The sequence below is a fragment of the Spinacia oleracea genome, chromosome 2, assembly GCF_020520425.1.
Source record: "Spinacia oleracea cultivar Varoflay chromosome 2, BTI_SOV_V1, whole genome shotgun sequence".
In the NCBI taxonomy this organism is placed as follows: domain Eukaryota; kingdom Viridiplantae; phylum Streptophyta; class Magnoliopsida; order Caryophyllales; family Amaranthaceae; genus Spinacia; species Spinacia oleracea.
This window is the reverse complement of record NC_079488.1, coordinates 20,793,969-20,866,057: the sequence shown is the minus strand read 5'-3', so window position 1 is coordinate 20,866,057 and position 72,089 is coordinate 20,793,969. Positions and strand designations below refer to the sequence as shown.

Genomic DNA, 72,089 nt, shown 5'->3' with positions numbered 1-72,089 from the left:
CATTTGACTTGAAAGTTGCCGATTTCTTTACTGAAAGTCGCACCTCACGACTTTGTCAAGGGTAGCACACCCCTACAAAGATCGCTCGCACTTACGAGCACGATCCCAAACACAATCAAGGACATTACAAAATGCGTATCCCCAAAGAACCTCTTTGACAAGAACTAACCGCCAAGCACGAGTACTTGGTGGCTCAAAAGAAAAAAAATATATCTTACAAGAAAGTATGCAAAGTTAAAACAATATTCCCAGACTACGCTGTACAAAGTCCCGTGTTTGGATAATCTCAAAAGAAAAAGAACCGGTTTACGACCTCAAGACAAAGGTCGCCGTTGATACTTATACATAGTCCCCTAATCAAGGACCCGAGTAGTGGCAAAATTAAGCCGAAAAGACTAGCTCAAAACCATGAAGGAAGATGACCACGAGACTATGGTCCATCTAAACACATTGTCAACCCACATTCAGGTTGCAACTAAATCCAAGCATCCCTCGGAAGAATTCGCTCCTACAAGAATGAATAAAAAGAAATTCTCAAAAGAAATCACAAGAAAAAAAAATGAAATAGGGACTTGCCCACCTCAATCGGGCAAGATCGCGGCACACGAATCCCAAATCGAAAAGACGAATACAGGTTCGCTCACCTCCAGCGAGCGGGGTGTCCACCCTTAGCGGACAGGGCTCGCCCACCTTCAGCGGGCGGGGTCTGCGTCACTAGCCGCGCAGGTCCTCGGTTTTCGAAAAATAGAATCTTCAAAAAAAACAAAATGAAATAGGCTCGCCATATTCAGCCGACGGGGTCTACGGCGCAAACCACGTAGGTCCTTATTTTCAAAAAATAAACACAAAACAAATTTCAAAATATATTCGTCCACTTCTATCGGACGGGGTGTCCACCCTTAGTGGACAGGTTCGCCATCTTTAGCCGGCGGGGTCTACGTCACAAGCCGCGTAGGTCCTTATTTTCAAAAAAAGCAAACAAACTTCAAAACAGATTCGTCCACTTCTATCGGACGGGGTGTCCACCCTTAGCGGACAGGCTCGCCATCTTTAGCCTGCGGGGTCTGCGCCACTAACCGCGCAGGTCCTTAGTCGCTGCAGCGATAACTTTTTCTGGTTTTCCCTTTTCCAAAAATTAAAAGGATTGGTTTTCCGTTTTTTCCAAAAAAAAGCGATGTGCTGGATTTTCCTTCGTTTTACGTCCCATAAAAACAAGGGGGTTTTCTCGTTTAGCTAGCCCTGAAAATGAGAATCTTTAAAAACATTTTTACCTCGTGATTGGGCTTGGCCAGGCCCAATTACACTTTATAGCTTTGATTTTGAAAACATCTGTAGCTACTCCCAATGACAAAGTGAGGGAGTTTCTACGCCTCTTTAGATACTTCCAATGACAAAGTGAGGGAGTATTCTATACTATCCGTTGACAAATCTCAATGACACGTGAGGGATATGTCGACATTTCAAGTGATGACCCTTAAGTCAAATGTTATCACTCGGGGGCTCGTGAGACCCTCGCAAAACAGGTCACATACACCATGGCTTGTGTGATGCACTCCGTCTAATACTTTGACCATCGTCTCATCCTGAGACTCAGTCAAAGTGGGGGCTAACTGTAGACACCTACTTTTTTCCCCATTCCCGAAAGGGAAAGGTTCGATGATGAAAGCGTAAATCTCCACTGGACAACGCATCTCCTATAAAATAACGAATCTCAATTCCCCTTTTCATTTCACCCGAAACCTGATATTTATAGAAAACTGCTATTTATGGAAACCTGCTAAAAATAGTAACTGCCGTAAAAGGTAGCTTCTAAAAGTGGCAAGTCATAAAAGATAGAAACCTGTCAGAATTAGGTGTTGCACTCCAACATAAATCCTAAATGAGATAGAAAACTGCGAGAATCCTATTCCTAATATGATTCGGAAATAAGAGTTACGTATTAATTAAAATCCTAACGAGCCTAGAGTTCGTAACGGGCCCAGACACATTCTGTCATGAAATTGATACGCACTAAAAGACTCGATTAAGTCTCAAACGCTACGGATTTCAGGAATCCGAATCTGACTAAGAAAACAGCCCAGACCCTATTTTCAACGCCTGGCTCTGGGCGCCGAAATCTTCGGCGCCCAGGCCTGGGCGCTGAAAATACCTAGGTACGTGTTTTGTCCTAATTCTTTGTGGATAAGAACTCTGCAATTCTATCTTTCCACGAACTCTCCCCTATAAATACAGCCCCAAATTCGACGTGAAAAGGACACACACACAATTCATATTCTGAGTATTGACTCCAACCCCTAAGCCTAAGCCTCACGCTGCGAAATTATTCACGCATTCTGTCGCAATCGATCCATAAATCGAACAGAACGTATCCTGTCCCGTAATTTGAGATTCGTTAAATAAAAAAGAGAAATAGCAAAGTCAAAGTGGTTAGTTTTCTGAGAACCGTGACGCACCTCTCAAGGGTGCGTCGTAATGTGTCCCTTTTTGATGATTTAATCGCTTTCCTCGCCCTTTTTATGAACTGTTAAACTAACTAAATCTGATTGTTCTACCACGCCTAACAAATATAATATTTTTGGGAAATTGGATTATCATGCTAGGTCCCTTAATGCAATCTAAATCAGATAATCGCGATCGATCTAGTATTATATGTTGCATATTGCTAAAATCAACTTAGATTAGTTTAATAGCTAAAGCATGTCCCTTCAATTATTTATGCTGAGCTAGTAAGGATATCCTGCCTCCGGAGTTATCGACGAGCGAGTATTCCTCTCGGTAGTTACAGTCCCCCGAACCCTCAATCTCTACCTTGCGGGTGTATGTTGAGAGATCCCCACACCAGGGATCACAAGGGAACCTACGGCCATCGTGGTCAAACATAATTGCACTCCCTTTATGTCACGATAACCGGGTTTTGTCAGTTTTTCTCATTGTTGTTAAAAACTGAATGGCGACTCCTATATTACTAGTCAATTGGGTGTAAAATCACAGGAAATCCAATTACACTTGATTGAATAAAAAGAATCGTCACACCCACGAGGGACGAGGTCACGCATTAGCCTCGTGCTTTTTCGACCCCCTCACAATACTTACTTTGGGAAGACTAGTATCGGACAGACCTATGAAACTTTACTGTAAGAGATGAAAATTTGTCATAAGTAAATTTCATTAAAATGATTAGACACTAAATCCTCAATACTTGAGTGATTTGAGATTACTTGTTTGAGAACTGGTTGCTTTGACGTTGACCAACCGTCGCACCGTAAAAGGAGGCTATAAAGGCAACGCTCAGGTAATCACCTATCAAACTAAGTCTAATCTCAAGATCACAAGATTGGGATTGTCCTCCCATAAATCGGGATGAGATGCTTAAAAGTTGTACAAGGCCACTCGGAGATTTGCTTGTTATTTATTTAATGGCTTTTGCATGTTGACTAATGAAAGAAATAATGCCCTTGGTCCAAGTATGCATATAATATTAAGTCTAATAAATGCGGTTCAGTATTAATTAACAAGTTAATAATTCAGTGAGATCAAGTGAGCTGAATGCCTAGCTAGAGGCCGCTTCAGTTCAAGTGGAATTAATGATATTAATCCACAACTTACTCTTGACTGAACCCGTAGGGTCACACAAATAGTACGTAAACGGATCAAGTATTTAATGGCATTAAATACTCCATCTATGGATATTCGGAATCGACGGATCATGGTTTCAGTGGGAACTAATTTCGTCACAAGCAAGAAATGAATACTCCAGAAACGATGATATTGCCGGAAACGGAAATATGGATCGTATCGGAAATATAAATATTATCCAAGTCGTAGATGTTGCCGGAAACGGAAACATGGTACGTGTCGGAAAATATTAATGGAAATGGAAATATTACCGGAATCGGAAATATTGCCGAAAACGGAAATATTGTCAGAATCGGAAATGTTATCGGAATCGGAAAATAATTCCGGAAACGGAAATATTAAATATTTGTTCGAAACGGAAATTAATTCCGGAATCGAAAATATTAAATATTGTTCGTATCGGAAATGAATTCCGGAATCGGGAATTTAATCGGAAGCGTATCGTACGAATTAGCATCGGACGAGGCTCGCTAGACGAAGGCCCAGCACGAAGCCAGGCCATCGCCCAGCAAGCCAAACGCATCACCATCACATGCCAAGCCTCGACCAGGCCCAGCGCAAGGCCAGGCCCAGCCAAGGCCTTGGGCGCGCGCGGACACAGGCAACGAGCATGGGCCGAGCGCTGTGCCCTCAGTGTGGGCCGCAAGGCCTGCGCGAGTGTGCGGTGCTCGTGCGATGCTCGTGTGCGTGCTATACGAAATCCTAAAGCTACCGGATTCGATATATGATTAAATCCTAATCCTAATAGATTAAGTTTATTATTTAGAGTTCAAGTTGGATTCTAATTAATAAATCCAAATCCTAGTAGGATTATAATTCCTTTTCCATACCTCTATAAATAGGAGCCTAGGGTCATAATTTATAGACACAATTGAAGTATTCTAAAGGTAAGATTTTGAAGAAAAATCAGCCATACACTTGCACCTAATAGCCGAAATTCCTAAGCTACCTTAAGGGCGATTCTAGTTGGTCAAGCTTAAGGCGGATCCGGACGTGCTGTGGACTATCTACGGAGGGACAACACTTGGAGTCCTAAAGACTTGTTCTTGTTTGGTTCGGGCGCAGCTAGGGAGGGCACGCAACAAAGTGTATGCATCTAAACTATGCTAAATGATTATGTGTAAATAATATGCTTTCCTGGCTTTATGGTTTTTCCGCATGATTTATGTTTTGTCATATGAATCATAACCTAACAACTAGTACTTAGTGAGTGATGCATGTTTATAGTTTTATCTCACTCTAGCCTTGTAAGTACTCAGCTTTTTGCTGACTACGTGCTTTGTGTCTTTTGGTCATGGCCTTTGCTTTAATGACCCTATGATGATCCATCATTTGCACTTGCATTATTGGGGAGTAGAATAATATAGCAGGTTGGTAGATCAAAGTACGACCAAAATCATGTGGCTTGGGATGATTGAGAGAGTTGCATGCTTTCGTACTTTAAAACCATTTCTATCTATACTCTAGTTATGTTTTGAATTTGTTGAACTTTTAATATTTGGTTTTTGGGCAGTTATGGTTCCAACTTGTAGGAGGCCTCGATAATTTATTATTTATGTTTTTGAAAAGTTAGTTGACATTAAATTCCGCTGCGTAATTCTGGTAATAGCCTTAACCGTTATCACGGTGGCGGTAATACTTTAGTAATTCCTTTATTTTAAGTTGGAAAATGGTTTTATAAAAGCAAGGAATTATTAGGGTGTTACACAACGGTTCACCACAAATGCAAACCACGGATTGACGACAAACGATAATAAACAATTAATAACTATAACTAGGAAAACATGCATCTCTCGAATCTTATGGATTCCTTAGGAAATTACAACTAGCAGGCTCTCGCTATGTACTAGAAGTAAATCCTATCTTATAGCCACAAATCATGAACATCGGATTTATACCTCTCGGCGCATAATCTAAGATTCACCAAACTAAATCAAAATATTCCGGCCGAACAGAATTGACGGACAAATAAAACAAGCTTTAGAAATTATAATTAAAAACGAATATTTAAGTCTAATACAATCACAATCATGCATTCATGGATCCCCTAAACCCTAGAATAAAGCTACTCACACATGCTAAACATAAACTAAATAATTAAAATTAATGAAAACATAATTCTAGGCAATTAATAAAACAATTAAAGCAATTGAAATTAATTAATAAAGTTGAGAAACGAAATAATACCTAAATGAAGAATAAGGGAAGAACTCAAAAGTAGGAACTTTAAATTGAAAGTAAATCTAAGTGTTTGAATATTTGAGAGCAAATAACTAAGCGCAAAAATAAACTAAGTACTCAATACTAGAAATTAAGATGATTCAAATAAAAACTAAGGGCTTATATTTATAGTCTTTCCCAAAAACAAAGGAGAAAATCGAAAAACAAACTAAGCAAATGCGCCCAGGGGTTGTCGTCACCCGATCGGGCGAACAACTCGAAAACAGATCAATCGCGCAGGCATCCGCCTGATCGGGAGGATGAAAAGACTTCACCAGCAGCTGCTTGACGGCCGCCCGATGGGCACCGGGCGACGGGTTCCCGATCGGGCGCATGCTGAAGGAGTTAATCCCCTTTTGCTCGCCCGGTTTGGCTCCCTTCGCCCTCCAGTTTTTGGGCGACTAGCTTGACGCGTCCTTCTTCATAATAAACACCGAGTCTAACTTTTGGGGCTCAAACTTGCACATTCCTAGGCACCCAAGAGTCGATAATAATCATCCCGAACCTCCTCAGGGTCGTGTAGTGGCCCATATTATCGTGAAACGAGCCTAAAAGGGCAATTTTTTCATTAAACGACTTGAAATCTCAAGGCACACTACACAAAGCATATTAGTAGTTAAATTTGCTCCTAAGAGCTCATTTAACACAAAAAAGTACTAAGGGACGGGGGTTAAAACTCTATATAAAACGCATATATTACATAGTCCTGTTTCCATTTTGAACGTCCCAAAAATTATAGTCATGTTTCCATTTTTGGTCATTAAGTTTTTCCACTCTCTCATGTACTATATTAATTTAAAATGCATTGAAAATCCAACAAAACTTCTCCATGTACTATATTTCAATTCCCCATGTGCTATATTCCTTTTTTCATATTCTATATTCTAACTTCTCATAAAAGTAAATTATCAATGTACTATATTCCAATTCCCGTGTACTATATTCCACTTTTCTTAAAACCCGTGTTTTAGTCAAACGAGACTATAAATATGGAACGGAGGGAGTACAATTCTAGTAAATTAAAGAGACGGGGATTAGTAGTACACTGTGTAATAACTAATGGCAATAAAGTGGAATAATGAATGACCATTACTTTTTTATAACAAAAAGTAAATAGAAAGATTAATAAGGTAAGGATATATGTCCTCAAAATAGTGTTTCTTACGTGTCATTGAAATGATGATGGTTGTGCTTTTTAAATACTAGGTATTGATTGATTGATTCGTATATAAGATCTTACGTTTATCTTATAATGGTTATACCACCAAAGTAATTGTGTACTTTTTTATATTTTGTTTATACTTTGGTTTTTCTAAAACCCACGTATATAATGGTCTTTTAAAGCATGAGATATAACCATTATATACGAGGGTTTTATAATGGTTGTATCTTATGTAGTTTAAAAAAATCTAACAGATTTGTCTGAATGTATATTATTTTGGGGTATGAAAATTTAAGATAGGGAAAACACTATTGATCACTTTATATACGATGGTTACGATCATATTTAATTCTTTATGTTATTTCTTCCAATAAACTAAAAATAATACTCTATATATACAATATATACTTTTGCTCTGTAATAAAATAAGTGTATCGTTATTCGACGTCCGCATAAGCTAAAATCGCCCTCAGTTATTACATGAAAATACGATTTTTCCCTTATAAAAAACAACCAACCTTCTTTCATCTCTCCCTCCTCCGGCCTCCGGCATCAAATACTTCCCCCTCCCTCCTCCGGATGGCCATAGCCCCGACAGCTCCGCCTCAACAGTTATTTCACCATTTTTTCGCAACACCACTCACCATCATCGCCACTCAACTCACCATCTTACAATAGCCACAACCATCTCACGCAAGAACCACGACCTTCCTTCGCCATCACAACTTCAATTTCATAATAATAACAAAAACTATAACATAAATTTCAAATTTAATTACATAACAAAAACAGATTTTTAAAATAAAATCAAATACCTGCTTGCTTGCTTCCCGCGCACAACCATTGCGCGGAAATCGTGGCCGCCATGCACAGGCTGTGTGCCGGCAACACAAAAGTTGTGCACCAGATCTGCATGACTGTCGTGTTGCCGGCGCACGACCTATGCACGGCTTCCATGACCACGCAATGGTTGTGCGCGGGCAAGAATATTTTTTTTTAAATTGAAAATTCATGCACTGGAGGGAAGGACGAAGGAGAGAGAGAGAGAGGAGGAAGGGGGGCTGAGCAGAGAGGGAAGGTCGAAGGAGAGGAGGAAGGAGAGCCGAGCAGAGATGGAAGGGCGAAGGACGGATGAGGAAGGAGGGGAGGCTGCGAGTTTCGGGTGGTTGGACTGATTTTCTGCCGGAGTTTCTTGTGGTTGGCCGGACTGGTTTAGGGAGGGCTGAGCATGGTTGGGTAAGGGTGAAGAGGGAAGGGGTGTCAATTTACTAAGGGTAAACTCGTACTTTCATGTGAAGAACGAGGACGATTTTTAATAAAACATTAGATATACTTTGGGAACAATATCTTTATCACTCACAAAATTTAAAAAAGATTTGTTTTAATTATTTTTATTTTAAGTTTAATCTATCTATATATTTTACTAAAAGAGAGGAAATCAATGTAAAGCTGACAAGTGTCACGCTTTGATTTGTCTCTCTTATGGAAATAAAAAAAACTTAAACATAAAATAAAATATTAGATTCTATAATTATTTTGTTAACTTTCACCTCATAAAAATATTTGATCCTCTTTTTCTCAAAACAAAATATATTTCACTTCAATTTATAAAGAATATTTTTTAAATTATCTTTTTCTATATTTGGTAACGAATATAACCAATCTAAGATTATATTTTTATAAAAAAAAAAAATTAATTCATTGTACTGAGTATGTAGTAGGATTTTTATAAGAATTTAAGAATAGTCTACTGATTTGTATTTCGTACTTACATAATTCGAATACAAATAAATTAGAAAATCAATTAAATTTGAATAAGAGTGTTTCTATAATATTCTAACAATAGAATGCAATGATTATAACCATCATTTGTTGTGCTATTTTGTATGCAGTATATTTAGAAACTAATTCGATAATTATCACCACCATTGATAGTAATATTTTACTACTTTAAATAAATTATGTAACTTATTTAAACATGAACAAAACTTACGTAATCCAATATATCTACTCTACTACGCAATTCCTACATTTTTTAAATGCAACTCTTTGAGTTTTACACTAGCTATTATACTCACACAACACTCTGCTTTTTATGTTTTTTGGTGATTATTAATACTTTATGATGAACATATTCACGTACTCCGTAGCATTATGTTGAATTTGTCTAAATACTTACATAATACAACCATTTTTAAAAAAAAATAATGTTACTCACTGATAATTGAAGAAATTAATAGTTGAAGTTACTTACTAACAAGAATAAAGAACGGAAGAAGCAGTAAACAAGAAAATCGATGTGCAACTAACGCGTGGTCCTCTCTACTTAAAAAAGTTCCTCCAAACATAATAGGATAAACAATTTACTTATATTTTACTCGATTTTTAATACATCTCTATATGGAAAACTATACTAAAAGAGAGGCAAATTGATGTGGAACTGACAAATGCCTCTATGATTTGACTATCTTATAATATTACTATAACATGTGATAAAATAATCAATATACTTTGTCTATATTTTACCTAAAACTTTCTACTTACTTATAATAATAATCTATTATACTACAAAATACTTATTTACTCATGTCCATAAATTCCTTAATTCAAATCTATATACTCTGTACTATATTAAAATAGAGGAAAATTGATGTGGAGATTACAAATGTCGCTCTCTGATTTGCCTCTCTTATAACATAAATAATAACTAATGGTAAGTAATCAAGTTTCGTTTTGAAATTATGTCATATACTGGATGCGGATATGTATAAAGAACGTTTAACTTTGATCGTTTATTATGCGTAATCCACTGAAAACTCTTTGCGTACGATTTCTGATAACCGCTATATAAAATCTTATAATAGTTGAACTTGTACTATCAATTAAATCATTATAATACTATCAACTTTTTAAGAATTTGTGTTATATAATGAATATGGATATGCATAAAAAATGTTAACTATTGATTTAATATATTTAACAAGTTTGTCTTAAACATTTAATAGGCCTATTGTTAACTAAAAAAATGTGTCCCCCAACCATATATTTTTTTAGTACGAAGCCTATACTTAATCTTAAATATAAAAAATAACTTTTGCCACATTCTCATTATCGTAATCATTTTTATATGGAGAACGGATAATAATTTATTTTCTCATGTTATTGAAGTCTTAAGAGCACGTTGATTGAAATTTTGATTAATAATATCGTAATCAACTATTTCCTAAGTCATAAGGAATCTAGATGATTAAGTTTCTTTATTATTAATATGTTTGCAACAACAAAATATTTTTTATATGTTAATGTAAATGATTGCAATATCACTTTAAAATTTCGTGCAAAATAAATTTATTTATGTAAATGGTGAATCACACTTGATAGTGGGACGAGTCTAGATTTTAGATTAGGCTTGATAAAGTTAAATGTAGATACTTGAAAATTGTTGACTAACAAATAGAGATTTCTATTAGATGAGTATAAGGATAACATGTACCCACCTTGGTGATGGGGCGTGTTTGAATTAATCGAATATGAGAACACCCACCCAATCCTAATTATGTATGTCACTTTTAAATATTTTTTCAATATTATAGCTAATACAATCAATGTTAATACTTGCTAACAAACTTATTTAATATATTTAAAATTTATTTGAAAGAAAAGTGGGTTATTCATCAAATATAGGAATGTCATATTGTCAGTGGGGCGGATTTTTTGGGAGCCCCCCCCCCCCCCCCCCCCCGTACACCCGCCCTAAGTGGGCTTGATAGAGAAAAGTTTACTGGGTGATGGGGTTAAAAATGTATTCGTCGGGGGTGACGTGGCGATGATGGAGGAATTGTTTTATTTATTTACTTAATAACTCTAATAAAACAAACGAATTGTAGAGGCTCTATAATATAGTTTTAAAATTCAAAACTGATGTGGCCTAAAACAAACGCCACCTAGGCTGAACCATGAAGGCCCAAAAAGAAGGCCTAAAAGGCCCATCGGAAGATCCTGGGACCCACTTGCCCAGGAGGAGCCCATCTCTTAGGCTTTCAAGAAACCCAAACGCTTAAAAAGCCCACCAAGTTCAAATCAAATCCTCGGCAGGACACGTGTCCTGATCCTACACAAACATCCAATCAATGTAGGACCAATTCCCTAGAAACCCTAGCACTATAAATAGTGCAGATCCCTAGGTAAACGGATCAATCAATTCCTTTCCACCAACCTAAAACTATCTTTGCTCTGCCTTCTCTCTACGAATTACTTCTCTCTCTAGCTTATACTTACTTAAGCATCGGAGGGAATATTCCTACGGGAATATTCTTGTTTTGCAGGTTGCCAGAAGTTCGTGCCAGCTCATACTTGATACCTCCGACGAACGCGTGACACGTCATCATCGTAAAAGATCCCACAACATTTGCCGCCGTCTGTGGGGAGGTATAGTATCATGGCCGAACTGCACTCTGACAGAGAGTATGTTGGTGAGGGAGAAGAGAGACGGCCTCTCGAGAGGAGTCAATGTCATATGGAAGAAGCCAATCGAATCGCAAACGCAGGAAGCACACCACGTCGGGTGCAGGAAGCTGAGGTGGTCGTAGAAGAAGAGCCAATGGTAGAAGCGTCTCCGCCAGGAGGCCATCTAAGCCCCAGCGTCCGAGACGTCGTGCTAGATGAGAACTTAGATTTGCCAGTCTCGGTAGGGTGGCTACGCGAAATCTTAGCAGGATTCCAACAGCAAATGAATCAAACCTTTCGACAGCAAATGAGCACCACATTGCAAGATGAAATTCGGAAAAATATGCTAATCTACAGCACTGAGAGGACGGCTCCACAGAGACCCCTCAGCCTAGGCGTCAATCGGATAAACAGAATGCCACTTAGATCCAATGTGTGGAGGGCTGGAGAGGGCTCCCGTCCACAAGCTAGTCGGGGAGTCAGCCCTGTGCCTGAACGCTCGGAGATTGGGCGCGACCCCCCAACTTCCTTACTTCGAAGGGACCAGGTCATACGACCACCGTCTAGGGGCAACCCACCAGCCGTCTTCCGGCCGGCCTCAAGGCGTCAAGAGCATTATGAAGCTGAATCTGAACTATCGGACACTGGGTCCACCCCTGTGATGGAAGACCCACCATTTTACCCCTCTACTCGAGGACAGACTCAGATGACGCCCAACAGGGTAAGCTTGCGCCCTCGCCTGCTATCCAGCCGCCGTGAACCAACTTATCACATTCAGCAAGGGTTTAATAATCTGACGCTAAGGCACATGAGTACCCCCTTTTCCGAGGATATCATGATCGCCCCGAAAGAACCCAAGGTAAAAACCCCTACCATTGAAGCCTATGACAGGACCACCGATCCTGATATGAACTTAGTCGCATACCGTCATCACATGTATGTTCAAGGAACCAACGAAGCCACTTGGTGCAAATATTTCCCGGCCACTCTCAAAGGAGTGGCGTCTAAGTGGTTTGAACGACTGCCTCCAGGGTCAATTGCCTCTTTCAACGAACTGCAAACTCTGTTCTCCACTAGATTCATGGCACACAAGGAAGAAAGGAAAACGAGTATGCATTTGGGACGAATTCAACAGGGGAAAGATGAATCACAAAGAAGCTATGTGAAGCGTTTCAACCTAGGGGCCGGACAGATCCCAGATTTTCCTGATGGCGTCTCTTTCGATAATTTTATCAGAGGATTGAAGAAGGGATCCTTTAAATTTGACTTGGTCAAGAAAAGCATGAGAACTATGGCCGAGGTTTTGGACGAAGCTGAAGCATTTATCCATACAACATAAATATGCAGCGCGTCAAAGGAAGGAAGGATTGGAGAAACAACAGATTCCTCAGGAAAGAAAGACAAAATGGACCGGAAATCCCCACGAGTAAATGGCACATGGGCCCTCTCAAAAGAACATGATGTCAACTCTCCTGGACACAAGAGAGAGCGTCCACAAGAAAGAGAATATTTTGAGTATAACACAGATCTCCTCACGATGCTGAAAGACGTCGGAACCAGGTTTGACCTTGAACGACCTTTCCCCATGAAATCTCCTGCTGAGAGTCGAGACCCCAAGTTGTATTGCCAGTTCCATGAGGACATAGGACATGAAACAAAGAACTGTAGAAGCTTGAAAAGGGCCCTAGACGGCCTGGCCTCCAAAGGACATCTCAAGAACTATTTACAGAAGAATGCTCACAGCTTTGGAAAAAACCAATACAAAAAGAACAAGTCACCTGTCTCACCTGCGGAGGGACAGCACAGCGAAGGGGGGTTTGTAGCCGTCATATCTGGAGGACCAGCCGCTGGAGGACCCACCATGAGGGGGCAGAAAGATTATGCTCGCCGCCTGGGGTAAGTAATGCTGTCAGCAAAGTCACCTTTTGATACATTCCCACGGATAGAGATATGTGAGTCGGATGGTGGGCGAATAGCCACTCCGCATGATGATCCTCTTGTGGTCGAATTCAAGATATCCAATATGAGGGTAAAGCGTATCCTAATAGATACGGGAAGCTCATCCGACATAATGAGCCTGGAATGCCTCAATCGCCTAGCACATGATCCCAAAACCATGGATAGTATACACTATCCCATCATTGGTTTCGGAGGGAGCACCATACACCATGTGGGCGTCATCACTCTGCCGGTTCGAATTGGGGACAGGAAAAATGGACGGAAGATGGACGTGAATTTCCTGATTATTAAGGACTTAACAGCATACAATGTCATCCTGGGACGACCCACCTTGAACAAGATTAAAGCCGTAGTCGTCACCCATCTGATGCTTTTGAAGTTTGTGTGCGATGATGGGGCGATAGGCACCATACATGGAGACCAACAACAAGCTAGAGACTGTTACCTCACCACCCTCAACCCGTCAGCATGGAAGCAAGATTCCGCCGAAGCCAGAGGCAAAAGAAAGCACGAAGACGAACTGCCAGCCGCCAAGGAGAGTAAACCAGCCAAAACAGAAACTGTTAAGATAGAGGAAAGTGGCTGAAAATAGAATGTCATTAGGATAACTCATGTAACTTAAGCCTACAAAACGGCCTAACTATTGTACTAGAGCCTACAAAACGGCCTGTAAATGCCCGCCTACGACGCGGTGAGTTTAGTTTGCAACTTAGTAAAATGAATGTTTTCTTATCTGACAAATACAAGTCTCAGCAAAACCATAAAACACTAAGGGGTGGAGAACCCCACAAAAAAAAAACTCCAAACGGTGGCGTCAATATTTACTAAACAAACGACGGCCCTAAAAGTACCATGTACTAACAAAAACGCAAAGAAAGACTCAACAAGAGCAAACATTCAACATGACGCCTCCTCCTTGGAAGGCGTCTAAAAAAGAATAATTGGTTGATGGCCTGAGAAGTGGCCTAGATTAGCGCCTCAAATTAGGATGATCACCTAAAACACTGAGGTTCCCGTCCATCAAATGGACCCATAAAAAGAATTCCTACGAAATCAGTAACGAACTGAAATAGAATTAAAATAAAACAAGTGCACGAAGGCACAAAATGTTTATACATGCGCTCATGGCGCAAACAAACCAAAAACAAATAAATGCCAAAAAGGCACCAAAGTTATTACAAGCGCCCACGGCGCCAGTCAAACCAATTGCACAAAAAGCTACTTAAGGATGAGGGGCGGTGGAACTCCCGTCCTGAACGTCTTGGCCTTCTGGGGAGTTCACTTCTTCTTCCTCCATGTCCTCATCCTCCCCCTCGCTAACAAATTCAGGGGGATCCAGGCCAAGGCGTCTAGCCGTCGAGACGGCCATCTGGTAGGAGATACGACGTTTAAACCAGGAAAAGTTCTTTCCATCCATAGACTGATCCCACGCCCTTCGAGCATTCTCCAAAATGGACTCTTCGCCTAACTTGAAAGAGCTCGCCGCCTCTCTGCGCACGGCTTCAATCTCGCCCTGCGTAGCCTTAAGCTGACCCTCCAAGGCGTCCACTTTGGAGGAGAAATTGGTCACCCGCTCCGAGACCGAGGAATACTCCTTCCTCAGCACGGCCAACCTCTACTCATGATCTAGCAATTTCTTTTCATAATTCTGGGCGTCCTCCTCAGCCTTTTTCAGAGCGTCCATCTCGGACTTAATCTTCTTGTCCGCGTCCACGTTGATCAATCTGGCTGTCCTCTCATCATACTTCACATGATTCTCAATCTGGTCCTTATGCTTGAGCATCTCTGTATGCATATCAAAGAGGTAGTGCCTACTCTCGGCACAACGGATGAAGAGCTGCCGAGACCAAAATAGAGTTTAAAAAAAAAAAAAAAAAAGACCATGAATAAGTATCTCACATCGAGTACGAGAGACTGAATGGACCCAAAGTGCCCCAAGTCAATCCCGGGAAGCGACCTCACATACTCCTCAGGAATGGCCGCATAGACGTCCGAAAGGATCTTATCCTTTGCCTCTGAGCTAAAACCGTCTGACGGGGGGATGTTCGCCACCTCAGCACGCCACATCCGTTTGAACATATCAACTAAATCAATGTCAAAGATATTAAATACCATACAATACCAAGTTGTCATGACAGATTAAAAGAATAGAAACACTAACCACTCGACGGAGCAGGAGGAGGCATGGAGGCGTCACCAGCAGAAGGAGCGTCAATCTCCTTGCCCTTACCCTTGCCCTCCTTAGACGAAGTGGTAGCTCCAGCGGCATCAGCCTGGTCGGTCGCTACTTCGTCAGCAGCCGCCTGGGCCGCAAAATCTCCTTTGGTGCCCACCTGGGGAGAGACTTCCTTGTGCTCAGGCAGAGGGATAGACGCCTGGGAAAGGGGAACCTCTTCCCCAGCCAGAGGAGCAGATGGTTTTGCCAGCGACGGCTTCGTTGTAGCGTCGGCGGTACTCAGCTTCTTAAAGAAAGGTCGTTTTGGCTTGGGAGCCGCCGTCGAAGACGCAGGACGCTTCTTCGTAGCCGACGAAGTGGGCTCCTAAAAAATGCAACAAGTAAAACGACCAAGTCTAGATCTGAAAAGAATACAAAAGCATATTAAAGGCAAAAAATATATACCTTGGCAATGTCACCAGAGGCACCCTCGTCGGACTTCTTGGAGGAGTCCTTCTTCTTGGCCTCCACGGCCTTGAGAATGTCCTCAGTATACACTTCAGACAACCAAGTGGGTACGTCCACTACGTCCTTGTCCTCGGAGGATAAACGATCCATGGCAGAATCTACAGAACCAAGGGAGTTAGTAGAAGAAAAAGAACAAAGGTGTCGAATGAAAATCTATGGGAAACTACCTCTACTCAAATAGGGACAAAGACCGACGGCCGAAAGGAAAACTATGTTGGTGAACTGGCCCACATGGGGAAGCCAAGCGTTAGGCACCCATGCATGGCTCTTTGAAGACAACCGATACATCTCGGCCTGAAATAAGGGCTTTATGAGTCCCCAATCCCTTGACGAAAGGCGGGGGAAGGCGTCATCCCTAGATAAATAGCGGGGTCGATGGTTCCACCTAGAAAGACGCCTTGAAAGGGAGAGGTCCTCCATTCGAACAACAGACCACTTCTTCCTCCACCAAACCCATCTAGAGGTCTTACCCACTATCGTCTTATATCCCCGACAGCTGTAAAGGGTGAACCATCCTTGGGGAGAGCGAGAGGAAGGGGCAATCACTACAAGTCGGAGGAAAGCAGGAAAAGAAGGAGTGATGTCGCTCAAAGCACACTTGGCAATAAACCCGAAAATGTTTGCCCAAGAGTTAGGGGTCAGCTGAGCAAGGCCAATATCATATACTTCCAGGACGTCCATCACAAAGGGATGCAAAGGAAACCTAAGGCCCAATCTAAAGGCAGCCGTGTAGACATCGACCTCTCCTTGAGAGAGTTGGTCCACAGAATTATGGGGCCGAGGGCTCCTAAGACTAAAGCCTGGGGGCAGAAGCAGAAAACGCTCAAAATCGTGTCCTTGCTCCCTCAGATACCTCAGCCATTTCATGCTGAGAAAGATGTCAGAAGGAAAAAAAATCGACATCTTCTCTCCCCCGGACCATAGGAGGAAGATTTTTTGCAAACTCCTCGTCGGAAGAGCTAGAGGAGTCATCTTCAAAATCCTCGCGCGAAACGCGAGGACGGCAAGCCACGCTTTTCCTTCGCCTAGAAGAATGAGCCACCCTTACGGCTCCGTCTCGTGAATGACGAGAGGAGTTGACTCCACTCCTATCTCCCTGAGACGGGTTCGAAAAAGGAACCCTATTGTCCTTCTCTCGTGGTGCTGCCCATGCACCCACGTTGGCCGTTTGCCTAATTCGAGCCATGCCGTCCTGCATAAGGAACAGGACGTCTGACTTTAGCAAAAATAAAGAAAAGAGCATCGAAACCAACAAGACGCCTCCCCAAGATACTATAAACGACAAGAGAAGAAGACCCACAAGCATGCAGAAAAACAAGAATTTTTGATAAAGAACTTACCAAAATGATCGATCTGATGAGAAGTCTAGGCAAATCGTCTAAAGCCTCAAGAACACTGAACAAGAATCCAAGAACACTCAACGCAAGCACAGGCAGATCTTTGGCAAACCAAATTCGCTTTCTCTCTCTAGAAAAATTGCTCTGAGGTAACAAAAGGAAAATGAGATAATTTCTAAAGGTTTTAAAGAAGAAACCAAGCTCTAAAAAGCCACCACACGTGGCACTCCCTCAGGACAAGCAGCCTACCGTGGAATGAACGAGGGGCATCCTCCTTGAGGGGAAAATGATGTGGCCTAAAACAAACGCCACCTAGGCTGAACCATGAAGGCCCAAAAAGAAGGCCTAAAAGGCCCATCGGAAGATCCTGGGACCAGCCTGCCCAGGAGGAGCCCATCTCTGAGGCTTTCAAGAAACCCAAACGCTTAAAAAGCCCACCAAGTTCAAATCAAATCCTCAGCAGGACACGTGTCCTGGTCCTACACAAACATCCAATCAATGTAGGACCAATTCCCAAGAAACCTTAGCACTATAAATAGTGCAGATCCCTAGGTAAACGGATCAATCAATTCCTTTCCACCAACCTAAAACTATCTTTGCTATGCCTTCTCTCTACGAATTACTTCTCTCTCTAGCTTATACTTACTTAAGCATCGGAGGTAATATTCCTACGGGAATATTCTTGTTTTGCAGGTTGCCAGAAGTTTGTGCCAGCTCATACTTGATACCTCCGAGGAACGCGTGACACGTCATCACCGTAAAAGATCCCACTAAACCCTCTTACCAAAAAAAGAAGTCGAGTCTAGGGGAGGGTTTGAGGTGGGTATGGATTCACGGCAGAGGAGGTGATGAAGAGGAGATGAATTTTATTTTGTACCTCTCGAGACAGGGATTGAGAGGGGTGAGTATCGTTCTTATCATGGATGGAGGGGATGAAGATGAGAACTGTAAGGGGTGCAGGTGTGCAGGCCCTACCTAGCCTCAAAGTCATCTCTAACTGAATAAAGTAAAGGGTGTAGGTAAATGTTAAGGGATTGGGTAATGAGGTTGATGGAGCGACCTTGTGAGTATTAAGTGGGTATTACTATCGAAGTGAAAGGCAGATGAGATAACTTTATGCTTGACACAATTGGTAAATGGGAATGAAAATAATTTTATTTATGTATCGTTATTTGTTTTAGTTGTTTTAATATGTTTTAATTGTTTTAATAAGTAGGACACCGAATAAGGAATAACAAATTTATTCATCATTAATTATTTTTTATTTGGAACATGTCTATAAACTCTATTTTGACGATAATTATCGACCAAATTCATCAAAAAATTTAATTTAGATTATAAACTATGTATCGCACGAGTAATATTTTAAAAGAGAGGCCAATCAATGAGTGACACCACGTTGATTTTCTCTATTTTATTAGTATTATTCAAGGTTGTCAGGATCGGGATTCTACTTTGGATCGATGAAGGGGGGTAGGATCGGATCGGTAGAATCGGATCGTAGGATCGTATGATCCTACTAAATAATAAAAATAATGGTTATATTATTAAATTGAAATGTAAAATCATGTATTCATGTAATCTTAATACTTAAATATCATTTTTAGCTCACATAAGATTAATACTTGTGTAGATTCAAAAGCAATTAATAAGATATGCGCAAGGTTGTTGAAATTATATGAATTTCTGTAATTTTAAGTGAATAAGGTATAACTAATTTATTGATAGAAAAGTATGATATTTTTAATGATATGTGATTATGAAGTATTTAGTAATAAAAAAAATTGTTATCTTGAAATATTGTATGTTGGATAGGATCGTTGGATCGGATCGTAGAATCGTAGGATCGTATTAAGATCCCACCACTCAAAATTTTTATCGAGATAGGATCGTAAGATCCTACACAAATTAAGATCCTACCTAAGATCCGGATCGGTGGCATGTTTTTGGATCGTAGAATCGTAGGATCGTAAGATCCGAATCGGGAATTTAACAACAATGGTATTATTATTATTATTATTATTATTATTATTATTATTATTATTATTATTATTATTATTATTATTATTATTATTATTATTATAACGTTACAAGCTTAACAAGCTACAAAGATCAAATGAACTACAAGAAGTTGGAGGGGAGCCGAGAGACAATCTGGGCCCCCACTCCTCTAGCTATGGCGAACCCGATCCTGCTGAAAATGTGGGCAGCTGCCCGTGTTATTATTATTATTATTATTATTATTATTATTATTATTATTATTATTATTATTATTATTATTAATATAAGTTGATTTTTTGTTTTAATTCTTATTTATCGATTTAATTTTTTTATAGACATTATGTAATTTATTTTTTAACATCATCTTCGGGTGATTTTTGCCGGAAAAAAACTTTGGGTTGTAATTTAAAATGGATGCATAAGTTTAAGGTTGCAATTGGCAAAATTAGAAATTTGAGGTTGTAATTGACAAATAAAAAACTTTATTTATTTGGTTGTATTTGGGAGCACTATATTTGTCAAATTTTCCTTTTTTGTTTTACGAAATAAAATAGAAAAGCAAAAATAAACTGAAGAGTTGTGTCTCCTCCAACTAACATTGTCGCAGTCTGAGGCTCGCAGCTGCATCTCCTTCCTCGTCTTAAAACACCAACAACAAAAACAGCATCTTGCAGAGTTGCAGTTGCAGTTGCAGTTGTATCACTAGTTCGTGACGCCTCCGCCAACTACCTCTCCTTCACTGCTGCTGCTGCTGCTGCTGCTGTTATTCTCGGTAATTATCTATTTTGTATCGATTTTTCTGTTGATTTTATTGATTCAGAAAATGTCATTAAGTTGTTAAATACATTCTGTTGGTTTTTTTTGGGTAATCTTTGTTTTGGTGTTGTGAAATTCGTATAATCCTTTTTTATATGATTCGATTTTTCTGATATGATGGGGTTTCAAATTGGTGGGTTTGTGAAATTGTTGTGAAATTCTATTGGGTTTGTTTTGGTGGTGTTTTATGTCTAATTAATCTATACCCACTTCATATTTCTACTTGAAATTCGGATAATCCTTTTTGATATGAGAATTTTGATGATTAACAAGACCTCAATACCATGGAATCACTTCAACCATTCAACCTAATTTCGCAGGCTTTTGTTTATTATAACCCTTTTATGTTGGGATAAAAAACTATGGAAATGGGCCTTTGGTCCCTGGGCCAGGGCGGGTGCTCCTCCTTCCGTGGCTCTGGGACGTGCCTGCGTGTCAGGTGGCTGCTATTGTGGTAGGGTAAGGTGATGTGTGCGCAGCAGCAAGTGTTGTTGCCTGTCGAGGTGTGGCAAGTTGGGATACTGTATTGCTCTATGACGAGGCTGCTGGGTGGTGTCAAGGGAACTTGTTGGGCTGTTTGTGTGTTTGTGAGCAGCGCTTAGCACTATAAGTGTTCCTTTCTGCACTCTTCTTTCCTCCTGTTTTTGGTATATTGATGCCTTATGCGAGCAAGCTTCATCGCATGGTTTGAGAAGTACTGGACTTGTTTTCATGAGTGGTTTGTGGTAGATTAAATGCACTTGTGGATTGTAGTATACTGTGTTAATATTTGTAGTGGTAGATAAAATGATTTTATAGTCATAGATCCAAAAAGTGTTTAATCTCATGTGAGGATGATGGGTTTTGCTTGTTTCAAGTCTCAACTAATAAATCTTGTAAGTGTACTCTTGTGGGTTTTTGTTGGGCTTTGTTTGGTTTTGTTTTATGTCTAATTTCTCTTGGTTTATAAATAATTGTACCTGAAAATCATATTATACTTTTTTCATGTTCCAACCCATTTTTCTTCTTCTTAATTATCATTAGGGAAGAGACAATGTCGGTTATGGTGGAGACCAGTTTAGGCGAATTTGTCATTGACTTGTTCAGTGATCGCTGTCCGTTGACTTGCAAGAACTTTTTGAAGCTTTGCAAGTAAGTTTCTCCTTCCCCTTCCTTGTTTTTTGTTATGATTTTCCCATAATTTAATTATTGAGTGATTTTATTGTGTCATTGTTATGTTGTTATCTTCCCTTCAATTATTAGATGTGCTAAAGACTTTGTTAAGGGAAGGTGAGTAGTGATCTGCAGGGGTGCTTGGTATGGGTTGATTGAAGTGTCTTAGGCTTAGCGTTGGTAGTTTAATACTGAATGATTCAATATCGACTAATAAGCAAAAAGCTCTAATTAGCTAAATGTAAGGTACTCAACATTTTTGCAAGATGACATCTCTGTCCCTTTTAAATGAACTGGAAGAGTGAAAGTAATGGGATTGATTTGTGTTTATTTCTGCAGGATCAAATACTACAATGGCTGCTTGTTTCACACGGTGCAGAAGGATTTTACTGCTCAAACTGGTGATCCAACTGGAACGGGCAGTGGTGGCGATTCTATCTATAGGTATGTATTATTGAATAGTGTATGTATTATTGAATACTGTAATTATTCATCTAGCATGAATGTTAAGGTTGTTTTTGTTTATCTGGGAATTGAGTTTACGAAGTAAAAGTTTTTTTTTTTTTACTGATTTGTCTTTAATCAACATAATGAAACTAACTGAACTAAGCTCTGGTTCAGTGTGAGATCTCATTCACTTATTACTATATGCATTTCCCTTTGTAGTATACTGTATTACTAGTGTGATAAGAGTCATTGCTAATACATTGATCACACTTAACAAAAAAAAGGCTCATCCATCTGAAACTGATAGCTAGATCTAGCTCTTGGAAATTTGAAATTATGAAATTTATTGTAGGATATGGACTTCTCCGAGTTAAGGCTTCCTTCTCTCTTCGTTTTCCTTCTCTGGGTCAGGATGGGGTTTACATACTGCAACCCTAGCTGACTGCCATTTGGGTAAGTCTTAAATTACAAGGCAATCATGAACCTTTCACAAAAATAAGTATCTTGATATCACGGACTTAACCAAAGGGGAAAAAAGAAAAGGAAATCATTAAAGGTGATTTGAAACTTTTTAGTTGTCTCATCTTGTTTCGTGTGATTTTGACACACGCTAAGGGTTAAACAATTGGTGATATTAAATGCAGATTTTAGCTTCTTTTTGCAAATACTTACAAAACTGCCCTCTTGATAAGAAAAAAGTAGGAACTCTCATCCCCCCCCCTCTTTTTTCTATGACATCTTGACCGAATTTGCATTAAAAACTGAAAATCCCAGGTTTCCAATCTGAATATCTTCTTGGAAAGTATTAAAACCATGCCATAGGTTAGGTGAACACTGAAGATTTTGGTTGCCATGAATAGCGTGTTTCAGGAAGAAAAGGGAAGTTAATGGTTGATTGTGGAAAGGATTAAAGATTGAGTGCGGTGGTTTCATACTCTCAGGCAGAAAGAAATAGGAAGATACTTACGATAGAAGGTCTCTCTTTCTTTTTAGAATTATTTTAACAAGGATTTTTATTTATTAAGGGTAGTAATTACCTTTCCAGTTTTGCACAAAGAAAGTTATTCACTATGTACAATAGGATAATCAATATTTGTAAAAGTAGATCATAGGGTTTCATCTACTATATGTGTGAATATGTCAGTACTTAGGGAATATAAAAAAAGTGATATAAAAAGATTAAAGAAAAATAAAGTTGTAAAACTTGGAAATGTGTGCTGAAAAAATTTCTCTCTATTTATTCTCTTTAGTCTTTATGGTGTCAATTGTTGAAGGTACCTTTTTCTAGTGCTTGGTTTATAGACCTGGTAAAAGTTTAACTACCTGAAAACCAACCCAAACAAATTGGGTTTTAAATATGAAATCATGACTTGAAACCCGAAAAAGACTGAATTTAACATCCCAAAACAAGGTTTCCCTTCCCCCAAATAAAAGCCAATTAGTGAACCTTTGAAGCATTTTGATTTCTGATTCGGGTAAAGACAAGTTGTTTAGTGCTTTTGTTGTGTTGGTGTTTTATTAGAATGTATTATAATTTAGTTTTCGGTTTGTCGCCATTACTGTTAGCTCAGATTTCAAACCTTGAGTAGTTTGGTAATTGTGATAGTTTAAATCATACGAAGTATATGCATATGTACTGTATCATCCACTTTTTTCCATAAAAATTGAAGAGTAACTTTTTCCATAAATGGAAATAGAAAAACGCCTTTGACCTTGGGTCAACCTACTACCAAAATTTGTGGGGTTGTCCACCCAATACTGAAAATCCCCGACCTAGAAATGCTCAGAACCCAAAACCACTAGTTTTGCTAATATTTTTTGTACATGTTTCTTTTAGGTTTCTATATGGTGACCAAGCCCGATTCTTCAATGATGAGATTTACCCCGATGTGAAACATACAAAGATGGGTACTGTCGCCATGGCTAGTGCTGGAGAGAACCTTAATGCATCCCAGGTAAGGAGATAGCATAGTACCATAGTGTCTACTTCTGACACGTCTTTGATAAGATAGTTTGCATATAACACTACTTTTTTTTTCATTCAGAATTTCTTCTTACGATACCGATTCTTCTCGCAGTTCTATATAACTTTACGGGACGATCTTGACTACCTTGATGAGAAGCATACTGTAAGTGGTTTTCTCTAGTGAATTATCTCTTCATTTGTGCCATTTTTCCTTTCCTTCAGTCCCTTATTAGAATTTATGGTGATGCATGTGTGCAGTGAAGGCTCCCAGTTAATTTTAGTGATTTCTTCTACTTGAGCTTCCTGTCATAGTTAACATCTGTATGTTTGTTGTTCAAGCACAAGTTTCTATGTCATCCCTTCGTATCTTTGCTCCTCCCTTGTCCATCCCCTCTTCTCTCTCTCAGTCTCCTTTTGATCTATTCCTTATCCTCTTCACTTCAACAGTTGATAAGCAGTGGCGTAACCGGGATTTTTAAATAGGGTATACACTTTTAAAAAGAAAAAAAACTACATTTTTAAAAAAAATGATACAATGAAAATGACAATTTGCGGAGTACTAATTACAACGTTTACATAAAATTTACCAATTTCACCGTTCATCGTTATTTTATAAATTCTAAGATTTTAAAGATTATACAAGATAAATGTATACGGAGTACTCCGTGTTGTATACGCAAATAACAACAAAACTTTAAAATATACGAAATAGAAATTAAAAATCAGATGAGAATATGAGATTCAACAAAGTAGTTGTACGCAATGACGGACCCAATTAATCGGAAAAAAGGAAAAAAAAAATAGAATTTTAAATACTTGTCCAAATAAAAATAAGATTTATATATTTAATCTGCAACAAATAAACATAAAGGCAAGATGTTGGAGTGGTTAGTGAAGAAATATAGTTACACTATTGTCCCATTTGGTCATGAGTTCGATTCCTAGATTGAACAAATTTGTGTTTTTTTTTAAATACTCAGTCTTTTAAAATGATTTTTCAATTAAAAAACTGGGTAGACATTTGTCTACCCAACGTACAAGGTACATCCGCCCCTGTTGATAAGGGTGCCGTGAATCAAACATCAAGCTAGTATTTTGTATCCTTTCTGGACTGATGCATGTGATCAAGAAAACAGCAGTCTAACAGTTTCTGATTGCTTCTGTCTTTCTTAGCAAAAGAACTATTTTTGTGTTCTATTGATAAAAAAAGTTGAAACTTCACTGCTACATGCATCATGTATCATGTATGATAGGTATGTACAAGTAACATAGTATGTTGTAGCCTGCTAGTTGCCTAGTTGTATTGGACTGTGTAATGTCAGTAACTGATTTCTAGTCTTTCTAGCTGTTGGAGTATTTGTTAGGAAATATTGTTATTGGACATTTTGTAATGCCTCTAAGGAGGAAGTTATATTACAAGGCTATATTTGATGCTTGCTTTTTGTAGAGAGAAAAAAAGATAACCTTTTCAGACATCATTATGGAACTTAAGAACTTCAAGTTGGTAGTCTGTGATTTAAAGCAGAGAGATTGTTAACAAAATTTTGCAGTATAGAGTATCTCTAATTATAAGTGCAATTGTTCCAGATTCTCAGTTTCTCTGGAAATGAAATTCATGAAAGGAAATAAAATGAGAGAAGCGCTTGTTTTCATATTCGATGCTTTGCTTTAAGGGAGGGAAACTGATTTCCTTTTAGCAAAGGTTTCTCATATAATGGCCAGATCAAGTTTCTTGAGTTTGGGCAGTATATAGAGTGTTGGAGATGATAAGTTTTTGTTTATCCTTTATCTTGTTGGGTTTGTTACAAGTACAATTTGTGGGGTTCTGAGGGCCAAACAGAAGGTGTTGCTTGATCCTTTATTGGCAATTTTGTGATGTTTAGTTTTAGCACAGATTGCGTGCATCTTTTTTAGGAGACACCTTGTCAAATAGCTTCTTGTGGGATAGGCTCAGACACCTTATAGAAGCTTCTTATAGGCTAAGGCACTTGGGCCTTTCAAAAGCTATGTGATTGGGGAGATCTAAAGAAACTAGTCCACTTGAAATCTCTGTTTTCTGTTTCAGCTTTTTAGGGTAGGAGCAGCTTGTCTTCCTACGCAGTTTGATCTGTGCTGTTGGGTCTCTTGTATTTTGGTTCTGGAAAGCGGAGGTAGTTTCATTTAGAACAAGATTACTTTACATGCAATGATGATTACAGCCTCCTGTGATCCTGTCTATTTAAGTTGTGTTCAGAAGCAACGTTCAAGAACTAGTGAATAGTGATTTGTGAAGAGGTGGAATTTTTATGTTGCTTGGAGAGTTGGAGGTGAAAATGAGCATTGATGCCACCTATTTTGGACCTTTGACCAGGCATTAATCCCTTTTTGATTTGGAACCAACTGTTGCTGCATTGCACTCAAACAGTTGAATGGTGAAACTGTGAAAGAAGTATTAGATTTATACGCCAAGCATGGTCAATCATCGATTGTATTTTAATATTAGACAGATTAGGTTTGAACCACCTACCTACTCTGCTCCTAGTGTCCATGTCTCAATCATAGAAGAAGGTTTTATTTAGGTATTTGACTACTTGTATGATCTTAAAACCTAGTTGAAAGTACCGACCCCCGGCATGGAGTTCTTTCACTATTTAAAGGATCCCAAAACAAAGCACAAGAACGACGAATTGAAAAGGTTCACCGATGAAAAAAACGGGGTCACTTCTTATGGACTCGTTGGGTTCTCGGTCATTTTTGTTCTGTGTTTTTCTCACTGGTTTCCTTTTTATGTTTACTTAACCAACTATTGGGCATTTGGAAGGGAAGGGATTGACTGGTGATGGTAGTTGCTTGTCTGTGAAGGTTTATTGCCTCACTCCCATGCTTGGTTCCTTTTAAGTGGCTCCTTAAATGATTATGGTGGTTGTGTATGTTGTTGATTCAAGGCCATCTTAATTGACAAGAGTTTAATGGTTGATTAGGTATTTGGGGAGGTTGCGGAAGGTCACGAAACACTCACCAGAATAAATGAAGCTTATTTGGATGAGAAAGGGAGACCATACAAGAATATAAGGTATCATCTTTACATTTAATGTCCTTGATTCAAATTGACTTCACTCTGCTAATGACCATAATAAATTAAGATCTATAGCTCTACATGTGTAATGTTGTTTCTATCGTATTTCAACAGAATAAAGCACACCTATGTACTTGATGATCCTTTTGAAGACCCTTCACAACTGACTGATTTAATACCCGATGCTTCCCCTGAAGGCATACCGAGTGAAGAGGTAGTAATTCTTTTCAATCTCTTTACTATCTTAATATGGTTGTCTTCAGTGTTCGTCTACTATCTTTTACGTGTTGCTGTATTTAGATTTATGCATCTATGGAGTATTTGATAAGAAGGGGCTATTATTTTTCTTCTATTACTTTTTTTTTTTTTATATTTTGAAATATACCCTTAACCAAGCTCAAAGCCCTGCCCTTGGCAGGAGATGAGGTTGTGGTGACCATGTTGAACAGAAGGAGAGAAGTTAACCTCGTCCCTATTCGTTTAAAACCCAAAGCCACATCCTAAGCTGCAAAAATTGCCACACAGAAGACAGACAAACACCTGAAAGTCCATTTCCTTGCATGGAATAAAAACTGTTAGACTTTGATACCTTGTCCCGATTCAAATAAACTCCAACCAAACTTTCGATAAGTCTCTCCAAAGTTCAACTTAAAGAGAGGACCTTTAACGCCTCTATGTTTAACATATAATCAACCACCTCATTACAACAAGAGCCTCATATAGAATTTTCCTCCCATACAAAAGCGCAAGAACGGTATCTTGCATGTAAAAAAAACACGGCCGTGACAATAGTCGCGTTGTTGTGGAAACGACTTGTAACGGTCAAATAGAACGGATCCTGGATTTCGCGGCGTGAATTAAAAAAACAAACCCATATCTGGGGCATTTATATCATATTAAGGCGAAAGCTGTTATAAATAAAATATATGGAATACTAATAATTAAAATGTAATTACTTCAATAAGTTTTATAAGTCATTATTTCCTACATTCCCATAAAAAGGAGTGAACCCCAAACACGTACGTATGGAAAGAGAGCAGTCAAGTACTCATGTGCCTTCTCTTTTGATTTTTTTTGTCTATCTTCTTAACGGCTTTTAGTATATGCATCTACAGTATCCTTTTTCTTTTAAGGATATTACTTGGATATTCACAGGGATTTTTTTAAATAAAAAAATTACATTAAAACATAAAAAAAGTAAAAGTACGCCCCGCTTGCGAAAGACGCGCAACTTTCAGAACTAAGTCTGTATCCATTGCTGACTTCTACCTGATTGTCGGGAGATTTCTGAATTTATGATGAAGATAAACTCTCCATTTTATGGTGAAATGAGGATTGGTTTAGCTTCTTGTATCACTGATTCTCGAGTTCTAAAAGTTGTGTTATGATCCGCTTTAGTTTCTGCCCATTTTCATTTTTTCTTTTTTGACATTTGTCTCCATTTTTATTTCTCACGTTTCTTGTACGTAGGTCGTAGATGATGTGAGACTTGAAGATGATTGGGAACCTATGGATGAACAATTAGCTCCAGAAGATCTGTTGGAAGCTATACGTACGAAGGAAGCACACTCCAGGGCTGTGGTTCTTGAAAGTGTAAGTATATTTCACATATCTATTATTTATCGATTAATCCGTTTCCAAAAGAAAGATAACACAAGAAGCATTTACATCTACTGTGTAACAGCTTGGTGACATCCCAGATGCTGACGTAAAGCCTCCTGATAACGTGTTGTTTGTATGTAAACTTAATCCGGTTACTGAGGTGAGTTTTCAGTCTCTGTCGTCAGAAAATTCTGCTTTTTAAACCACCATCTTTAATTTTTGGATCCGGTGAATTCAGGCCTGTAGGATCAACCCCTGTAAGGCTAGGGGAGTAGAGGACTAAAGGGAAACCCAGTTCCACAGGAATTTTAGCAAATAATTGAAAAGCTGCACATGGAATCTAGTGTTACTAAAATAAATAAACTATAAAAAAAAACTGTGATTTGAGGTCGAGTTGTAGTCATGGGGTTGCTCAAGCAGCATATCTTTCATCATACTGTTAATTGTGACGTTAGAAAATGCATTTTATCTTTCTGATGTAAGTGTTCTTGAAAATTCAAAATTCCCTTTTTAGATTTACTTCCAAATATACTTTCCAACACTATTCCTTTTTTGGTGATTTAGTGAGTAGCTTTGAGAATTTATAGTGACTATTTTACGAGGTTTCAAGTGTGACATAGAATTTCATTAACATTATGTAACAGTGTACCTGATACAATACCCGGAATTTTCAAACATGTGTGGTTGAACAACTCTTCCAAAGTTCCAAACTTAACACCCAACCAAACTTTAAATACAAGAATACTACTCCTATGCTGTTAGTCAATTGCAATTGGTTCGTAGTTGTATATAAGTTGGTTACTAAAAATGTATCTTTTCTGAAAACCTCTAGGCCGTTGCTACTACATGATTTAAACTTAGATAAATTATTTGCATGGGCGTAGAGTGAGAGATGATTTATTTTGGAAACGGAACCCTGTGTGCTAACTGCTAAGTATAACCAACAACAATAATGGACTTCCAAATTCCAAAACAAAATTATTAAAAAAGAAGTTATGCAGGTTATTGGTACCTTCTTGACCCAACAACCAGCCTGTGGCCAGAACCGAGTACCTGACATAGTTTTAATCCAAAAACCGGGTAAATTCAAAAATATCATTTTGTTAATCTTTTTGTAGCGGGTCACAAGGTCGGATAATTTTCACAATCCCTAGTCCCAGCCTCTCAAAAGCTGTGGAAGTCTGGTCGTTTATCTCCCACATGATTATTTGACATTTTTCATATCTTTGCTTTTGTAAGTTAATATTTGTATGTTATTGTTGATGCAGGATGAAGACTTGCATACAATATTCTCACGCTTTGGAACTGTTACGTCGTGAGTGAATATACAAATTACTTTAGCAGCAATCACCAATTAATCTGGGTTTGTTCTGAATGTAATGGTTTGCTTGCTTGCAGGGCTGAGGTTATCCGTGATTTCAAGACTGGAGACAGCCTGTGTTATGCTTTTATTGGTTAGTAGAATGTTCTTTGATATATAGGTTTACATATTTATTATTAGACAGTGAGACAGGAAGACAATATTTAATGGTAAATAAGCACAACAGTAAGAACTATAAATTGGTCTTAGATATTTGTTTTACAAATCAGTGGCTGAGACTAAAGGGCTCAATAAGCTTTTCATGCAAGGGGCTGTCTGGTTAGGGCCTTAGGGGTTTCAAGAAAAACAAAGGAAATTTGTGCTTTGTTTCTACTTGGATGTCTGATTCGGCAATCTCCGCATTCAGCTTAATCGAGTCACTCGGAACTCATCTATTCTGATATTCTTCACGCCCAAGAATTTCCATCTCCATTTTTCAGAATTTTTTGTCTTATCCAGTAATCCCTTTGGCTCACTTGAAAATGCATATCTTACCCTCATTTTGTCATCGGTACTTAGGTATTCTCATACCATCACGTAACTCGTGTGACTTTTTATGTTTCCTCCTCAACTCTTTTTTTTCACATTTACGAGACATATAAACACGATTTTATGCCTCACTGTATTTCTTGTGCGTCTTGTATCATTGTATGTCCTATTTGTGTTTCTTGGTGTCTTAAAAAGTATTTCATATTTCAAAGATGCCGAAAGACATTCTCCGAAAATTTCTATGCCTCATAACCAACTTCCCTGTCCCAAGCCTGAGCTATACCCTATATTCATGACTCGAATTAAAAATGACCCAACCTGAACCAACCCTATCCTAAAGTAATTTGAGTATTATGATAAATTTAGCATAATAAACTAAATGACAATACACCCGAATAGTTTATGGAGGACTAAATGAACCCAACTCAGTTTTATTAGCCGCACCCTTTCATCCAAGGCTGACCTCATACAAGTTTTTTTCCCGATAGAAAATTCCCTAGTGTACTCGTATCAGAATTCCTATACAAGGAGCCAAGTTTCGCACTTGTCTCGGTACTATAAAGCTGCTAGAGTTAATCCCCATGAATCACTCAGCCTTTCCAAGTTGATAAAAAAAAATCCTTGTTTCAGACCGTGTCTTTAGTAACACTGTCATTAATAACAGGGGAAGCCATCTAAATCCCATCACAAACCCCACCATCCATCAGCCTCCACTCCCATTGAATTATGGACTTAAGAGGCTCAAAGCACCTGTTTGGGACATTTGTTCAATGACAATTTGCCTTCCACCTCCATTCCTACCAAATTGGGGTCCTGGCCAGCTAGATTCTCGCCCGCTTTCCACCCCTTTGTTAAACATGAATTCTCTTGTCTACTTCTCCATCCACAGATCTACTCCATCTCTTGCAAACCGAATAGCAAAGGAGATATTACATGTTACCTGAACTCGGAAACCTACTTACGATACAATGAAGTAGAAAACCTTCTTATGATACCATGAACTCAGGAATATAAAACCATAAGAACTTTGATACAAAATAAAACTCAAATGAATAATCAATTACTCATAGAAATTAAGCTAAAAGATGAATAATTTAATGGAACTGAGTTGAAGATGGAAAATGAAAGTAGAATGATTGAAAATTAGAGGGAACATAAGTACCCTCATACTTAGTTACAAGATTGTTTGAGACAAACTCAGTAAAAAGAGTGATGCTGACATATTCCCAGAAAAGTATTTGCCCGAATATTTTTTACTATACCTTCATTAACGAATATGTATCCAATAATGGTTGTCTTCCAGTCTTGAATGAGTTGAAAATTTAAACTTAGGATTCAGAAATCAGTTGAGATTTGAGAGTCACTCAACTACCCTTCTTATTTGCTACCACTAAGTTTCTTTTATCTTGTTTATTTTTATTTTATGAATTTAATATTACATCAGACTTACTAAAATATTTTTTTACATATTACCCCTACATTGATAAATGTGATGACTGACTACTAATGTTTGAATGTAACAGAGTTTGAGAATAATGAAGCTTGTCAGCAAGCTTACTTTAAGGTTTGTTATGCTTGAGAATACACATTACCTTTTCTTCGTCAACATTTTTTCTTCTGTATTGTTACGGCTTTTGTGATTAGTTTTTCCTTCTACTACCAGCCTTTGTAAAAAAAAAAAAACAAAAAAGGAAAACTGCCTGATGATTTAAACTTGTCAACAGAAATCTTTTTTAGTTGATTGTTCAGACTGTTTTTCTGAGATAAATCTCATTTTTTTCTTGGAGTGTTCTTGCATTTTCTTTTTGTGAAATTATAGACTCAGAATACCTATTTTCACTAGCAAATTTTGAATTATTCCAAAAGTGATTCACTGTTTTATTTCACATATACCAATATTTACGTTCCTGATCGTACTTGTAAGGGATTTAGTGAATTAGGTTACAATGATTCATGAAAAGAAAAATAGGTCGGGAATTCCTTAATTTGAGATAAAAGGCAAAAATGTAAGAAGCTGATAATCATGAATTGGTGGAAGAAGATACTTGGAAGAAGAAGATACTTGGAAACTTAGGAAAACTGAATCGGAAGCATTCCACTTCCCCATTTGAACTGCTATCTTCTTTTTTCTTTGCAGCCTTCTCACGGTTTGATTTAGCTGTTTCTTTTGCTTTCTCTCCTATAGCAGGAATTCAAAGATAAGATTTTGAGGCTTTTCTTGCTTCTTAAATTCACTTTGGCTACCTGATCCTCAGACCTGCATTATTTCTCTATTTCATTTTTGAAAAAGAACTAATCTTCATTTCATTTTCATTACATTTTTGTTTGATTCTCATTACCTGTTGAAGTTTGATATATCTCACCTGCCAAGAGGGCCCATAGTATTTCCTTGATTTTTTTTCTCTGTTTCCTCATCAGTCTTCTATCTCCTATTTTCATCTCTTAATTTCTTCCTCCTGTTCTTTTTTTCTCTCTCTTCAATAGGTTTATGTTTTCCATCTTCCTTAATTTTGATTGGTTGACAGATACGCCATCCCTGTGAATCCGTGATTGCCGCTCCCTTTGACTGGAAAGAAAGATGAAACACTGAGACCAAAGGCTCAAACTGGGGACAGAATCTGATTTATAAAAAGGCTATGAAAAAATAATTTAATTGCAAAAAAATGCATGATTACTTAACTAAAACAATCAACCAAAAAATATACTTCCAAGAGATGACAACCAACTACACATGTCAGGATTAGCCATTGTAGCAACACCGAAAATATGATTTCATTGAAGGATGGACTGTTTGTTTGAGAGCGTAAGTTTCAAATTGATAATTATTTGAGTTTTGCAAGTCATGGTCTCTGATACAAGCAGTGACAGGGACTGTAATCAATTTAACTAGAATGGTGTAATAGAGATAAGGAAGTTAATTTCTGATTTCACTGAAGTTGTCATTTATTAATTCTCAATTCTTACCCTCATGCATCAAATAAGTAGGGAGACAGGCAAAGACATTACTAAATTAGCCACAAATTTTTATGTCCTCGTTATACTTTGTGAGATGTCCCACATTCCAATTGTTTTAATAATACAAACCTTGTAGAATAACTTTTGCTTTCACATGTACTAGGGTATATATTTGGTCAAGAATAATGGGTGAAGGAATGTCAAATAAACAATCGCTAAGTATAATATGTGGACGTTTTCTGAGGACATCACAGGAAAAGTTGATTTTGATACATTTTAGGATGAGGGATCCTGTCAGTAAAATGGACTATGTCACACATGTATGATATAGAATAGGGTATTAGACCTTGGGCAGAAGAGGATAGCTACACAAGCATTTTTGGGCAGTTGTTAATGGATTTTATATGGACTGCAAAACCATCTTCAAGAAGTTGTATCTCTCAGTCTTGGAAATTCGTCCAAATTTAATGTCATGCATGTATTAGCCTCAAGTTATTAGCTCAATTTCTTTCTTTAGGAAAGGAAAAAAAAGAAAGAAATGAATGACATGGAGTTACAGGTTAATATATCTTGGTAGACCTTATGTAACTGTACCACGTTGTTGCAGATGGACAATGCATTAATAGATGACAGAAGGATTAAAGTTGATTTTAGTCAGAGTGTTTCAAAGCTTTGGAATCAATTCAGAAGGAAGGGAACTCAAGGTAAAATCACTATGTTGTTATTTCTTTGTTTTGTTTTCTTATCTTATCCTAAGTTTTTCTTTTGATCCTGGAAACGAGGTAGTACTTGTTGACTAGTCACAATTTTTTATCATTAACGACCCGTTTGGTAGCCAGTCATAAATGGTGTCAATGAGAATGAATTTGTGTGTAAATTTGTAAGAAAAATCAATATCCAATCCCATAGTAATGCTAGTTCACTCAAAATTATCTATTGTTTCTTCATAAATTTTCATTACCATTCATTACCATTTGGTGAGTGATATTGGGTGGAAATGCAAATTTATAAAGAAAAATATCAAGTTCGAGATAAGGTTGCATTACCATGGCGTTATGCTGTTATTTTTCTTGCCAAATAACACTCAGATTTATTCTCATTCCCAGATTTCCCACCATTTATTATCGGTTACCAAACGCGCCGTAAATGTACGGCAAATCTCTAAGGGACAATTCTCTTATCTATAGCGCCAATGCCGACTTGCCGTAGGATAAAGCAATAGCCTAGAGCTCTGGAACATTGCATGAAAATAAAGGCCAATTCTTTATGAGAAAAATACACCACGACATATCTTACAGGACTTAAAATTTACTGTGTCACGTGTTAAAATACATTGATTAAAGTTATCATGCATACACTTCATACAAGATACCTTAGGAGCTAAGATTCGTACCTGAGTCACTCAGTGAGATACTTTAACATGTTTTTGAGTATAATTAAAAGGCATAGTTGTAAACACTTAAATTACAATGTTAAAGTGGTATAACACTTGAATTACAATGTTGAAATAGTAGTTTTCCACTTTTCCAATTCATAGCACGACCTGAGACCTTGGAAGGTTCCGCAACTCTGCAACCGTCTTTCACATTGCAATTTTTTTACGCCTTTTAATGAAGTGTTATCCATTCCATTTTTTCCCGAAGTGCCTGATTTCTGTGTATATATTATTGGAACATTTATCGGGGTCGTGATTGAAACAGAATGATAAATGACCAAGGGTAAAGAGAATATGGTATTCATAATTCGCGTATATATTACACTTCTTTGTTGAATGTTCATTTAGATGCTAATTTATTAAAACAGAATCTCTTATAAGTTGGATTTTTTAGTTTGGGAGAGGCCCCTCATGATATGTAAGAGTTGGACATTCTTAATATCTTTTTCTTGATGAGAGAGTTTGGAAAATACATTGTCTTATAAATAATGTTGCTATACCCATCTCTGTGATGATCCTAGTCATAACTCTTATGACAGTTTACAATACAGCGACAGGGCATGGTGCATCTTGCCATTGATGTGATCTAGGGATATTTTATTATACGGATAGCCTTTCTAGCAGTGTCAAGACTGTCAACTGGTAAAGGCCCTAAAGGAGTTAAGGCTAACGCTCCCTGCACTGCTCCCTGATTCTAATGTAGGCTCAATGCACAGTGGAAAATAGCTACCTGTCAGTTTTTCATTTTTGCTCAGTTTTCTCCACTTTATTCCCATCTCCATTTTGGTTTTCCTTATCTTATTGCTTTCAATAAGAAGAAAAACCCCAGGAGATATTTTAGAAAATCAATTATAATAGGCCCCCTTTCTTCCTTTCTCTCCTTCCATCACTCCTGTCCTCTCTCCTACCCACCAAACCCTTTAGAGTTTAGATAGATCTTGATACTCTGAAATTGGTTGTGGCAAGGCGGACATGGGAATTCAATTTGACGATTTCATAATAGTTGTCTCTTCTTTATCAATTCGTTTTTGAAATGACGTAAATTTCCCTTGGTGAGGGAGAGGCTAATTTGGTTGCTACTGCCTTGAGTAACAGTTTATCGATTGTGTTACCGACTAAGAGGTGGTTGAGTTATAAGATAGCAAAAGCTATAGAAAACGTAGGTGTTGACACAATTCCACTCTTTGGCTTATTTGTATGATTATATTTATTCAGGTTTTTCATCGAGTTGTTTTCCATCAAGGGTACCTTTTGCCCTACTTTATCCCTGTCAATTAAATCTTATCAACTGTTATGAATATATAAGAATCAATGTCATGAGCTTGCTCGTCTCCTTAGTGGGGCAATGAATTAGTAACATGTGATGGCAGACCCTTCTTTTTACTAGAATGTATAAAATTGGATCTTCCTGGAGCAACCTGGTACTATATGGTTCAAAGTATTGATTTTTTAACTGATAATTATTTGGGATCTCCACATGATCTTTGTTCTGAGTATTTTTCTTTTTTTGGTTGCTTGCGTCGAGCAGCGTCACTGCATCAAGTTTTTTATAGAAATGATCTGTGATCGATCAATGTGCAGCAGAGATGTTTTTACAGCTGAAATTATTTATCCGTGGTCGAAATTTTGTTTATTTGTTTCACATTTTCTATTTACCCTGATTTTGTCATGTTGGCCTGTTTGAGCTATGCATTCGATACTGAATCTGTTTACCACCAAAGTACTGTTTCCCTCCATTTTAACATCATTTGAAGATTTGGCAGCTTTATAAAATCAATTAGGAAAGTTACCAAATGCATTGTTTTCTGTTATTTGTAGGAAGAGGGTGCTTCAAATGTGGAGCAATGGATCATGTTGCAAAAGATTGCTCCATTGGAGAAACCCTTGGTCAGCCTCAGAAGTATGTCCTGAAAAAAGATAATCAGCAGCACGGTGGAGATAAAGCTTCAGGGTTAGTGATTGGCGGCTATTGAGTAATGACTATTCTGCACCCTTTCCCTCGAGGGTGGCTCTTTTCTATGTCTAACAATGCCTTGCCATTCATTATTGCAGCTACGAGATGGTGTTTGATGATGGTGGTAGAAGCCCACAAAGAGAAAAGAGACACCGAGATAACGAGCAAGATAATAGGGAAAAACACAAATCTGACAGGAGGGGTTATGGCGATGATATACACAGAAGTTATGGAAATAAAGACTCAAGGGGTAGTGAGAGACGCCATTATAAAAATGATGAACATGATGGTCGGAGGGATCACAGGCAAAGAGAAAATACTCATGGGAGGGATGACAGGGATAAAGAGAAAGGTCGTTGGAAGGATGATAGGGAGAAAGAGAAAGAGAAAGGTCATGGGAGGGATGACAGGGATAGGAGAGAGAGTAGGTATGGTGGCCGGAGTGGCCAGGATCACCGAGAGAGGAGAAATGACGGGGATTACAGAAAGAAGACTGCTGATATTGATAGATTGGACAAGAGAAATGGATCTAGTAGGAATAAGGATAGGAGAGATTTAGATGTTGATGTTCCAAAGAGCAGAAAGGAAGAGAAAAATCATGGTAGAAGCTCAAGAGATTATGCTCATGGCAGTGATGAGAGACAGCGAGCTGACAGCTAGTAGAGGTGATTAACCAGAGTTGGGCATGTAAGAAAATAGGTTGTGTTGGTTGAGGCAGTGAAATTTTGTATACGAAGCGGCTGGAAAAGTTTCACAGTTTCATGTAAATAGCCTACTAATCAGAGTTTGATTAACCAGAGTTTGTATATGACAAATCTCATGTTTGAATCTCCCTACCCCATTTATAATTTGTATTGTCATTATGCTCGTTAGCATCCAAAAAAAAAAGGTAAAAAATTTTAATTTTTGTAAAAATATTCGATCCTTTCCAAAAAGATTTTCTACCTAATTATTATTTGTAAAAAATTATTGTTGCAAATTCCATTCATAGCCTTTCCAAAATAAATACTCCTGTTTATTTTAAAAACTAAGAAAATACTATGCATACTTTTATGATTGAGGAAGCCTATAGTTTGAGCCTAACTTGCTGAAGGTAATATTACAGAGCATTCTAATCTCAGAGAATCGTAGTAAATTGAGAAGCAGTACATTGTTTTTCTGATTAATTTGCTTAAGCTTCGCAGTTTAGTTCACCAAATTTTTGCTGGAGCCCCAAAGCCTTTTGGCCAACGCCTCATCTAATTTAGCAAGTGTTGTAGCTTGTAGGTTACGTGCATCGATGCAGACGCATTACAGTCTGTGTAATACTTGTTTCACCCAGACTGTTTTTATTAACAAAATAATTGAAAATTGACGAATAACAATCTGAAGAAGCAATCTTGTTAAATAGAGTAAGAACAACATATAGTGGTGACAGATTGAACCCCAATAGGTGATTTGGGTAGAAAAGAGTAATCGAAAACATGGTTAAAGAAGAGATTACGTTTATGGGGGTATTTAATTTGCAAATGGAGGCTACTAAAAGCAGGACGGAGATTGAGGGATTGATATTGATGTGAAATTGAAGACATGATACTTAAATATTGAATTTTGAAGTTTTAATTTGGGGATCCGATATTTAAACGTAAAGGAAATGAAGGTTTAATTTGGGATTTATAGGGTTAATGGAAATTAAGTAAGGCTACCATTGATGGGAGGTTGAAGGTTAGAAAAGGGAAATTGGGAAGATGCATGGAAGGTTGTTGTTACGGAAATTAAGGCTACCGTTGACTGGGACATGGTAGGTTGAAGGTCAAAGAGAGAAATTTCGAAGTTGAGAGATTCCTGCAGCGTTTGGGTTGCATTTTGCTTCTTTATTTTGTTTCATGTTCTTTTGGCCCTGTGTTATTCGGGATTGTTGAAATTATGTTAATATAATAATTTTATAACAATAAGATGATGAATGATCACAAGTTGGACTGATTTTTGTTTTTTGTTTTTTGTTTTTTTTAAAGAAATAATATATGCTTGGCCCACGTGTACGTCTTCTAAGTAGTGATGCTTATGTGTCTGCCATATGTCTTCAAAATGATGTTGCTTACATGTCCTTAAAATGAAGTTTTTTTTTTAAAAAAAAATACTAGGCATTGATGGTTTTGTCCAATGAAGTAAGATTTCAAAATTATTTTTGAATTAAAAAAAGTCGGGTGTCACGTAGATAAATAATTAGGTGCCACATTATATATTTTTATTAATTAATTATTAATATTACGCATATACAATTTCATCCAAAATCCAACACTCTAATAATTAAAAAATAAATCTAAACTGAAAATCAATCCTATACAAAATATAGCAGTTGTCCAGTTGGTATGTATAAGAGTTTTATATTAATCTAAAAATTTAGTAGGATCCGTACGGGCTAAATTTCAGTAGAGATAGATTAATAAAAAACGCAAAAAAAAATAAAAATGCAAAAAAATAATCATGGGCCTCCCCTCATGGACCAAATCCAACCGGCAAACCCAAAAACCCACGAAGGCTGAAAATATTTCGGGTATATTAATCCAACTGCGTGAATGAACCACTGAAATGCTGGGAAAAATCTAGGGTTTATTTTCAGTGTGCGTCGTCAGGAACAACAAGGAGAGGAAGAAGCCGCCGCCGTAGCGCCACCCAAACTAGGATCGATTACTCCTTACCTACGTCGTCACCATGGGTCGTATGCACAGTCGCGGGTACTTCTTCTTTTACACTCTTTTTTTTTCTGACATTTCATCTCTCCTCATTCTTCAATGGCGGCGATTCCTTTTCTTATTTTCTGATGTTTACAGTAAGGGAATGTCCGCCTCTTCTATACCCTACAAGAGGACCCCACCTTCCTGGCTCAAGATCTCCGCTTAAGATGTAAGTTCCCTTCATGTTTAGATTTACCTTATTTAGGTAATTGTTCTTGTTGGGTATATTATCCCCTATGATTTGGTTTTGAATTCTGTTTTTTTCTACCTCGATTAATCGTTCAAATTTATTTGATTAGTTTTTTTTTGGGGGAGTTTTTTGCCTCTATTTTGTGTATGGATATTTTCTGTTTTACTTCTAGTTTAACTATGTAGAGGGATTGAATGAATCCATGTTTAAATTTATCTAGTTTTGATTATTATTGAGGTTTGTTTGGGTATTTTTTATCATATTTTTTGAATTTAAATTTGTGTGTTTCTGTTGAAGGTGGATGAGAACATCTGTAAGTTTGCAAAGAAGGGTTTGACACCTTCTCAGATTGGTGTGATTTTGAGGGATTCTCATGGTATTGCTCAAGTCAAGAGTGTTACTGGTAACAAGATCCTTCGTATCCTCAAGGCTCATGGTAAGTTATTTTCTGATATCTTTTGAAGATTTGATTGGGACTTGCTTTTTTGTAATTGAATGTAGTAATTGTGGTATATGTTGAATAGGAAGAATATGTGGTTGTAAACGGGAGTAAATGTTTCAGTGAAAGTGATTGATGAACGCAATTTTAACGATTTGATTCTATTAGAAGCTTGTATATAAATTGGATACTTTTGAATTTTGATGCTCAAATGTGAATTACCCTTGTTCTATCATAGAGGTTATAGGGATATTGAAAACGATATTGGAAAGGATTTAGGTATTTAATCTGTTGGACTAGGCACCTAAGCATAGCTTGTTAGGTTTAACTATGATGTTCTACAGACAATGTATTTATGCTTGTGATCTCGAGAGGGTAGAACCGTAGAAGTAAATGATGAGCAAGAAATTAATGAGATTTGACTTTTGAGACATACAGTCATGTGAGATAATATGTCAGTATTGGTCTTACCGAATAAGGGTCAAACATATTAATCCTTACTTCATTAGACCGGCCATACAACATAAGGATCAAACATATTCGTCAATATTATGATTTGTGTCCCTTTTGCTTGAAGGGTTGCTAACTTTTTGATATATTTAGCTGAACATCTATGGTTTTTGGTACTTTGAATCCTCGGATGAGTTATCACATGAGTATTCGGATGAGTCCTTGGCCTTGTGAGCCCTTCCCCCGCCTGATATTGGGTTGATATGTTTCTCGAGTTCTTTTGTGTGTGTGTGTGTGTATTTTCTGCTTTTCTTAGCTTGTTTGTTAACGAGCCAGTGAACTTTACTTTTTCTTTTACAATCAACTCTATGTTCGAAGTATCTGCACTACAAAACAATCTCTTTTTAGAGACGTATTTTGAGACGGATATTGTAAACATCTCAAACTTTGAGATGGATTACAAAAGTTATGTCTCTAATTAAAACTTGAGATAGAAATTGTATATTTTGTCTCTAATTAGTGATGAAATTTTTCCTCCGTCTCAAACTTGAGACGAAATTTTTTAACCGTCTCAAAAAAAAAAACTCTTTGGGCCAATTTAAAACATAGCCTAACTAAATGAACCAAAAAAACGCTGGCTACAACCCTCAATTGTTTTAGCCCAACTCCAGCATTCTTTCTTTCTCGTCATTACACAAATACAAGTATACAACCCTATTCTGGTGAAACTTTATTTTTCCCCATTTTTTTTCATAAATGGCGATAATGCTGAAGCTCGATATCAATGGCGACCGGAATTGCTGAAGTTTGAAATTCCTCATCTACGGTTCGAGTTCAATTTAACAATCTCTCTGTTAGTTCGATTCCTCTTCAATAGTTATCAATTAGTTCGATTTCTCTTCAACAACTATTTTGGTTTTCAAGGTAACATCAGATTTTATTTTTCTTTGATTAATCTGGTAAAATAAGATGTTTAGTTGTTGATTGTATTTGTTATTCATGATTCTGATGCGAATTGATTTTTTTGATTATGGTCAACGCGATTAATTGTTGTTGCATTTTACAAATACGATGAATGTGATTATAGCAGATTCGATTAATTGTTGTTGTGTTTTGAGATTATAGATATCAAAATTCAAAACAACTAGATATTTATACGCTAGCACACGTTTCTACAATGTGTGTCTGGGAGATCTAATGTAGCCTGTAGGTGAATGTAAATTGTGGATTGTCCTGACTGGGATTTAGTGGGAAAATGTGTTTAGCGTGACTATATTCATAAAGATAGATGAGAGAAATAGTTTTAGAGTTATATACCACTTTTAGTCCACTCCTAAGTAATTCACATGTTAATTAATTGATTTTGAGAATAAGAACATTCTTACTTAATGTTCCTTAGATTAATTACTTTGTTTGTTGTTATTAAATTCTGGATATATCATTGTTTTGCATTAGATTGGATTATGGATCGAGATTGGATGTACAAAAGTCTGGATGGAAAATTTCTAAGTCCTATCTTTGTGCAAAAAGTGGATGAGTTTATAGAGTTTGCTTGTTCAAATGCCTAGACATCGTAGAATTGGTTTATGTTGGTGATTCACAACATTATACCACGGTGTTATTTAAGTGTGATTGGTTTGACTCATTTCAAGGCATAAGGGTTCATAAACCTTATAAACTTGTTGATATCAATCACAAAAAAAGATATCCAAAGTATGATCCTTTTGTCCTCGCATATCAAGTTGAGCAAGTTTGTTTCACATCTTATCCTTCTACAAGCAATCATAACAATGAATGGTGGGCGGTAATGAAAATCAAGGCTAGAGGATCCATTGATGCACCTGTGGACCCAACAACATTTCAAGCATATTTGAATCAAGAATCTTCGTCCATAATAGAACGACCAGAAGCTAATATTGAAGATGCTGAAGATGAACATGACATTATAATCACAGGGGAAATTCTAGTTGATGAGAATAAGGAAGAGGTGGAAGTAGAAACAGATTCCAATGATGATGAATTTGAAAGTGAAGATGATGAAGATTTTGATTTTTAGGATTTTGATGTAAATGTTTGAATCGAACCATTGTGGCATTGTGTTTTCTTACATGTTTTTTTTATTGTAATGCATTACATAGTATATTTTTATTTTAGATAATTATGAATGTTAATCAGAAGATATGAGATTTATTATTCTTCTTAAAATCTCTCCATTCTAATTTTTATGAAAGATGCAGATGTATCCCGCAGGAAGAGGATATGGAGGTAGGGGTGATGGAAGACATGGATATGGTGGTAGGGGTGATGGAAGACATGGATATGGTGGTAGGGGTGCAGGAAGGAATTCAGTGTTTATGCCAAGCACTAGTTCTGTGGCTTCTGCCACGTCCAACTCAGATTTCGAGTCACCAAATGAGCCTATGGAGGAGTCTATAAATGAGCATATGGAGGAGCATCAACAAATTGTTGGAGGTAATCCAGATGCACTTGATAGACTGGATCCAAATGGTCTGTGGTAAGTGATCCCTGCTTCTCTATCTAAACAATAATGTGTTCAGTTTGCTGGTGATAATCCCTAATCCCTGCTTCTTGCTATTAAATATTAATCTTCCTGTTTTGAGTCCTAATTCCTAATCTATTTTAATTCATAGCAGAATGCTGGTGTAAATTCTTGTTGTCGTTCTCTGTAGTTCTTTGTGCCCTTCTCCCGTGAAACGTACTCATCCCCACCCCACCCCCAAAAGATAAAGATGTACTGTATTAATTGGACAGAAACTAGAGAACTTTTTAATGGCACTGCAATATTCTAGTAACTTCTGCTCAATTCTTTTGTTGTTTGCTGGTTACTGTTGTGTTATGTGTTCTGTTTATGGATTGGGATTTTAATCTACTACATCTTATTCTGCATTTTATGTTCTTAACAGGTTTGATAATGATCATAAAGTGGCTAGCCGTGTTACTGAATCTATTAAGACATTCTACAATGGCCCATGGACTTCATTCTCTAATTTGCCAGCGTGTGCCCCGACAATATGGTTCAGAAACTTCAGGGTATATATCATCCACTACATAACTCATCATTAACATTGTTTTCAACTATATCCAATGTCTGAATCATATGTATGTGTTCACTTGTAGCATTATTACAGATGGGATCCTTTGATATCACAAGAAGTGAAGAATGCTTTTGTTGCAGAAGCCATAAAGTCTCTTCGGCAACTTGCTTCTCGTCTTGGTATGGAGGCAGATGAATCAAAAACTATTTGGTGCCCTTCCGATGTTCGACAGAAATTGCTTGAGTACAAAGAAACATCAAAGTTTCAGGAAAAATCGACAAAGTGCTCAAAGAGTAGAACTGTTGGAGAGAGAGCACGGACAACACATGCACAAGGATCCATATCTGCAAAGAAACTGAAGGAAGTAATGGTAATATCCTGCCCTACGTTAAAGTGAAGGAATCTTCTATTAAGAATATGAAATTGTGATCCTAAACTCTTTTCTCTTTTGACCTAAAGACCAAGGAACTTAAACGTGAAGTTAGTGCTGCTGAATTGTTCCAAAGAGGTCACTTTAGTAAAGAGAAAAAGAAGTTTGTTGATAAACAAGCTGACAAAGTATGGGTAAGTTAAAGGTTCTAGCAAGTCTTCTTCTTGCTTATACTTTCTAAAAGGTTATCAAATGTTCTAGCAAGTCTTCTTCTTGCTTATAATTTTTGTTTTTGTATCTTAAACGTAGGAGAAATACGAAATGATCAAGAGAGACAACAATAACCAAGATGCCACTGACAATGACTTCTTTTATGAGGCTGCTGGAGGTTGGGATGCAAAAGGGAGACTATATGGATTGGGTTGTGCTGGGGAGTTGTACTATGTGAAGTCTAAAGGGTCCGATAGTTCTAAGAGACAAAGGACAACTTATGTGGATCTAAGGAAACGAGTTGAAGATCAACAACAACAAATTGAGCAACTTAGAGCCATTGTGGAGAAACTAACACAGAATATGACTCCATGTCGTCCTCAAACTACTGCATCCTCTCTTCCACGATCCCCAGCACCTCCTTCCGGTGGTTCTAGACATGGACATGGTATCGCTGCTTAATGGTAAGTAGTTTCCTTTTTTAATCCTTATCGGTAATAATTAATTACTATTAAGATCCTTTGTTTACAGTATGTAGGGCGGTTATGTTGTCCTAATGATTATGGGACTAAAAACAGCAGACTTATTATTCTGTGTGTTTGTGTGAAATTTCATCACTTGTTTGTTGGAGATAAGATACCAAAATAAATACAGAAATTACCAGGAACAGAGAAATCTATTTATTATTGGAAATTACTAGGAAACGAAGACTTGTTATTAGACTAAAACTCTATTTAATACTTATGATAAACAAGCAGACTTATTGGACTAAAACTCTATTTAATATTTATGATAAACAAGCAGACTTATTATTGGACTAAATACTGAATGAATGATTATGACTGGTTCGAGAAGTTGTTTACTGCCTATGTTGTTGTGTTCTATGTTCTGTGATATTGTTGTTGTCGAATTTTGATGTATGTTTAGGAAAATTGGTGACTTGTAACATTTGTGTGATTTAGGAGCAGCATGTTTGTCAGATAATGCCCCTACTTTTACTTCATTGAATACAGAAGTAACACAATGTCGAATTGTCATGCTTTAACTAAACCGAGAAAGATTGGATCCTTGGCAGTCTGAACAGCAAGTACCACCTCGACTCTTCACTTGGATTGTCGAATTTTGTGCAAGTTTGAGGATGCTGAATTAGGAAATACTTCAACATATGTACTGATTAAACTGATCCCTTTTTTTTTGGGTATCTCTGCTGAATTTGCAGGTTAAGAAAGTTCATAGTGAGGATTTCTTGGCTTGGGACAATATTAAAGCAACAGCAACTTGGGACAGTTCGAGCAATGGTGTTCTTGGCTTAATACTTCATAATCGATTTTCATTTATCTCATTTTATATAATCAAAGAATATATTCGTCTCTTTCTGTAACCCATGTTTCAGGGGTAAATCCTCCCTTCATTACTGAGTATATACTTTCTCCAGTTTGTGCTCCCTTTGTCTAGAAACGTGACACCTTAATTTAGGGTATGAATACATATTTTACAGTATCATAAGAATTTCTTATTCCTTCCAAAGAAAAAAAAAATCTGTATTTATTAATTATTATCTACATTTTTTTATGTTTAGTTATTAGCTATTAGAGACGAATAAACTAATAATCCATCTATAAACTGAGACGAAAACATACTAAATAATCCGTCTCGGATTTGAGACGTTTTTTTTTAAATTTCAGTCATAAGATTCGAGACGAATACTCCGTCTCAAACTTGAGACGAAAATGCCAAGATTCCGTCATAGGATTTGAGACGAAATTGCCAAAATTTCGTTTCAAAATTTTTTGAGACGCCTTGTACAGAGACGCCCCATTTTCTGTCTCAAATCCGTCTCAAATCAATATCTGAGACGGATTTAAACCAATTAGAGATGGAATATTCTGTCTCTAAAAAGAGATAATTTTGTAGTGCTGCTTTAGGCTTAGGAAACTTGCAACTTCTTAATTGTGCTTGGATTGGGTTTTATGAATGAAGAACTTCTTGTTTGTTAATGAGCCAGTGAACTTCACTTTGTCTTTTACATTCAATTCTATGTTTGAAGTATCAGCTTTAGGCTTAGGAAACTTGCAACTTCTTGATTGTGTTTGGATTTGTTTTTATAAATGAAGAAGTTTGGAATGTGCTGCTTTTCTGTGTTCTCATGTATCCTAGTTTGCTTATGCATTCTAAATCCCGATTTCCCTCTCTATACCATTTAGCTTTGATGAACAAATAACTTGCTCTTGTAAAATTGGAATTTGGTATTCTCTGAGAACCTTGTAAACACTTGTGTTTTCCTTGTGAATGCTTCAACACTTGTGTTTTCGCAATCATTAGGTTAGTACTCGTGGAGAAATTTTCCTAATTATTTAATTGTTTATGTTGCTTAGGTCTTGCTCCCGAAATCCCAGAGGACCTCTACCATCTAATCAAGAAGGCAGTGGCCATCAGGAAGCATTTGGAGAGGAACAGGAAGGACAAGGATTCCAAATTCAAGTTGATCTTGGTCGAGAGAAGAATCCACAGGCTTGCTCGTTACTACAAGAAGACAAAGAAGCTCCCACCAGTCTGGAAATAGTAAGTTTCCCCTCATTTTTGTTTAAACACCTTCTTTTCCTTTGCAAAAATTTACAAATGGTTTTATTTTTTACAAATGGTATTACCTTTTTGTTAGAATGCCCTGAAAATATATAATTGAATTTTAATGTTGTACCTGCAGCGAGTCTACAACTGCCAGCACTCTGGTTGCATAAGCATCTGGTTTTGTTTCGGATCCATTGAAGTAGAAGAAATGCCAGCTTGAGGCTGAACATGTTGTTTTGCAATTCGCTGTATGGAGTTCTAGAACTAGTATAATATCGTCTAAAATTTTGAGTGTTGGAATCCTTTAATTCAATTAAGTGTTTTAATTTATGTCGGTCTGAGTAAAATACCCTCAGTGGCGCAAGTGATTGAATTTCCTGTTTTTTTTGAGAAAATTATTTCATTCACCGTTGGAGCAACGTGTACAGGTAGTTGGTTTTAATTGCAAACTAAAACTTGAACTCTTGCATAAGTTATAGCGGTGCAGTTAGAGTACTTCAAATTAGCAAATGAGCTATGTTTGATGAATGGGATTACTGCAACGTATCAGTGTACGTGGAATAGCTTTACCGGCTTTTCCAACTGTCCAAGCTGCATCACAAGATGTTTGTGAGAAAGATCGGAAGCATCGTGTAGGCATCAGTATTGTTACATCGTGTAGGCATCAGTATTGTTACATCGTGTAGGCATCATTATTGTTACATCGTGTAGGCATCAGTATTGATTCATCGTTTTTTTTTTGGTTTTTAAATGGGCAAGCCTTAAAATTAAAGAAAGTCACAGTTTAAGCGTTTACACAACAAATTAATGAACATCAATAGTTCTACATGTGGATCCACCATCCCTAACAAAATTAAGTTCAGCTAAATACAAGCTCCTGCAATACTCTTCTGGTTTGCCCTCCATATGCATCGACTCAGCTGATTTTCTTGTAGTCTCCCATGTTTTGCCATTAAGTCCGCAAGTCCATTTGTGCTTCTACCCTCGAACGGAAGCCGAGTACCGGAGAGTTGTTGCATCAGTACCCTACAATCCATAATCAAATTAATATATTCACCTGATACAGTGAGAGAAGAGTTTATGGACTCCACGGCCTGTTTGCAGTCAGAAGCAATAATTACATTCGACCACTTATGGGTGATACAACAAATCATGCTTTCCCTTATGGCCAAAATTTCTGCCATAAGACTTGATTTTGCCATGAGTTTACCAGTGAAGCCCGTAATCCGTCTTCCATTTGTGTCTCTGCTAACACCTGCTATTCCTGAAATACTTGAATCATTGCCCCAAGCAGCGTCCACATTAAACTTTATATGATAAGGGGGGGTTGGGGCGGACCAATTGGGTTTCTGGTTTGGGATAATGGAGGTAGGTTGGACAGGTGTGTTAACAATGGGGTGCAGGTGTGAGGGGGTCGAAAAAGCACGAGTCTAATGCATGACCTCGTCCCTCGTGGGCGTGACGTTGTCAGATCAAGTGTAGTTAGATTTCTTGTGAGTTTACACCCAATCGACTAGTAATATAGGAGTCGCCATTCAGTTTTTAACGACAATGAGAAAAACTGACAAAACCCGGTTATCGTGACATAAAGGGAGTGCAATTATGTTCGACCACGACGGCCATAGGTTCCCTTGTGATCCCTGGTGTGGGGATCGCTCAACGTACACCCGCAAGGCAGAGATTGAGAGTTCGGGGGACTGTAACTGCCGAGAGGAGTGCTCATCGATAACTCCAGAGGCAGGTTATCCTTACTAGCTCAGCATAAATAATTGAAGGGACATGCGTTAACTATTAAACTATTCTGAATTGATTTTAGCAATATGCAACACATAATACTAAATCGATCGTGATTATCTTGTTTAGATTGATTTAAGGTACCTAGCATGATAGTTCAATTGTCCAAGGTATTATCTTTATTAGGCGTGATAGATCAATCAAATTAATAGTTTAACAATTTTATAAAAGGGTGATGAAAGCGATTAAATCATACGAAGGGACACATTACGACGCACCCTTGAGAGGTGCGTCACGGTTCTCAGAAAACTAACCACTTGGCTTTGCTATTTCTCCTTTTATTTAACGAATCTCGGGTTTCTGAGCAGTGTTCCAGTATTTAGGCTTAATTCATCAGCTACAAGGGACAGGATACGTTCTGTTCGACTTTTGGGTCGATTGCGACAGAACGCGGGATCAATTTCGCAGCGTGAGGCTTAGGCTTAGGGTCAGAGTCAATACTCAGATTATGAATTGTGTGTCCTGTTCACGTCGGTTTTGAGGCTGTATTTATAGGAAAAAGTGGCGTAGAAAGATAGATTTTCAGGAATATGAATACGAAACAGATTAGGAAAAGAATCCGTCCCAGGTATTTTCGGCGCCCAGCACTGGGCGTTAAAGATTTAGGCGCCCAGGGCTGGGCGTTGAAAATAGGATCTGGGCAGAATTCTTTGTCAGATTGGACTCTAGAGTACGGAGTCCATTAAGAGACTTAATCCGAGTTATTTGGTTCGTATCAATTTACGACGGAATGCGTCTGGGCCCTTTACGAACTCTAGGTTCGTTATGAGTTTAATTAATACGTTAACTCTTTTATCGAATTACGATAGGAATAGAATTCCTTTTCCAATTTCTATCTCTTTTAGGATTTATGTTGGAGTGCAACACCTAATTCTGACAGGTTTCTATCTTTTTATTCTTACTACTTTTAGCAATTATCTTTTAAGGCAACTACTATTTTTAGCAGGTTTCTATAAATGGAAGCTTTGGCTGAAATGAAAGGGTGATTTGAGATTCGTTATTTTATAGGAGATGCGTTGCCAAGTGGAGATTTATGTTCTCATCATCGAACCTTCCCTTTCGGGAATGGGGACAAAAGTAGGTGTCTACAGTTAGCCCCCACTTTGACTGAGTCTCGAGATGAGACGATGGTCAAAGTACTGGACGGAGTGCGTCATACAAGCCATGGTGTATGTGACCTGTTTTGCGAGGGTCTCACGAGCCCCCGAGTGATAACGTTTGACTTAAGGGTCATCACTTGAAGTGTTAACACATTCCTCACGTGTCATTGGAATCTGTTAACCAATAGTATAGAAACTCCGTCACTTTGTCATTGGAAGTATCTAAAGATGCATAGAAACTCCCTCACTTTGTCATTGGAAGTATCTACATATGTTTTCGAAATCAAAGCTATAAAGTGTAACCAGTCCTGGCCAAACCCAATCACGAGGTAAAAATGTTTTTAAAGATTCTCATTTTAAGGGTTAGCTAAACGAGAAAACCCCCTTGTTTTTATAGGACATAAAACGAAGGAAAATCCAGCACATCACTCTTTTTTGGAAAAGCGAAAAACCAATTTTTTGATTTTTGAAAAGAGAAACGGTCCTTTGATTTTTGGAAAAGGGAAACCATCCTTTGATTTTTGGAAAAGGGAAACCATCCTTTGATTTTTGGAAAAGGGAAACCATCTTTTGATTTTTGGAAAAAGATAAACCATCCTTTGATTTTTGGAAAAAGATAAACCATCTTTTGATTTTTGGAAAAAGATAAACCATCCTTTGATTTTTGGAAAAGGATAAACCGGGAAAAGTTATTGCTGCAATGACTAAGGACCTGCGCGGTTAGTGGCGCAGACCCCGCCCGCTGAAGTGAAGGAAATAATGCCCTTGGTCCAAGTATGCATATAATATTAAGTCTAATAAATGCGGTTCAGTATTAATTAACAAGTTAATAATTCAGTGAGATCAAGTGAGCTGAATGCCTAGCTAGAGGCCGCTTAAGTTCAAGTGGAATTAATGATATTAATCCACAGCTTACTCTTGACTGAACCCGTAGGGTCACACAAATAGTACGTAAACAGATCAAGTATTTAATGGCATTAAATACTCCATCTATGGATATTCGGAATCGACGGATCTTGGTTTCAGTGGGAGCTGAGATCGTCACAAGCAAGAAATGAATACTCCGGAAACGATGATATTGCCGGAAACGGAAATATGGATCGTATCGGAAATATAAATATTATCCAAGTCGTAGATGTTGCCGGAAACGGAAACATGGTACGTATCGGAAAATATTATCGGAAATGGAAATATTGCCGGAATCGGAAATATTGCCGGAAACGGAAATATTGTCAGAATCGGAAATATTATCGGAATTGGAAAATAATTCCGTAAACGGAAATATTAAATATTTGTTTGAAACGGAAATTAATTCCGGAATCAGAAATATTAAATATTGTTCGTATCGGAAATGAATTCCGGAACCGGGAATTTAATCGGAAGCGCATCGTACGAATTAGCATCGGACGAGGCTTGCTAGACGAAGGCCCAGCACGAAGCCAGGCCCGCGCCCAGCAAGCCAAGCGCCCAACATGGAGCTGCCACAGCCTTGCCAGGCCCAGCGCAAGGCTAGGCCCAGCAAGGCCTTTGGCGCGCGCACGCTGAGCGTGCTGTTGGGCTGCGAGCAGCGACTGCTCGTGTGGGCCGCAAGGCCTGCGCGGGTTGTGCGATGCTCGTGGCCATACGATGCTCATGTTCGTAAAGAATCCTAATCTTATCGGAATTTGTGTATTGATTAAATCCTAATCCTAATAGATTAAATTTATTATTTAGAGTTCAAATAGGATTCTAATTAATAAATCCAAATCCTAGTAGGATTATAATTCTTTTTCCATACCTCTATAAATAAGTGCCTAGGGTCATAATTTATAGACACAATTGAAGTATTCAAAGGTAAGATTTTCAAGAAAAATCAGCCACTCTCTTGCCCCTATTTAGCCGAAATCTATACTACCTTAAGGGCGATTCTAGTTGGTCAAGCTTAAGGCGGATCCGGACATGTTGTGGACTATCTACGGAGGGACGACACTTGGAGTCCTAAAGACTTGTTTTTGTTCGGTTCGGGCGCAGCTAGGGAGGGCACGCAACAAAGTGTATGCATCTGAATTATGCTAAATGGTTATGTGTGAATAATAGGTTTCCTGGCTTTATGATTTTTCCGCATGATTTATGTTTTGTCATATGTATCATAACCTAACAGTGGCATCACTAGCAACCTATACAGTTGAAGTAAAAGTACTTATTGTCTAATAAGCAATAAAACAGGGTTGTTTATGTTAAAAAGTTCTTCACTGAACTTGGGTAGATCACATGTCTGCTGACTTGATGGTTCTTCATTGCAAAATGCGTAGAACCACTCTTGTAGCTAGAAAGAATAGATCGCAAAATAAACATACTCAAAAGATCTTATCATCATATCTTGAAGAACATTCGATGAAAAGGATATTAAGATTGGCAAAGCATGATAACTAAACCTATGCAACAAGTGAGAAGCAACACTCACATTGTAGCACTGGAAATCAAGCAAAGCTTTGAATTCCATGAACTGTTGTAAAGATGGGTTTGAGGCCCATGGTTGTAAAACATTGGGGTTGAACATTTATCATATATGAAATGCATTTTCATATTCCATTTAATCTTGGTTTAGTATTAAATGATGAGTCCCTTCAATTTGACAATATATTCAAGATAGACTGTCAGGACCAGTCCTGTAACTAAGAAATGTCTATCAAGTGAACTTGAATGTCAAAAGTTGAAAATGGTCCCTGGTCGGAGTTTTCTATAAAGATGGACGCATAGAAAACGTTAGACGACTAGAATGCAAGATGACTAGTAGTTCTGTTTCTTGAACTATGTGGACATGGAAATGTCATAATCATTTGCATAGATACTTACTTTGGGAAGACTAGTATCGGACAGACCTATGAAACTTTACTGTAAGAGATGAAAATCTGTCATAAGTAAATTTCATTAAAATTATTAGACACTAAATCCTCAATACCTGAGTGATTTGAGATTACTTGTTTGAGAACTGGTTGCTTTGACGTTGACCAACCGTCGCACCGTAAAAGGAGGCTATAAAGGCAACACTCAGGTAATCACCTATCAAACGAAGTCTAATCTCAAGATCACAAGATTGGGATTGTCCTCCCATAAATCGGGTTGAGATGCTTAAAAGTTGTACAAGGCCACTCGGAGAGCTAAAAACTGTGAAATGCATGGCCGTGCTCGGATTAATCATAGGCTATGATTATCTGTTTATTTGATCAGTTGAACTCTGAAACCGAGAAATACCTTTGGACATAATAAGGATGACAACTCTTACCTTATGTTCAAGAGCAAGCATCGAGCGACAAAGGAATTAGGAAATGCACACTTGTCCCTAAGGACAAGTGGGAGACTGAAGGAAATAATGCCCTTGGTCCAAGTATGCATATAATATTAAGTCTAATAAATGCGGTTCAGTATTAATTAACAAGTTAATAATTTAGTGAGATCAAGTGAGCTGAATGCCTGGCTAGAGGCCGCTTCAGTTCAAGTGGAATTAATGATATTAATCCACAGCTTACTCTAGACTGAACCCGTAGGGTCACACAAATAGTACGTAAACGGATCAAGTATTTACTGGCATTAAATACTCCATCTATGGATATTCAGAATCGACGGATCTTGGTTTCAGTGGGAGCTGAGATCGTCACAAGCAAGAAATGAATACTCCGGAAACGATGATATATTGCCGGAATCGGAAATATTGCCGGAAACGGAAATATTGTCAGAATCGGAAATATTATCGGAATCGAAAAATAATTCCGGAAACGGAAATATTAAATATTTATTTGAAACGTAAATTAATTCCGGAATCGGAAATATTAAATATTGTTCGTATCGGAAATGAATTCCGGAACCGGGAATTTAATCGGAAGCGCATCGTACGAATTAGCATCGGACGAGGCTTGCTAGACGAAGGCCCAGCACGAAGCCAGGCCCACGCCCAGCAAGCCAAGCGCCCAACATGGAGCTGCCACAGCTTCGCCAAGCCCAGCTCAAGGCCAGGCCCAGCAAGGCCTTTGGCGCGCGCACGCTGAGCGTGCTGTTGGGCTGCGAGCAGCGACTGCTCGTGTGGGCCGCAGAGCCTGCGCGGGTGGTGCGATGCTCGTGGCCATACGATGCTCATGTTCGTAACGAATCCTAATCCTATCGGAATTCGTGTATTGATTAAATCCTAATCCTAATAGATTAAATTTATTATTTAGAGTTCAAATAGGATTCTAATTAATAAATCCAAATCCTAGTAGGATTATAATTCCTTTTCCATACCACTATAAATAAGTGCCTAGGGTCATAATTTATAGACACAATTGAAGTATTCAAAGGTACGATTTTCAAGAAAAATCAGCCACTCTCTTGCCCCTATTTAGCCGAAATCTATACTACCTTAAGGGCGATTCTAGTTGGTCAAGCTTAAGGCGGATCCGGACGTGCTGTGGACTATCGACGGAGGGACGACACTCTGAGTCCTAAAGACTTGTTCTTGTTCGGTTCGGGCGCAGCTAGGGAGGGCATGTAACAAATTGTATGCATCTGAATTATGCTAAATGATTATGTGTGAATAATATGTTTCCTGGCTTTATGGTTTTTCCGCATGATGTATGTTTTGTCATATGTATCATAACCTAACATGAAGGTGGGCGAGCCTGTCCTGCTGAGGGTGGACGCCCCGTCCGATAGAAGTGGACGAATCTGTTTTGGTGTTTTGAAAATAAGGACCTACGCGGTTTGTGACGTAGACCCCGCCGGCTGAAGATGGCGAGCCTGTTTTGTGTTTTTGAAGATTTCATTTTTGAAAACTTGCGCGGTTAGTGACGCAGACCCCGCCGGCTGAAGATGGCGAGCCAGTTTTTGTTTTTTATTTTTCTTTCGAGGGATGCTCGGATTTAGTTGCAACCTGAATGTGGGTTGACAACGTGCTTAGACGGACCATTGTCTCGTGGTCATTATCTTTCATGGTTTTGAGCTTGTCTTTACGGCTCAATTTTGCCACTACTCGGGTGCTTGATTAGGGGACTATGTATAAGTATCAACGGCGACCTTTGTCTTGAGGTCGTAATCTGGTTTTATCTTTTGAGATGATCCAAACACGGGACTTCGTACAGCGTAGTCTGGGAATATTGTTTTAACTTTGCATATTCTCTTTTGATATATATATTTTCTTTCGAGCCCCCAAGCACTCGTGCTTGACGGTCATTTCTTGTCAAAGAGGTTCCTTGGGGATACGCATTTTGTAATGTCCTTGATCGTGTTTGGGATCGTGCTCGTAAGTGCGAGCGATCTTTGTAGTGGTGTGCTACTCTTAACAAAGCCGTGAGGTGCGACTTTCAGTAAAGAAATCGGCAATTTTCGAGTCGAATGGATACGGCAGGGCCCTATAGAAGTTAGGGCCTTTTTTGAGCCTGGGTTCATTTTAGGCGCCCATGCCTGGGCGTTGAAATAATTCACGCCCTAGGTTGGGCGTTGAAAATGTTGTTTGGGCTGGTCTTTTGATGACACAGTTGGCCTCTTTTTTACTTGGAAATTCTACGTATTCGCTTCTCTTTTGTTTTTCTTTATTTTTGGAACGTAGAATTTTAGAGATCACAATGAGTTGAGCTGATTTTCAGCGCCCAAGGCTGGGCGTCGGAATATCTGGCGCCTAGTCCTGGGCGTTGAAAGTGCGTCCCAGGCAGGACTTTCTCGCGATGATTTCTCGAGAAGCCGTAGCCGATTGGTGGAATACGGTGTTTGTCACTTTGGGGCGATTATTTAAAGGAACTGTTGCTCTTAAGGCGTACAGTTATTGCAATAGTCGGGCGAGTCTATATGGCCCGAGGAACGTACCTTGAGGCGTAAGACTTTAATCTCTCTTGTTGTTATTTTGAACGTATATATTTTTCTTTTGAACGCGTTCGTGAATGTTCGATACTTAGAATGATGATATGTATGTGCGAACGAGCGTTCATAGAATGGCCCTCGCGTGCGGTCCATTAATGAGTTCGCTTGAATCATATTTTTTTTATTTTTTTTTATATTTTTTTGAGCAATGACTGATGTTGAATAATCTGCTTAGAAGCTTGATAGGGTTCAGGCCTATTCATGAAGTGGGCTCAAGCATCGTGCCCTTTCGATCGTTTAAACATTTGCTTTGAGATTTTTTTTTGCTATGGTCGTTTCGTAGCTTGGAGCCCCCAAGTATGCATGTTGGGATGCTTCCTTTTGGCGTACGATTTTTGTAGGTTCTTTCGAGAAAGGTGCCTTGGGGTTCCGCTCGTGTAGGTGCGAGCTATCCCTTCTGTGGTAGGTGATGTTTTGCTACCTTTAATCCTTAATGTAGAAGTCGTGTGGCTTGCATTTTGAATTTGGGCGATAAGTAGTCTTTGCCTCTTTTACACATGCTCTTGGTCGTGCCCGCATTAGTGCAATATGCCTTACTCTTTTTTTTTAGACTTGTACCGTGGGATGGTTGAACTTATGGTGCGACGTAGGCTTGTGTGACCTAACAACGTGTCTTAGAACATTCCTCCAGGTGTTGGGATATCATTAATTTTTTTTTGTATTGGAGTATTTCATCACGCCTCGTTCAGGTGTTCGAACAAGTGTAGTACCTTCTGTGTGGGTGTGCACGGCTTATTACTTCGTTCGATGCGAGGATTCATAGATGTTTCTTTCTTATTTTTATCCTTGATTTTTCTTTCGCTTTTGCTTTGGAACGACGTAGACTGTGTAACGGGCGCTTGTAGGGTGAGCGTTATGTGCAGTAGTTTGATCGGAGTTTTGGTGACTCGCGATTTTCAGTTACCCTTGTTAGTGGGGGTGACTTCATATATTCTAAGTAGCTCTTAGAATTTGGGAGGGGTGGTAGCCATTCTAAGGTTCGTTTTACACGATTAAACCTTAGGATTGTGCCCCTATGACGTGTGTATAGCATTAGCGTCGAGAATTTGCGATAAAATAGTCATTTCGAGCATTTTTAGAGTGTTTTTCTCAAGCCCCCAATTGTAGCTACGGGATTGTCTTGGTGCTATAATGCTTGTCATACGTTTTTATGCATTCATGGTGACATGGATCATGAATAGTTTGAACCAGACTCGTTTAGTGCGAGGTACATTCGAGTAGTGATTTGCTACTTCTCTTGTAAATGTCGTATTGTGCGACATTGCCATGGTCGAGGTAGTCACATGTTGAAGTGTGCCTTGACCAAAATCTAAGTGCCTTTCTTTACCCATAATCATATTTAGAATTTTTTTGACTCACTTGCTACATCGAGATAAACGCATACTTAGCTTAAACCAACGACACTTTATTATGTTCGAAGAAGTCTTTGAAAATTATTTGAAATCCGAGTCCTACTGTGTACAATTCGAGGTGTCCTAAGTAAGTTGACTTATAGAAGGGTTCGTACAGGATGACATGAGTGAATCAAAATACTATTACGATTTTCGGAATGCTATCTAAGGATTTGCTGGAAGCCAGGGTGCAGGCGTCAAGATATTACTTGTGCCCGTGTGGCACATGCTTTAGGCTTTTAGGGCCATCATTTCCAGAATTGCAGGAGTATAAACCGTTTTTCAAATTGACTTAGATTTACTTGGTGTATATCTGTACAAAAGGTCAAGGTATACTTAGTTCTTTCCCTAGCTCTTCCATTTTAATTTTTAGCCTCCAGTTGCTATTATGTCTTCTCATTAGTGATGCTTCCAGATTTCGATTTTAAATGCCCGTGTCATATGTCTGAGTAGGGTGAGTCTTGGTTAAGTGACAAGTCCTATTGACAATGTCTGATTTTTTCAAAGGGGATTCGCAAGCATTTGAATTACCATGAACGGATACCCTGAGTTCGAAGGAACGATGGGGCGATGCCGTAGAACAATCCTCTTTATTGCAAGCTTACTGCCTTTACTACTTGTTGGCTATTATGACTGTGTCTAGTGGTGAAAGAAGGTCTTTAAGTGAGTTAGTTCGCTTTAGGGAGGGTCAAGTCGAGTACTTTAGAGGTCATGGACGCTTGCGCTAGCCCCCATTGAGGCAAAGCGATCTTTTGAGTCTTGGCGAAGTGCCTAGGAGTGTGAGTGCTCCTTATGGCAAGGGTACCTGCCCTTATTATTTTTCGATGTGTGCTCATTTTGGCATCTTGATGACTTGGATTTTTTTCTTTGACTTAAATATTTATTTCTATTTGGATTGCAAGTAATTAAGTTTCAATAAGGGACTCTATTTTTTATTCTTGTTATTCTATAGGCTCTAACATTTTTGCAAATTGGTTGGACCGAATCATGGATTGCCTACGTATCCGCCTTAAATGGATTTAATTTGGAATCAGGTCTTGCGTAGTTCTTAGCCAGAAAATGGTTTCTTGGAATGCCGATTTTAAACAAGTACGTTCGAGTGGAATCGTAATGTTTGAAATAGGGTGAAATAAGTGAAGTTTATTATTATTTTAATCTGCTGCTTTGCCGTAAGCCAAAAATTTGTTTTATTTTTTAAGTACATGTATTTGCACAAAAATCTTTTCATGTGTTTTTTGGTACGTATATCTGAATATGTGCTGTACCCCTCCAAGTGTTCGTTATTTTTCCGTGTATGTGCGGATAAAATGACGAGCACTTCTGGACAAAATTTGGCAAGCAGAGAGATTCAGCGCCCAGACTGGGGCGTTAAAGATTCCGGCACCCAGCTCTGGGCGTTGAAAGTGATTCCTGGGGAGATTTCTTGCCTCGTTGCTTCTTTTCGTTTTGTGCCAAATATTTGCGAATCTTTTTTGTGCGCTAAATGCTTCTTTTTCTTTTTGGACGAACCTTAAAGGCGCTTTGCAAAGTTTCTTTCTTATTATTTATATATATTTTTTTTACGTTAAGTGTAGAATGTACTTTTTCATTTGTCTTTTTTTTATTTGTGACTCAAGACGGCTTGAAAGATGGGTTGAATGAGATAGGATAATTTGTATAGGTATTAGTCAAGCATGAGGATTGGAAAGGGTAGAAGATCGTAGAACTTTATGTAGTTTTTGTGGTATGATTTGGATTGGTTGACTCAATTCTTTTCCTCCGTTTACTTGGGTAAATTTCGCACTTTGGGAGGTACGGGCTAAGTATTTCATGGCTCGCTCTTTTCGCTCTCCCTTTTCTATTTCTCTTTTTTCTTTTTTGCTTGGGATTTCTCCCCCTTTTTATTTGGGCTAAAAGGTAGATGGTTGTGGTCTTTGAGTCACGAGGCGAGACTGAGTGAGCCTCGTTTGGTAGGCCTATAGTGGACCTTTAATTTTAGTAGGCCTAGGGTGGACCTTTAAATTGTCTTACTTTGGAAGCGTATTTAGTCGTTTCTTAAAATGTGCAAATAGCGTAGATTCAAAATGTTGTTTTTACTTTATTGAAATTTAACGAAAGAATCACATCGAAAATAATCTTTTTTTTTTGCTTCTTTTCAGATTCCAGTTTCCGGGTTTTAATTGGAAGTTGTGATTTGGACTCACACTTTCATTAATTTTTCTGATTATAACCCGTGTATGAATACAAAGAGGTGGCCTAGACTCAAAATAATGACGTGGCGTAAGCCTATAATACTTGACCAAGCGACTCTCAGACTTAGGCTAATTGGACCATAACTTTCGTTGGTTGACACTTTAGATTTTAACCCTTGGGTGTTCATTTGTCATGCGCCATTTTGCTTAACGTTGGCAAGGTAGTTAGTTGGGGGGATCGAATTTTCATTTTTGCAAGACTAGAATCATTAGTGAGGCTTCCCTCTTCGTGTGTATTGCTTTACCCCAATGGTAGCCTTATGGCATGCCGATTTGGGTATTTTCATGGTTCGTCATGTTGCATTCATGGAAAATCTTTTAGTCCGTACTTAGGAGTACTTCAAGGAGCGAGTGGCTCGAGAGGACTATGACAGTCGTGACCCAATGTGATCATAAGCCTTGAGGCCATTAACTTTTTCTTTTGCCAATGGTATTGACACCTTAGGCTCACTTTGGGGGTTGTGCGACTATGGAGGAATGATTTTCAGAATGTGACTGTTTTCCATTTTGCAAATACTTGAATTACATAATATATTCTTTTTATGGGTGAGAGAGAGTATTGAGGCCGTAGATTCTTAGCAAAGGATGACAATTACATATGGGTGCTTATTGATTTCTTTTAAATGTTAGGAAGGGAGACTCAATATGGTTTAACCTTTTAACTTGCAGAACGACACCAAGCATTAGGACCGATTCTATGTATAAGACAACTAAGGCTTAGGATTTAGATTGTACTCTGGCATAGCCTAGTCTAGACTCGGATTTATTTATTTTTTATTCGAACATTATTTTTCCTTGAAGACTCTATTTGAACATTATTTTTTGAATACCTTGCCCATGTGACATTCAAGGTAATTTTAATTAGCATGCTCGGTTTTGGTGCCGAACATTGTCATCATAGGAGGCCTAATGACGACACAAGGAGTTATTTATTTTATAAGTCGCTCTTAGAATCGAGTGCCTTTTCCATACGTCCTCGTAGTAACTTTGTTACGAATTTTTTCATTGCCACGTATATTTGTGCGCGGGCACCGAGGCTGCGGTGCCTAGCCAAAAGGCCAAGCAGCAACATCAGCGCCCAGCAAGGGCGATGAAATAATTGGCGCCCAGCCAGGGGCACTGAAAATGCGTCCCTGACTGGTACTCGTATTCTGTTCGTCTATTTTTTTGTACATACGACTTAATTTTGCGTGCTTGCCCAATAACGTCCTTTGCGCGTTATGCAGCGTCGTGGGATCCGTTACAGGCCGTCCTGGGCGTCGCTTATTTTTGTGGCGATCGCCCGGGACTGCGAAACACGTATTTTGGTATAACTCTTTGGCTAATTGGTGTTTATGAATGTTTGGGCAATTTTTAGGGTCGTTGGTTTTCTAGCGTTATTTGTCACACACAATCACAACACAATCACGTAATTCGCTACACATAACTAACATTACAACATGAAGCAAAAATAATATGTCACATAGTTTATGATAGGCTTCTATGGGTAATATTTGCGCCGGCTTGGTACCGCTTCTATCGTAGATCCAACACATGCCCCGGTCGAGGTAGTGCATTCAACAGACGAATTTCGTCCCAAGAGGCCAATCACGATGTAAGCCAAGGGGGCATGCACCAATGAGAGGGACCTTAGTGGGCGAGCGATTGGGTTTGGGACGGGTGTAGTACTAGCGAAAAGTCCCGAGTGGACAATATTCGAAGAGTATGCACCCCCCGGTTGGCGATGGGTATCCTTAGTCCCAACTCCCGAGATGAAACATGCCAAGGGAGCCGAGATTCGTTATGCGGTTCTGTCCGTTCACATTAATATGCTGATTTTCAGGTCGTCCCAACTTGATAAGGAAATAAACGCGGAGTAGGATCGTTTCACCCTTCGGCTATTTTGATTACCTACGAGCACGAGTATTTCATTAACGTTCCCCAGCGGAGTCGCCACTGTGAGGGAGTCGAAAAAGCACGAGGCTAATGCATGACCTCGTCCCTCATGGGCGTGACGTTGTCAGATCAAGTGTAGTTAGATTTCCTGTGAGTTTACACCCAATCGACTAGTAATATAGGAGTCGCCATTCAGTTTTTAACGACAATGAGAAAAACTGACAAAACCCGGTTATGGTGACATAAAGGGAGTACAATTATGTTCGACCACGACGGCCATAGGTTCCCTTGTGATCCCTGGTGTGGGGATCTCTCAACGTACACCCGCAGGGCAGAGATTGAGAGTTCAGGGGACTGTAACTACCGAGAGGAGTGCTCATCGATAACTCCAGAGGCAGGTTATCCCTAAGGCTGTATTTATAGGAAAAACTATCCTATAGATTTTCAGGAATATGAATACGAAACGGATTAGGAAAAGAATCCGTCCCAGGTATTTTCGGCGCCCAGCACTGGGCGTCAAAGATTTAGGCGCCCAGGGCTGGGCGTTGAAAATAGGATCTGGGCAGAATTCTTTGTCAGATTGGACTCTAGAGTACGGAGTCCATTAAGAGACTTAATCCAAGTTATTTGGTGCGTATCAATTTACGACGGAATGCGTCTGGGCCCTTTACGAAATCTAGGTTCGTTATGAGTTTAATTAATACGTTAACTCTTTTATCGAATTGCGATAGGAATAGAATTCCTTTTCCAATTTCTATCTCTTTTAGGATTTATGTTGGAGTGCAACTTATGTATGGGGATGGGGTTGTTACCAAATTTAAAAAGAAAGAAAACAGAAAGAACAACCTAAGACAGACCAAAAGAGATTTTGGAAAGAAGTTATAACAAAAAGATGGGGTAGGAAAACCTGCCTTTACCTTTTTTACTCTTACGACCCATTTGGTAGCCTGCTATAAATGGTGTCAATGAGAATGAATTTGTATGTAAATTTGTAAGGAAAATCAATATTTATTCCCGTGGTAGTGCTAGTTCACTCAAAACAATCTCTTTTTCTTTATAAATTTCCATCACCATCTATTATCATTTGGGGAGTGGTACTAGGTGGGAAGGTAAATTTATTAAGAAAAACACCAAGTTTCAGACAGAACTTCATTACCATGGACATCATGATGTTTTTTTTCTTGTCAAATAACACTTAAATTTATTCTCATTCCCACCATTTAATATAGCCTATCAAATGGGCCGTCAAGGAAATGTGTTGTAACCTAGTTTGATGGAGGACAATCACCTTGTCCAATCCGGCGTATTGGATTAACCATCATAGGAATTCTCCTCATACCTCAGTAATGCATCTGTCTGTATCTTGATTGCTAGGAATATTCTTGGTGCTATGATTGCTAAGAATGTAAGAGCTGGATTTCATATTTTTGAATCACCTAGATCACAATGTATGCAAATATTGCTGCTACAGATTGTATTGTGTGATAAACTGATTAACTGGGGTATGCTAATGCTACTATCTATTTGTATATAGCTCTGAATTATGTACTGACTAGTTTAATACCCGTGAAACGCACGATTATTACTACTCCGTAAATCATTTTATGTAATACTTTTAATAATTTAATAATCATTTATAAGAAAGCTAATAAAATAAAATATATTTCGTAAATGAGTTCATCAACACCAATTGATTTAATTTTTCCTAAATAAATAATAATTTATTTTTTTTCAGACGTGACATGTGTCATTCCTGGTGTGTCTTTTAGTATATAGTAATAGATGTTGGTGTAGCTTCACAAGTTCTACTAGCACTTAACATTAGAAATTTTTTGATGATATTATTCTGTTACTCAAAGTTGATGCAAGCTTCTACCGTTTGGTGTCATCCTGTATTCTGGTTTTGGGTGAAAATCTAACAGTATAAACTGGGATATTTGTACTTGTTTCTTTTATGGATGTTGTTTCAGAAATGCCGTTTCACTGGATTGTCAGATCACCAACGATATAAGTAGTAGTTTTGAACATTTTACTAAATTGCACAATCTTTTTAGCTGCTGATCCAATATGTCTCTTTACAAAACTTGGAGACTTCAACTGATATATTATACGGTGTAGTAAAGTATTGACTTTATTACTCCATCTGTTCATAAATAATCTTCATATTTTCATAAATAACGTTCCTATTTGACCTTTCTGTTTCTATTCAATGTTGTATGTATGTTATAAATTGCGATCATGAACCACATATTTATAGGGTGGAAATAGGGAATGACAATCCTACTGGGAATCAAATAACTAAAGATTTTTGGCTTTTAGTTAAACGCAAACTCTTTAGAATTATAGAAATAACTATACTCTAATTATACTAGAATTCCAACAATTGTAGGATTAGGAAAACAAAGGTTTGAGACCCAGTAGACTTGGCGCACAAGCCATGCGCGGGGACTGGGCAAGTGCTGTAGCACGCGTGGCTTGAGGCCCACGCTGCTGCTCGTGGCTTGGCGCCCAAGTCATAGCACACGACCCATCGCTGGGAGCGGCTTGGCGTGCGCAAGTCTGATGGGCGCTGGACCTGGAGCTTGCGCTGGGCCTTGCGTCTCGCGGGCTTGCTCGTCGAGCAGTCGCTCGTCGTGCTTCTGATTCGTTTTCCCATTCGAACAATATTTACGTTTTCGATAATATTTCCGATTCCGACAATATTTCCGATTCTTGTAATATTTCTGTTTCCGGCAATATTTCAATTTCCGTTAATATTTTCCGATACGAATCATATTTCCGTTTCCGGCAATATCTTGGATAATATTTATATTTCCATCATGAACCAAATTTCTTTTTCCGGTAATATCATCATTTCCGACAAATATTCTTTCTTTGCCTTTTGGTGATTTTAGCTCCCACTAGAACCAAGATCCATCATTTCCGAATAACCATAAATAGATTACTTAATGAATATTTTATTTGAAGGAAATAATGCCCTTGGTCCAAGTATGCATTTAATGTTAAGTCTAATAAATGCGGTTCAGTATTAATTAACAAGTTAATAATTCAGTGAGATCAAGTGAGCTGAATGCCTAGCTAGAGGCCGCTTCAGTTCAAGTGGAATTACTGATATTAATCCACAGCTTACTCTTGACTGAACCCGTAGGGTCACACAAATAGTACGTAAACGGATCAAGTATTTAATGGCATTAAATACTCCATCTATGGATATTCGGAATCGACAGATCTTGGTTTCAGTGGGAGCTGAGATCGTCAAAAGCAAGAAATGAATACTCCTGAAACGATGATATTGCCGGAAACGGAAATATGGATCGTATCGGAAATATAAATATTATCCAAGTCGTAGATGTTACCGGAAACGGAAACATGGTACGTATCGGAAAATATTATTGGAAATGGAAACATTGCCGTAATCGGAAATATTGTCAGAATCGGAAATATTATCGAAATCGGAAAATAATTCCGGAAACGGAAATATTAAATATTTGTTCGAAACGGAAATTAATTCCGGAATCGGAAATATTAAATATTGTTCGTATCGGAAATGAATTCCGGAATCGGGAATTTAATCGGAAGCGTATCGTACGAATTAGCATCGGACGAGGCTCGCTAGACGAAGGCCCAACACGAAGACAGGCCATCGCCCAGCAAGCCACACACATCACCAACACACGCCAAGCCTCGACCAGGCCCAGCGCAAGGCCAGGCCTAGCCAAGACCTTGGGAGCGCGCGCGGATCACAGGCAGCGAGCTGGGCCGAGGCGTTGTGCGCTCAGCATGGGCCGCAAGGCCTGCGCGGGTGTACGGTGCTCGTGTGATGCTCGTGTGCGTGCTATACGAATCCTAAAGCTATTGGGATTCGACATATGATTCAATCCTAATCCTAATAGATAAAGTTTATTTAATAGAGTCCTAGCAGGATTCTAATTAAACTAACTTAGTATTCTAATAGGATTATAAGTCCTTTTCCATAACTCTATAAATAGGGGCCTAGGGTCACAAATTTATATAAATCATTCAAGTATTTAAAGGTAAGATTTTGAAGCAAAAATCAGCCAAACACTTGCAACCCATTTAGCCGAAATTCTTAGAACCTTAAGGGCGATTCTAGTTGGTCAAGCCTAAGGCGGATCCGGACGTGCTGTGGACTATCTACAGAGGGACGACAATTGGAGTCCTAAAGACTTGTTCTTGTTCGGTTCGGGCGCAGCTAGGGAGGGCCCGCTATAAAGTGTATGCATCTAAATTATGGTATATGATTATGTGTAAATAATATGTTTCCTGGGATTAAGGTTTTCCGCATGATTTATGTTTTGACATATGTATCATAACCTCACAGTGGTATCACGAGCCCCTTATTATTTTCATAATCTAAATTGCATAACATGGTTAAATTTTACAAATTTGCAAGGAATTAAAAGGGGTGATTAATTTTCGTAATTGTTAATTAATTGCAAATTGCGTTTATTTAATTATATGTACGCAGTTTTTCGGCAGTTTTTTCGTTACTCAACCAAATCGAGTGATTTTTGTGTCAATTCCACATGTAAAAGGCATTCTAAAATTTTGACATAAATAGGAATTTTTGGCCGAACCCAGAATTCCCAAATTCGAAGCCTAACTATGACTTTTAGGAGGTTTTAGTTTTTCGAACGCAAAAGTTTGTAAATTTAAGATGTTAAATTGAATATTTGCGTTTCTTGTTTATAAATCTTGAATTTTTGATTGACCTACAGTATATGTTTAACAAGTTTGAATTCCTAGGCTTGTTAATTATACAACCTAATTTGTAATTATGATTAATTTGTTGAAATTCGAATAATTTAGAATTGATTTGATTTTCATAATTAATTAATAATTTAATTAGGCACCCATGATTAAAAACCACCATAAAAATTGTTAATTTATGATAAATTTTAAATTTTTATGACCTAGATTTGAATCCATGTTAATCGGAAATTAATTGATTAATAAATTTTTGATTTTTCGCCCTAAAATCATGAAATTAATATGATTTATTAATTTGTCATTAATTTTAAATTAAAAATTAAATTTTTTTATGAAAAACGCCCATAAATGTTGCATGCACAAAGCAATGGAAGCTACGCGTTACCCTTAAGGGGTGTTGTATAGTGCGGGCACGCGACGACGAGCAAGGGAGCTCGTCGCCCGTGCGGTACGAATGCAGCGAGCAACCAAGGCATGGCGCGCGCACGAGGCAAGGGAGCTTGTGCGTGTGTGTTGTGTGCTATGGGCGAAGGGCGATGGGCGTGGCACATGACAAGGCGCGCGCGCGAGGGCGAGAGCTGGGTCGCCCAACGATCGCTGCTCTGCGCACCAACGAGCGCTGCCTCGCCACGAGGGCTTGCTTGCACCTAGCGAGCGAGCACTCCTTCGGTAGCTGCTGCGATGCATGCGGGCGAGCAGGCTGCGCGCAAGCGTGGCTTGGCTTGCTGCGTTTGCGCGTGGCTGCTGCTACGATGTGCCATGGGCATGCGATTGGTCGTGCACACGATGGGGCTTGGGCGCAAGCCCCAGTGCTCTTCGTGTTACGATTGAATCGTTTTGAATTTTAATTTGAGTCTTTTAGTTCGAATAATTTTAATTAATTTTAAAATTAATAATTTAAATTGTTTTCTTGGATTTTAGTTTTGAATATTATAATTATTATAAATTTTCATTTATTCTAATTATTTTACTAAAATTAAAAACCTTGAATTAATTTAAATTCATTTAATTCAACTGAAAATAAATTAAATAAGTGGATTCAATTATAATTTTATATGAGCTTTAAATTTTAATTAAATTTGTATGTTTCCGGTTAGACTAGAAATACAATTTTATGTTTAAAATTAGTAAAGCATATAAAGTTATTGGTTTAAGTGGGAGCATTTTTTAGTCATAAACTCTTGATTAGGTCTACAAATCCTTTAAGGTTAAACAACTTGATTAGAATTAATAAGGACTGAATAATTGGTAGATTATTGGTGCCCTTGATTAATTGCTGCAAATATTTAAGTGATGCATAACGTGTTTTAACTAACCAGCTATGTGGGCCATTCATGATAATGAATGGGTGAATGGTATATATTGTATATGTACTGTTTTGCAGGTTATGAAGTGACTAGTATGGCCTAAATAGGATAGAAAATATGGTCTGCGTACCATTAATTTGAATGTAATTGGTCTAATGCACCAAATTTGTTTTTTCAATTCAAATATGGTCTGCGTACCATCAAATAGTTGTAATTAGTTTAATTATAGCTGATCCTATTTGAAGAAAATGGAGCATCCCATGGTGAAATTCAAGACGGAGTTTCCAAACCATTTTCAAGACGGACTTTGAAGTTGAAGCTTCAAGATGAAGTCGGGCCATACTAGATCACATTTATCTTATGCATGCTTTAAGTTATTTATTGCTTTTAAATATGTCTTAAATATGCATGAGATTGTAGCTTGATTATGTTGCATGATTAAGGATTTTAGATCACTTAAAATCTAACCAACATAGTAAGAGCCTTAAGTTCCAAACTTGAAAATTGAGTTAAAAGGTGCCATGCCAAAATAACACTTACTTGGATAACCTTTACATCAATCTAGTAATAGTTTTACGCTCAGCGAGGAGTTACTTATTGATCCTAAAGGGGTAAGGTACACAAATAATTGTGAGTACATGTTAGTTTTGGTGAAACTCAACGATATAAGTAAGGAGTCCTTTTATGTCGTGGCAAAATAGATAGGTTTACCTAATAAGTTCTTAGACGTACCTATCAACCAAGAGTAGTTTTAGACTATTAGCAAAAGGCTTTTGCTTACCTAAAATGTTTTAGAATTGAGTCAAAATACATAATGTGCTTAATTCTTCAATGGTTTTAGGGTCTTGGAATCATTTTATTCACACCTGACGGAACACATAACTTGAATAAAATGCTTAATGAACATTGAATTATGCATGTATGCTAGAATTTAAGTTTATTAAGAGAAACTGTGAATGGTTATTTATTTGTTTATTCTTTTTCATTGTAGTTTTAAATTATGGCAAACAACAATCAAAACATCATCGTCGGTTCTGAGCTTATGGTCAAGCTGAACCTAACAAATTTTCTTGAATGGGAAGCTAAGGTAGTTGAAGTAGTCAGACTCAATGGACTTGAGTATGTACTGCTCCATCCCATGCCAAGCTACTATGCCAGAGACATGACCCCTGAAAGATTTTCCGCTTGGGATACGGACCTCAAAAAGGTTATGAGTCTCATGCTGAACAATATCCCTGATGAATGGGCTAGAAGGTTTGAAGTTTACGAACCTTTTACGCTCATCAAAAATCTGAGGGGATATCTGTTGTGGAAAGACGGAGGACATGGACCTGAACGTCCATGAGTTGATTGAATCAATGTCTGGTCTAAAGGTTAGTTCTCCTAATAGGTGTTATAGGATGGAGGTCCCAGAAACACATGTTCAGCTCCTTCTCACTAAACACAGGGTAGGCGTCCCAATAAGGTTCCATGTGGAGCTTATGCTTTCATACTTTGATCGCCTATGTCTGCTAGGAACAACAATAAGCGAAAGGATGGCAGTCTCTATCTTGCTCAATTCACTGCACAGTGGGTTTGTTCGCTTCAAGCAACTATACCTAAGTGAACCAAGAGAAGAAACAGTTGCAGAGTTTGTTCACCTTGTCAGAAAGCACTACGACAGAAATTGCATTTAACAGCGCTTAATAATGCATTTAACAGCGCTTCTTGAAGCGCTGTTGATGGCTTCGCTATTAAAAGTAAAAGGTACCTTTAATAGCGCTTTTCAAAAGCGCTGTCATATGTAACATCTAGGATAATTCAAATGTTTCTTTCATAGCACATTATAAACGCTATTAAAGAAACGCTGTTGAAGATTTGGCGCCATCTTTCAAATTATTTTCTAATAGCGGATGTTAAGAAGCGCTGTTAAAGTTTTGTTTAATTTTTTTTAATTATTTATAATATCGCTGCCTACCTGAAAAGCATTTCATTTTTTTCCGCAAAATAAAACCATATATTGAAGAGTAGTGAATAGTTGAATATTAATTCCCAAACCTCAATGGAAAGAATTTTTACAAGTCATCCTAATAAAACAGATTACATAGGTCACAAATAAAATTCTAAACATTAAACTACGCAAAATACATTAATTAATAAAGTTGTATGTTTGTTGGTTCATTCAACGTAACCTAGCCATTATACATTTGTTGAACAACATGGCGCACCCACTCAACTCTTACTTCGTCAATCTGCTCCGTGTCATAACTTGGAAACTGACAATCTGAAAAGTACTGCGAAACAATAGGGGTATAAGATATTCATACATATATAGATGGGAAAAAACCCGTAAGAATTAGTATTACAATAAACAATAAGTGCCATATATGGAAAAAAAAATCTAAACTTCACATTATAGGAATAGATTATCACTTAACATAGGTTGGTTGTATTAGGTGAATTTGTATCAAACCTATCTCAAAGTGACCTATACAAGCCACACAATTGTTTAAAATGTTACACCCAATGCTCATCCAAGATATTGATTTTCCAGTTACAAACACTTGCATACTAAATATGGGATTGAAAAATTCCATAACCATTTCACTCTGCAATGTTTCTTCCTTGGCATTTCTAGCAGCCAGTCTGAAATCATTAACAACTACCAGCTTCTATGGCATTTCTAGCAGCCAGTCTGAAATAATTAACAACTAGCAGCTAGCAAAGGGAATATATGGTCAGCAGCAAGTCTCAGGTTGTCTTGGCTATTATTGTACGATTCTGCTGTACATTTTGGGGATTTATGAGGATTTATGAAGCAGCTAGAAAAGGGAATATATGGTCAGATTATATGAGACATCAGATTTAGTATGGCCAGATTACTAAATCAGATTACTATCTTGAGTACTCAGTCACAGTCTGCCTATGCTACTCTCTCATATCTTATGCATTCCTATAAATAACTTACAGGAACTAGTCTGATTTATGAAGCTCGATCAACAAACAGAGTTGCTGATTCAATGGCTAGACAGTTGCTGATCAACAAACACAGCAGCAGGACAAGAAGCAGGACAGTCAACAGCAGTAGAAGTATAAGCAGGACTGTCAACACTAGACTCCAAAAATTTCAGACCACTAAACTACTTCTATACTTAAATGATCTAGTTAAAGGATGAGATTTGTCAGAAAACGATGCAATTAAAGACTGCTTCTACTAAAAGCATGGACAATTATGTATATGACCTTTAGTATAACGCACCCATACACTCCAACAAATTAGTCCCCCACAGCAACTAGACTTTCCTTCCCCTGTTTCAAAATATAACGCACCCATACACTCCAACATATTAAGTTCAGCTAATCTTTGCAGTGTCCGGAAAATACACAGCAACACTAAGTTCAGATTTGCAAAACAAAAAGGTTCAGCAGAAATAAGACTTACTTCTTCAGGAATTTGAAGTCGCTTGTGTGAGATTATCTCCTTCATGAATCTCATCACATAATATCCACAATCTATGTAATCTTCTTGGCAAGGACACTACAAAATAAACCACAGGTCTGTAAATATTCCATACATTTTCAGCTCGAGCTAATAAAATAATATATAAAATGCTTACTTATATTTTTATCCATTTTGTGGTCATCTTTAACTTTGTGGCAAGCTCCCTGTCACTTCGAAATTGGAGAAGTGCTCTAAAGGGAAACAAAAATTAAGACAAGACCATTAGTTAATTATCATATAAAAATTTAATTAAAGACAAGCAATGGTTGTTAATTAAACTCACTTACGTGTTAACGATTTCAAGTAAATCCCCAATGATGCCGTTTTCGTTTCCTATGAATTCAAGAGTACGAAAATAATCCAAGTAATATACTGTGTTATTGTAAGGATCAATAACGCACAAAACCCAATGAAACCTACGAACCAAGATATCAAATTTTAAGTCATAGGAGAAAGATTCTCAATACGCAAACATTTAAATATAAGTGAGTGAAAGATATTATACTGAGCATTATATGGAGCAATGAAGATTTTTCCTTTAGCCGCCATTTCTTTTAGTGTGTCTACAATATATTGCGTCCGACTTCTTTTGCACTCTTTTACCTTCTTCGACTCCCCTTTTTTAAATTCGGTAAAGAGGGATATCCCCGATGGGCATAAAAACCCAAACAAAGCAGAGCATCCAGTCAAACAACATCGATCATATAACTTCCTATAAATTTTCAAGGAAAAATATGTATATTAAGGACTATTAGAAAGAAGATGTAACAATTCCCTAGATTTCAAAATTCAAACGGATAAGTTAATTTCAAGGAAATGAAACAAAAAGGAATATATACTTACGACATATATGTCAATATATGGGGCAGTTCAAGTTCTTTCTGTGCAAGGAGACGGAAGATTTCTTTCCTACCAAGAAAGATGTTCTTGCTTTGTGTTGTTACTCCAATGTGAATTGGCATTTTAATTTGTTCGTTACGTTCCATCTTCGAAACACAGATATGGAACATAAAAAGGCATTCTGGAAGGGTAGCCACATCTACATTTTCCTCACAACCGTCGTCTACCTTGTGAGATTCTCCTGTTGACGATGTTGGAGTTTTGATGGATTCTACTTGTTTGTCATTATCTTTTGAAGAAATTTCCGCCTATAAGTAACACAATCGTCGTTCATAAACAATGTTAAAAACCATAAATAATACACATGTAGAAATAATTTTTACCGCCGTATCTAGAACAATAAGTTCTATAGGCCAGAAAACAAGGGTCCCTATAGCTTCTCCGATGGTTACAGCTTCTCCTTCAAGCGGCACGGGCAAAGGAGTGTCCATCTCCGTAGAATAGCTGATACAAACTCGTGCATATCCTGATGGTATTGGTAGTAGATGCATCACTGTGCCAGTTTTGAAGTTGTGAGCATTCCCCGTAGCAACCACTCGATACCGAGGATTGGACAATGCTAATTTGCAAGGAGTTAAACCCTACAAGAGTCAACAAATGAGTTACAAATTCACAGCATCAACGTCAATGGAAATCGCATTAGTCATGTTTCTTTATCTAAATTAATTCAGAAATCACGAGAATGTGGCAGATTGTTTTTTCAAATCAGAATTATTTGGTTCAATCTATTTACCTC

General features: G+C 38.0%; 3 protein-coding genes and 1 pseudogene across 7 annotated transcripts; all 4 read left to right on the top strand.

The window, feature by feature from the left end:
* Positions 1-13,367: 13,367 nt before the first annotated feature.
* On the top strand, positions 13,368-14,009 carry LOC110798039 (uncharacterized). The gene has a single exon (XM_022003167.2). It carries the CDS (start codon positions 13,368-13,370, stop codon positions 14,007-14,009), a length of 642 nt encoding a protein of 213 aa, XP_021858859.2.
* A 5,975-nt stretch (positions 14,010-19,984) lies between these two features.
* On the top strand, positions 19,985-37,503 carry LOC110798046 (peptidyl-prolyl cis-trans isomerase CYP59). 4 transcript variants are annotated; one of them, XM_022003174.2, is made up of 15 exons: positions 19,985-20,216; positions 21,284-21,391; positions 21,752-21,856; positions 23,697-23,814; positions 23,938-23,988; positions 26,786-26,877; positions 26,995-27,094; positions 28,351-28,473; positions 28,565-28,642; positions 29,751-29,797; positions 29,881-29,936; positions 31,855-31,895; positions 33,894-33,990; positions 36,540-36,672; positions 36,774-37,503. In XM_022003174.2, exons 2-15 carry the CDS (start codon positions 21,294-21,296, stop codon positions 37,333-37,335), a joined length of 1,701 nt encoding a protein of 566 aa, XP_021858866.1. In that variant the 5' UTR covers positions 19,985-20,216; positions 21,284-21,293; the 3' UTR covers positions 37,336-37,503. The 4 variants fall into 4 exon arrangements, with proteins under 4 accessions (XP_021858866.1, XP_021858865.1, XP_021858867.1 ...); XM_022003173.2 differs by having other exon boundaries at positions 20,000-20,216; positions 23,905-23,988; XM_022003175.2 differs by lacking the exons at positions 19,985-20,216; positions 21,284-21,391 and adding an exon at positions 22,212-22,312 and having other exon boundaries at positions 21,774-21,856; positions 23,905-23,988.
* Positions 37,504-39,263: 1,760 nt separating this feature from the next.
* On the top strand, positions 39,264-46,996 carry LOC110798051 (40S ribosomal protein S13-like; annotated as a pseudogene).
* On the top strand, positions 41,158-45,665 carry LOC110798050 (uncharacterized). 2 transcript variants are annotated; one of them, XM_022003180.2, is made up of 7 exons: positions 41,158-41,395; positions 42,703-42,986; positions 43,396-43,522; positions 43,610-43,897; positions 43,987-44,091; positions 44,207-44,571; positions 45,327-45,665. In XM_022003180.2, exons 2-6 carry the CDS (start codon positions 42,703-42,705, stop codon positions 44,567-44,569), a joined length of 1,167 nt encoding a protein of 388 aa, XP_021858872.2. In that variant the 5' UTR covers positions 41,158-41,395; the 3' UTR covers positions 44,570-44,571; positions 45,327-45,665. The 2 variants fall into 2 exon arrangements, with proteins under 2 accessions (XP_021858872.2, XP_021858873.2); XM_022003181.2 differs by having other exon boundaries at positions 41,159-41,395; positions 42,709-42,986.
* Positions 46,997-72,089: the final 25,093 nt, after the last annotated feature.

Bases quoted from the DNA above. Each gene is read 5' to 3' on its own strand.
- LOC110798039 (XM_022003167.2), top strand. From the start codon at position 13,368: ATGCTGTCAGCAAAGTCACCTTTTGATACATTCCCACGGATAGAGATA.
- LOC110798046 (XM_022003173.2), top strand. From the start codon at position 21,294: ATGTCGGTTATGGTGGAGACCAGTTTAGGCGAATTTGTCATTGACTTG. The intron at 28,643-29,750 runs GTGAGTTTTCAG...TTGTTGATGCAG, and splicing joins AACTTAATCCGGTTACTGAG to GATGAAGACTTGCATACAAT. The intron at 29,937-31,854 runs GTTAGTAGAATG...TGAATGTAACAG, and splicing joins CCTGTGTTATGCTTTTATTG to AGTTTGAGAATAATGAAGCT.
- LOC110798050 (XM_022003180.2), top strand. From the start codon at position 42,703: ATGCAGATGTATCCCGCAGGAAGAGGATATGGAGGTAGGGGTGATGGA. The intron at 42,987-43,395 runs GTAAGTGATCCC...TGTTCTTAACAG, and splicing joins CTGGATCCAAATGGTCTGTG to GTTTGATAATGATCATAAAG. The intron at 43,898-43,986 runs GTAATATCCTGC...TTTGACCTAAAG, and splicing joins AGAAACTGAAGGAAGTAATG to ACCAAGGAACTTAAACGTGA.